Genomic DNA, 59,393 nt, shown 5'->3' with positions numbered 1-59,393 from the left:
ATGTTCCAGGGTGAAAACATCATGAAAAGGTTGTGAAAGATTTGTTTTGGCCCCTGAACATGTATAAAACATTACCAACTATACGAAACCATACGCAACTTTAGTGTATACATGTTGAGGGGCCAAGTGGACTTACGGTCTTCTTGCGCTCAGGTCTTCAAATGTGACCTGCTACCACAAAATGAGCGTAAAGTCGCAAGTTGGTAGTTTTGGTACGTCCTGGCTACTGCGTTGGTGTTCTTTGTTTCACACGCATCTGTTCAAGCCAATAGTATGTCTGTTAGTCCTTTGCAAATGGGAGCATAAAGGGATATTCACGAAGGACATACTATACGGTAACAGGTGCGTGACAAACAGAACACCAACTCAGCAGTTAGGAAGTCTCAAAACTATCAACTTGCGACTTTGTTCAGCAGGTCACAGAATAGAATAAATCGACTCTTAGATTCGAAAGATCAGTATCCACAGGGTCTCAGGGTTATGTTCAATTGATTTTCGCAATGCAAAATGTTGGCATGTTTTGAACACGTTATTTTAGTACACATAAAAAAGAATCTTGGTCCCAGGTATTGGTAAAACATATTATGTCTCGGAGCTGCCGCGCCCGTTTGTTTTGCGGTGAGCTTTGTCTCGGAGGAATTTTCCCCAATGTTTTTTTATCATAAATATCAGTAAAATGTGTTTTAAAAACAGAAGTGTGTGATTAACAATTATTGAAACTAGCGGGACACCCGCGCTACGCGCGGGTCCCCGCTAGATGAGTAAATGGGAGCGTTCACTAAAACAGGAGGAATTACTGAACAGGTAGAATCATTGAAAAGGTAAATTTTATTTATCTGAACCTGGCCCTCTTTAAGCCTACGTTTCCATTTTAACTTCTTTCTTTTTAGTTTTTTCTACATGGGCCAATTTTGTTCCATTTAAAAAAAATTCTGCTGCTAAGCTTCCGATTTTCCGTTACCATGCATGTTTTTTTATTTATTCAACCCCGTTACCGTTATTTTCTAAATCTGTCCTTTCTTACATTTCCATTTTAGCTTCTATTTTATTTGCTGCATAGCTTGTGGTTTCCCGTTTTCATGTTATTTATTTAATTCTGTCCTCAGTTTAATAGCTTTTTTATTTAAACTTCCTGATTTTATTATAGCTTTTTTTCCCCTTACATTTCCTGAAGAGTTTCTTTCTTTCCTTCTTTAGCCTATTTTATTCCCGGTTTCATTTTCTGACTAAGTATAACCCACATACTCGTACAGCCTGTTTGTCCTCATTTTGTTTTCTTTTTTTATTTATAGTAGGCCTACCTCTTCATGTTGTTTGTACTTTTTAACACACATCTGAGTCCCGTATTTATTACGCTACGGTCGTTCACCCGTAATATCATTCATTACGTGACTCTGCGTCGTTTACGCGTGCCATGGCGTAGTGCTGCGTTACCCGCGCGGTATCGCTGCGCTACGCGAGCAACTTGGCATTAGATACGCCCGTGCGACGCGCAGGCCTAGCTTAGTAACTGACTGCTTTTTTTGTTTACCTTGGATAGCAACGGACCACATTTTCACTGATTTTGAGGCTAATTCTTGACCGTTTTCAACCAAATAAAGTTTAAACACGTTCCCGTATATTCATCGATCTCCCGTATGAATTTGGCGACATTTGGATCGAAACTGACGGAGCCTTTATAGCATACATAGATAGATACATAGATACAACATTTCCCTATTTATAGTAAGACTAGGGGACACCCGCGCTACGCGCGGGTCCCCGCTAGATGAGTAAATGGGAGCGTTCACTAAAACAGGAGGAATTACTGAACAGGTAGAATCATTGAAAAGGTAAATTTTATTTATCTGAACCTGACCCTCTTTAAGCCTACGTTTCCATTTTAACTTCTTTCTTTCTTTTTAGTTTTTTCTACATGGGCCAATTTTGTTCCATTTAAAAAAAAATTCTGCTGCTAAGCTTCCGATTTTCCGTTACCATGCATGTTTTTTTTTATTTATCCAACCCCGTTCCCGTTATTTTCTAAATCTGTCCTTTCTTACATTTCCATTTTAGCTTCTATTTTATTTGCTGCATAGCTTGTGATTTCCCGTTTTCATGTTATTTATTTAATTCTGTCCTCAGTTTAATAGGTGTTTTATTTAAACTTCCTGATTTTATAATAGCTTTTTTCCCCTTACATTTCCTGAAGAGTTTCTTTCTTTCCTTCTTTAGCCTATTTTATTCCCGGTTTCATTTTGTGACTAAGTATAACCCACATACTCGTACAGCCTGTTTGTCCTCATTTTGTTTTCTTTTTTTATTTATAGTAGGCCTACCTCTTCATGTTGTTTGTACTTTTTAACACACATCTGTTTCCCGTATTTATTACGCTACGGTCGTTCACCCGTAATATCATTCATTACGTGACTCTGCGTCGTTTACGCGTGCCATGGCGTAGTGCTGCGTTACCCGCGCGGTATCGCTGCGCTACGCGAGCGGATTGGCATTAGATACGCCCGTGCGACGCGCAGGCCTAGCTTAGTAACTGACTCCTTTTTGTTTACCTTGGATAGCAACGGACCACATTTTCACTGATTTTGAGGCCAATTCTTGACCGTTTTCAACCAAATAAAGTTTAAACACATTCCCGTATATTCATCGATCTCCCGTATGAATTTGGCGACATTTAGATCGAAACTGACGGAGCCTTTATAGTGATACATAGATAGATAGATAGATAGATACATAGATAGATACATACAACATTTCCCTATTTATAGTAAGACTAGCGGGACACCCGCGCTACGCGCGGGTCCCCGCTAGGTGAGTAAATGGGAGCGTTCACTAAAACAGGAGGACTAAGTATAACCCACATACTCGTACAGCCTGTTTGTCCTCATTTTGTTTTGTTTTTTATTTATAGTAGGCCTACCTCTTCATGTTGTTTGTACTTTTTACACACATCTGTTTCCCGTATTTATTACGCTACGGTCGTTCACCCGTAATATCATTCATTATGTGACTCTGCGTCGTTTACGCGTGCCATGGAGTAGTGCTGCGTTACCCGCGCGGTAACGCTGCGCTACGCGGGCGGCTTGGCATTAGATACGCCCGTGCGACGCGCAGGGCTAGCTTAGTAACTGACTCCTTTTTTTGTTTACCTTGGATAGCAACGGATCACATTTTCACTGATTTTGAGGCCAAATTTTCGCATAACCGTCTCGGTAAGTTCCTCAATCTCCCGTATGAATTTGGTGACATTTGGATCGAAACTGACGGAGCCTTTACACATGATACATAGATACATAGATACATACATACATAGATACATACATACAACATTTCCCTATTTATAGTAAGATTAGTAAAATTTCATTATTGTGTATAAGAATATTTGTAAAAGTTTCGTGCATCTCCAGCTTATTTTGAGTCTGGGGACAAGAGAGGGAAATTCCGTATTGGATTGTAAACCTTCGCAGGCCGAGAGACATACTTTTTTGGCCTTTAAATGAAATTGATACGACAACATTTTCAAAACGAATCAGAAAAAATCTTTACCAGTTGATGGTTTACAAAAACAAAATGGTAGTGAAACGTTTGGAGGCATATTGGATTTGCACCAAGCACACCTTGAGCCGCGTTTATAATGCACCGTTACGCCTAAAGACGGGGATCTATGTGGGCGTGGGTTAAGACAAACATCTAGCTGTAATAGCTAAGCGAAGCCGACCGGTCAGTTACGTTAGCTTACTCGGTTAGCAATTATTATTTAAGTGTATGGGAGGGGGAGCCGTTGAGCCCTAAATGTATCTGTAGGAGGCTAAATTAGCTGGGGTTCCCAGTACCTATATCACTTTAAAGTTACACATGAAAGTAACCATGACTATTTAAATGTTAATACATGAAATTTTAACTTCAGTACCAATATACTCGTAGTGTCAGTTTGTGCGATAATAACATAAGGCGTTGAGTGTAAGAGAGCGAGAGACGTTGATGCAGGACGCCACACTGTATATTCATTGCATACCTTCAAACACATTTGAATAACAATAGAAAACGAAATTTGTACCAAAATGCTAAAAAATGAATATTTTGGCCATTGTCAAGGTCATCAATGGGGTTTGTCAGATTAAATCTAGGACTTCATGGATAGAGAAACCGACAACAAAAGTATTGAAAACTGGAAACGACTTGTTTATCAGATCACTTTGCTGAAGTTGAATTCTTTATTAAGCAAATATATCGGTAAAAATATGTTTTAAAGCACATAACGGGTAGAATTGTGCGATTAGCTCTTTAAATCGGTGAAATGAAAAGTCTTTCATTATGTGTATAAGAATGTACGTTTTGAAAGTTTCGAGCATCTTTTAGTTTATTTTGACCCAGTTTGAAATGGGAAAAACAGGACAAAAGTCGCATTCCGCTTTGGATTTGTATCAGTACTCAACGCCGCTTTGGACACTTTGTATATATATAATTAAAACGTGTCCTGAAACACACACAACGGCATTCTCAAGGGAATACCCATTACCCATTCGCGCCACGTCAAATTGATGTCATCCGTATATGACCAATCGGTGTGCTTGAATAGCTAGCTATGAATGGCATCAAATATATGCCACGAACGAATATCTTATTCAATGAAATACGTCATACGTACATAGAGTGTGTCCCTATAAAAATTACCGGATGTTTTCATTTTGTTATAACTCCAAAAGTACATACTGGAATCACACATTTTAAAAGGAATATAAAGCACATTATGTTCCCTACAAGTACATTTCAGTACTTAGTTCGATTCTGTTCAGTGGTTACTAAGAATATAATGATTATATAATGTTCATATGCAATTTCATATGCGCTCATTCTTAATTGAGCTGTTTGATGTCAATATTCGTTTCTCATTAATATCTAGGCATTGTGCATTTTATACTTAAAGAGAGCCTTAAGGGATGGGGTATGAACGTTTGGACAGTATTTATTGTGGGACATTGGAGCACATCAGACATATCGAATTGCATTCTGAATACGAAGAATGTCCTTCTGATATCAAATAATTTTTTAATTTGCAATGTAATACACATTTTATGGCAAATGATTAAAAATTGATATTTTTGATATTTAACAGTACTCGAAGTACGTAGGTGGGATGAAAAGCCGACGATCGTCTTTTTGTGAAAAAAATCCATATCTTCAATATTGAAGGTGAACATTTTCAATTGATCGTCGGCTTTTCATCCCAGCTACATACACTTTAAGAATATATCATTAGATTTATAAAATTTACTTCGAGGACTGTTATATATCAAAAATGTGAAAATAATAATAATAATAATAATAATAATTTGTCATAAAATTTGTATTATATCGTGAATTTCAAAAAATGCAATTCGATATGTCTGATGTGCTCTCATGTCCCACAAAAAATACTATCGAAACGCTCAAAACGCTCATTCCAGATCCCTTAATTAGTTGTGCAAATAGGTGTATATAATCCAAATAAATTTAAAATCTTTTGAAATGAATAGTCAACGTTGTCTCTTATTCAACGACCTTTAGATATTGCATACTAACTGCAATAAAGACTTCACAAAGAGTAACACATCCGTTATAAACACGTCTATAGTTTCAGAACGATTAACCGTATTCACAATATTTTACAATATTTTAACATAGAAATAAGGGTGGTTAAAGTATGCATATTTTGATACCCCATTCGTTCAATATTAACAACAGAGCAGTATTTTTTAGGACAAAACCCCAAATTTAAAAGTTGCACTTACAGCGAGCAATGGTTATTAAACGCAAACATTATGGCATGTAAAGCCTGACATTATCTTCGTTCTAGATTTAAATCAATACAACATACTGCAACTTTTAAATTCGGTTTTTTCTTTAAAAAATACTGATGTGTTGTTAATATTGAATGGGGGTGATAAAAATGCGCGTACATAAACCACCGGCCTTTCTAAGTTAAAATAATGTGAATACAATTAATAGTTCTGAAGCTATAGACGTGTTTGTAACGGCTACGTTACTTTTTGTAAAGTCTTTATAATAATCATGATCATTTGCATTGGAATAGTTTCAAATGGACAAGACTTGTACAGATGCAACCATGAACAAGACTTGTACATGTGCAGTACTCTATGCAATCAGACATGTTTAAACAATACTCATCGTTACTTTTATGGGGGATGTGTTGGTAGGTTGGACACTGAGACAATAGGGTAAATAAGTTGGACAGGTCTACTACAAAATTATATCAAATAAGATCCCTCGACATTATTAGTTGCAGAAGAGACGAGCAAATGAAACCTATTTTGCACTGATATGTAGACAACGTATTGTGCTACATGCTTCTTTAGCAATCTTGTGATTCCAGTACTTTTGGAGTTATAACAAAATAAAAAGCAACCGGTATTAAATATTTATTTGGATGCACTGCATACGTAGATGTGTGACCACTTGCAACATGTAGCTACCTAATTACCAGTGCATCAGATAAAAGATTAATTTAACAATAAGCAAAATCGTACCTTTTTCATAATATGTTAACACTTTGAAATTTCCTGATGAAATGATGGTACATAGATCATGAAAACGCAATGGGAAATGTTTTAGTTGTCAATTGCCGCGCAATTTTAAATTACTTCTATTGCTGTTAAAACAAATTAAACAATCGAAATAAACACGTATTGATTATCGGAAACAAATCAGATTAATTAATGAACAATTTTCTGTACGTGTTGACAAATTTGTAATGCCTTACCAATTTAGGAAACTTTCTTTCACTTTGAACAAGTTTCCTACGTTGATGAACTCATTTGAATTTTAAAAAGAAGAGTAATTAAAGTTATGTAATTAAAAACTTACCTTACCAGGCGCAAACAAATTTCCACGTAAAGAGCAGCACCACTCCAGTTTTGGTATTTTTGTCCGTTTCTGCAAATGCCGGAAAAAATAGAGGTCCGAAACAGAAAGCAATGCAATTTTGGTTCGATGAAGTTACTGTCCATCCATATGAAGATATGAGCTTTCTCTGTGATTAAAAATATCATCCTTAATGATGATAGTGAAAAGTTGACGGCCATTGGCCCACATCCACGCCATTTTTAGCACTGAATTGCGTTACTAAGGAAACAGTCATCTCTAGTATACGCCTGAAGATGAGAAGTGTGTGAGAATTTTACCACGTGGCCCCGCTTTAAGTATTCACCGTAATGCGTGGTATAGCAGCCTGGTTGGTTGATGTTTGCTATTTAGTCACACACACAACATATTTTGTACTTTTGACTTAACGGCCACGCACCTAGACAGGTTGGTGACCAAGCAATGGAGAAAGTCCATAGCATCTAGTTGCCCGGTACCTGAGTTAATCCAGAATCTCAGGTGTGGTAAATGTGTATGTGGTAGACGGGGGCGTTCGTTTTAGCCAGTCGTGACTTAGAGCCAGTAGTGACTTTATCATATCTTGACTTTTAATATGTTAGACAGCCCATTTGCCGCCCACAAAGTCGCCAAAGTAAAATCATGATTACCTCTTTTAAGTATGTTAAGTAGTTTGGTAATTGTTCAAGAGCATATTTTGTGTAATACTATCTATGATACTGCTGAAACTGACGACGCTCTGAGTCTTAGTCATATCGCATGTGGAAGACAATGGATGTTAATGAGCCAATGAGAAACGAGCTCGATTGCAAAAGGTTTCTTTTTATTTTAAGAAGCTTAAAGAATAACTTTATAAACAACAAAGCTATTGAATGTAATGTATGATTTGCAGATGAAAATTAATTTTATACACGTCAAAGGAGCACTTCGTGCATCCACAGCCTTATCCTCCAACTGAAGTTGAGATTTTTATATCATTAGAAACCTAGAAGTATATTAATGGCTGTGTGCATGAGCTTTCTGGCAGGTTCGGTTGATTGACAAGGATATCTCCCTTAGTCTGTGCTTAGTTACAGCACAGTGGCCTATGGGGCAGCTCAAAGCTGCTCAATGCGTACACTTAGGCGTAGCTACAAATTCAATGTCCGAATCAACTTCAATTTTTTAGTAGATATCTGTTGCAATATGCTACAAAAAGGGAAATATCTATTTTCAAACCTGCTTTTTGGCATATATTTGTATTGTTTACACAAGTTAAACCTAATTGGATTCAGCCAAATTTATTGTGCTTATAGGAACACTATTATAAAAAGTCGGTCAACTCAGAAGTACAAAGTAAATAGACCTCGGCAACTGGAGGTATAAGAATAATTATTTCAGTGCAATGCGTGTGTTAATGCTTCTTTGGCGCGCCAACTGCTGTGCGTTTTGTACTTGCCGAGCGCACCAGGCTCTTTATGCGTCGCGTTTTGTTAACACGCAGTGCGTCTGACGCAAAGCATCGACCCCCGATGCCACAGATTTGGTTTCTATTTCTATGTTGAAGCATATAAGCTAGCAAATTTGCAAGAGTTGGCAAGAATAACCAAATTAAAATGTGACAGAAATCGTATATGAAGAGCTTATTTCCAAACCGTGTTAAGTCCACCCACCTTCAAAATTGAGATTTTGATGAAAATGGGTAGTGAGTAACTAGGGCTATCCAGCAATGTGTTTGTTTTTTCCCAAAATTAGTCAAGTTCCGAAATATTGACACACAAAGTATCGATTTTTTTCCAAAACGTGTTAAGTCCAATCCAGTTTTGTAGCAAACTGTGTTAAGTCCACGAACACTGCCCTTGTGGGCAGCTCGTAGGCAAGTAGCACGGCATAGGGCTTCCAATAGTTAATCGCCAACGTTCTTGTTTGGTCCTGAGACTAGTATACATGAATTTGGTCTGCATAAAAAGTTGTTGTTGTTTTTGTTTTATATTAGTAGGCTTAGTTTGTATGGGATTTCTGAAATATTTGATAGATACCTCCAGAAAGACATGAATAGGGTGGGAAGGGGAGAGGAGAGGCTGTGATGGTAGAATTAATGTTAGAGGATGGTGGTAGAGTTAGTTTTTGATATTATTATTTTGTATGATTATCAAAATGTGCTACTAAATTCAAGGTATAATTTTAAAGTTAAAGGTATAAAAAAACGTAGGACTTACAAACTTACGACTGTCAATATGAGATTAGGGTGGCAGCATGGGGGAGGGGGAAATATTTGTGATAATGTGTTAAAACAAGTGGATATTTCAGGTCATCACTTATTGTCAGTGAAATGATGTTTATTTAATTCTGAGAATGCAATTCAACTAAGTTTTGAATTTTGAACTATTTTAAACGGCGAATTTTGGTAAAAAATGGGCAGCAGGAGGGGGTTCGAGATGCAAGGTGTTTTGTGGCAAAAGTGTGTTTTATAGTAGAGAGCATCACATTGTGTATGTTTCCAATAAATTTGTTATCTTTTAAGACTAGTTTGAGAAAAATATGGTTAGTTCTGTGTTACAGATACTATGTTTTGTGTCAAAATGTGTTAAGTCCATGCCAGAAATTGCGTTTTGTGTCAAAACGTGTTAAGTCCATGCTATTTTTAAAACAAATTAATTCATTAAAACAAATCAAAAGTCTCTAGATTTTAACTTAACATGTTTTTATGGTCCTATATATATCACCTTCACTTCACTGTAATTTTATAGAAATCGAACTTTTTTTCATTGCCATAAAGAAAATTCCTGATTTTCTTCAAAGTGAATCTTGTGGACTTAACACGGTTTGGAAATAAGCTCTTCATATTATGGCTTTAATATCAAAACAAAGGGAACCAAAAACAAAAATGCTCAACAATTAATCATATTTTATTGTAATTTTACGAATTATGTTTTACGAACATTTCTTTTTTCAGAAATAGCATGATTTTGTTATAGAGCTTGTATTTAAAGGCAAAGTTTTGTTTTTAGTTTTTATTGACAATCATTTTTGGACTTTTTGGCATTTGAATAAGCGTGTGATACCCATACAACTATCACTTTTAAGCAGATCACTTTTAGGCAGCAGAAAGTATAGAAGTATCTTAGTATGGAAAAAAGAAGTAGTAGACGAGTCAATTTCGCGTTTGAGCGAGACAAAATTGGAAGACCAAAAATTTTTTATTTACTAGTGAATCTAAACACCTTTCTGAACAACATAACATATCCAAAAAGGACAAAAGGGGAATAGGGGGAAAATGGTAATTTACATACATTCAAAATGGCCGCTATTATTATATTCCTCTCATTATTAGAATTCATAAAAAGTATAGTTTGACCTATCTCCGATTTACAGTTCTGGACAGTTCTTGAGTTATAGGCATTAAGGTCAAATGTGAAACTTTGGTCTCCGCCATTGTCCACAGGAGTAATAAAAAATTAAAAATGCTCCGATTTTGATCAACGTGGTGTCAAATTGTTCCCCTTGGAGCTACATAAAAAACAAAGAATACTTTGCTATATCTCAGGTGTTTTGTTACCTGAATAACATCACAAAATAGGTCAAGGTGGCCATAATGTGTGCCCAAGGATGCATTATCATTATTATTATTTGAGATTTTAGTGACGGCAAATGATGGAGAAATCACCAAGTTATAAAACGCAAAGCGATGGAAGGTACGGATTCAAAAGTTGCAATTTTCGCTTCTGTCAACGTTCATCAGGAGCAGGCTTCATTGTCCGCTCTGCACAATACATGCACTTTCTGTGTGCTCTTATTGTGTAGAAATCAATCATGGAGTCAGCTTCGTGAAACGTTGACATTAAGCGAATATTGCAACTTTAAAATGTGTACCTTCCATCACGTTGCGTTTCATAACTTGCTGATTTCTGTATCATCGATTGAAGAAAACATCCTTGCGCACATTATCATTTTGGTCCCCTTGATTTTGTGATATCTACCCTCGCTTTTGCCATGTTTGCTGTAAGATATGATTCATAGTGGGGTGAATAGCCTTGCCTAAGTACACATCACGTAGACGCCGCAGGGATTCGAACCCACTACCTCGCGATTATGATTATGTGTCTAAGTCTTACACCCCTGCGCCACTATGCCCCTTATACCTCTCCCCACTCAATGCTGGGAAGGTAATGGTAATAGATTCGTTGTAGAGGTGCAGCAATCCCCGCGCCAACAATCATGGAAGAACCTGGACTAATCGCTTCCAAAGAGAGGTGCCCGGGAGAGGTGGGCATTACAGTCGTCCCCTAATACCATTATGATTCATAAACTGATCTGATTTTAGTAAATTCCTAAATAAATCATAATTGATTTTGTTATAATCTACGTGTACATCTTGTATGTACAGTACATCCCAGCAAACACAAACGCGTTTTAAAAACGTTTTAAATAAGTTGTATTTTGGCTTTTGGTTTAGGTAAAAACGTTTTAATAACATTAAAATGTCGGGTTATATAAAGGTCGTGATAACTTTTTAAAACGTTTTCTATGAATACACACTACAACAATATTTTGAAATGTTTTCAAAAAATGTTATTGTAAACTATTTTTGCAAACATTTTTGCCAAATATTGTGTCAATAACATTATGTTGAAAATATTTGAACCCAGCAAACACAGAAATGTTCTTAAAATGTTTTTTTCAAAACCTTTTAATAACATTTAAATGTCGGGTTATATAAAGGTCATGAAAACGTTTTTAAAACGTTACTGAAAATATTTTGGGCAAACGTTTTTCGCAAAATATTTTTTCAATCCCAAAATAACATTCTGTTTAGAATGTTTTGTATCAAGTTTTCAAGAATGTTTTTGGAATGTTATTAAAACGTTATTATACCATTTATATACCCCAACATTTAAACGTTTTCTGTAAAACATTTTTGTTTGCTGAGCAGTAGATTATCAAAAAATGTTTTTAAGGTTATGAAAACGTTTTATACTCTTAATATACCCTTTATATAACCCGACATTTAAACGTTTTCTGACAACCTTTTATAACCTTTTGCGAATGATGTCGAAAACGTTTTGTGTTTGCTGGGATCTTATCAAATACGTCATTTGTTCTTGAGTGTTTGAACGTCCGTGATAATTGCTGATGTCACACTGCTGGTTTATCACATCCCAAACTTTTATTACACACTTCTGTGATCGCTGTAATGAATGACAGTTTAAAACGTCCGTGAAAATTACTGATGTCACACTGTTAGTTTTATCATACCCAAACTTTTATTACACACTCCTGTGATCCTTGTAGTGAATGACAGTTTTAAGTTTTAAAATATAAAAAAAATTACAATATCAAAACAACACTCTCAACAATTATTCTATTGTTTTTATTAATAGCTCTCCTATATGTCTGAGATAACCTTTTCAAAAAATACCAAAAAATCAAAATCATTTGATATCAGATTGTCCACGTATTTATGCAATTCGATATGTCTGATGTGCTCTCAGGTCCACCAAAATACGTCGCTATCCGAGCCCTTAATTAGACTGGTTTGATATTGGCTAATTATTTAAGAACTATAGGCTAGTGTCGTATCCTTTACGCCCATAATAATAATGTGTCTGAGGAAAGACTAATTATGTAATGTTATTTGGATGTAAAGGATCAATCAGCAACCTTTACTTTTTTTTATTATTTTACTGCAAAAAAATATTGCGATATAAACATAACACTGTTTTACCTAAATATTTAAGGGTATTACACCTCGATAAATTTAGTCGTTTTTGCATTTTTCTCAAAACTAATAACACAGTGGTAACAAAGTAATGTATATTATAGGGCAAGGAATCCACTTACTACACTGGAATTTCAGTGACCCAAGACAAGCGGTTCGTTATTTATGATACGAAATAAGGTACCACTAGGATGTACCTCATTTCCTATCATATATACTGAACCGCTTGTCTTGAGTCACTGAAATTTCAGTGTAGTAATTGGATTCCTTACTAATAATATACATAACTTTTGTTACCAGTGTGTTATTATTTTTTGAGAAAATGCAAAAATAGTCACAAATTTACCGAAGGGTGGAGTACCCCTGTTGTTTACATCAAGGTAGATCTGATGCGTATAATTGTGAGCGTGACATCGCGTAATACTCGGCGTAGAATGTGCACACTTTACTGCGTCCCAGACGCAATCATTGTACATTATTTCAATGGACTCTCACGTGACACGTTTGGACAAATCACAGTTCCAGTTGAAATCCATACACCCCGATGGAAGACATGACCTTAATATTCTGATATACACCCCCTCTGATAACAAACCGTTTAATGTTAAAGTGTCAGCAGATTGTCATTGCAAATCATGAATAGGAATGCTCCGGCGCAAAGAGCAGTATTTTGTCATATTAGTTGATTACGGGGTTTCATTGGGCTGTTACAGTTATAATCCATACACCCCCTGTCATACACCGACCTCAACCTCCCACACAGGGGGTGTAGATTGCAAATAGAGTTACCCATTCAGGTAACCTCATTTGAAATTCACATTCCTTGTGTTGGAGATTAAGATCATGTCTTCCATAGGGGGTGTGTGAATTTCAACTAGAATAGCCCATTGGGGCTTCATTTGTATCTAGTAAACAATAGCTAATGACATAACCTTTCAGCATGACATTTTGAAGTCAGTGTGTGACAATGCAACGCCCTATAGGTATGGCTGCATAACGAACACAACAAACATTAGCATGTCGCTGTATCAAATCAGTATTTCGCCCTCTGGTCAAAAGCGTGCTTATTTTCAGTGACGTCATAAGTTGTGTTCTCCTGATGGACTTCGATAGAGAGATGGCAAGGTTTTTGTGACATTTTACCTGATTTTTCATACTATGAACTTTTCTTTAGGGACTTCTAATTGGAACAGAAATATAAATCAGTAAAGTCATGAAAACAACCTGTAACAATGATCATTACGTGATTAAAATCATTTGTGGGTAATATCAGTCACAAAAGAGGTGTTTTCAAATGTGACGATGATGATGATGTTCTTCGTAGGTGTTGAAAGTTGGTCAGGACTACGTACTATAAGTAAAATAGGTTTAAAAAAAGATGTTCCAATTTCATAATCTGTTGTTCAATGACCTTGAGCCAATAACTCTACACTATAGTCACTATAGTCTATATCACTGCCTCCTGTCAGCGGCACTAACTATAACTAACTGTGTACTGACAGATGCATGCTTATGAGCTTGAAGCTGCAGGTACAGTCTATTTATCTACCTCCAATCAGCGGCACTGGCTTTGAGGTTCAGCGTGTGCTGCGTTGGCTTAGCGTTGCTTCTTGTGTATACATAATGTGAAAAAGCGACATTTTGATTGCGCGCGTAAAAGTATGTACACCCACCAAGTAACTCTAAGCTAACGCGGAACACGCTGGACTTCAAAGCTAGTGCCGCTGACTGGAGGTACATAAATAGACTATACCTGCAGTTTCAAGCTCATAAGCTCTCATCTGTCAGTGCACAGTTCTTTAACCCCAATAGACTCACAGAATGACCTTTGAATAGTAAGGGTACAAAAACTCATACTCCACAACTTGAGGTCAGCTTTTGAGGTATTCATGTTGTATGGCAGTCACTGAACTATGCCATGGGGACTATTTTGGCTCATCATAGTGTCTGTTGATGTGAAAAACAATGGGGATTTGAAGGTGTATTAGCATACTGTGTGTATAAGGTATAGTAAATCGATTCACTACACCTTTCTTGCCAAATTTGAAGCACATTTTTTGCTTACAAAACAAAATACAAAAGTAAAAATAAGAAACGTTTTTTCAGCTTTAATAGTTATTGAGGAAATTCCCACACCCCCACCAGTATACCGATCTCCACTTTGATGGGGAAATCTGGGGATTGAGACTACCGATTCTCCTTTAATAGCGATTCATTTATAACAAAATGTACCAAACGATAAGGTACTTCCCCGTACAACTGCAGAAATAGACACACTGTAAGGTAATGGGTAGCTATGACATCATCATCCTATGGACATTTATTGAATATGGTAACTCTCTCAAATAGCTACAGGGCTGTTGACGAAGTCGTACATTGTGATAAAGGTCTTCCGTCTCGTGGCCAGTATATCGAACAAAACACGAGAATTCTAAACAAATAAAATTTGTGACTGATTTAAAACAATTTAAAACAAAGCATTTGTTGAAATAGTTGACATACTGACCAATGTCATTTCTAAATAGCATGCGTTAGAGTCCGAATAAATGTTCAGCATACTTCTAAATTAAATCGCATACTGTTCATCAGGGAGGATATAAGGCAAAAAAAAAAAACAAGTTTGTTTCCTGTAGCGCGCGCATTTCGTGTTTGATGGCTTTTTTGCGCATTTATATTTTTTTTTTCACTTTTGAAAAAAAAAAGGGGAAAAACCCGGAAAAAGTCGCAAAAAACACTACTGGAGTAAACATTTACACATCACACAACAAACGAGCTTAGTGAAAAACTACTGGAGAAAACATCACACATTTTTTTAATACTTTTTTAATCTGCAGGTTGAAAGGGGATCATAAATATTCTTGAATATGAAGAAATATGTGTCGGAGAGAGCCACTGTAAATTTCCATTCCAATTTGCAGCAAAAAAAGGTTGGTTTTTTTCATTTGAAGACATGGATTATAAAAAAATATATAAATAAAAAACCGCATTTCGCATTAGACTTTTTTGACCTGCTACAGGAAACAAACATGTTTTTTTGGCCTAATGAACACTAATTGGTAGTTGTTGTTTTTTCATTTTCATTTATTTGGCGATTTCAGGTAGAAACCATTTCGCACATAAATTTTGTTTAGAAATGAGAAAATAAAGTCTTTGTACCTTAAAAAAAAAAGAACAGACGACTTTTAGATTTTTTGGGTTGGAAAGGGCAAAGAAACTCTTTTTTCTTGCCCTTACTAGTGATACAAACCAAAAAATAGGGCTTAATACTCTACTTAGGTCGCGATAGAGGCAATGCTACGCATTTACTATTTTGTAAGGCTTTGTGTTGGAATCACTGTTATTTTAAGTGCTTTTAGGACGACACTTCCACAATTTAATACCGTACGTTGTCCGCTAGAAAGCGTATACATACGCACAGACTGCAAATATGCCAAGTACTTAGGTTGTGGTTCTTAGAAGTCAATATCTTAGAAACGTATCACTTTAATAATTAAAACTAAAATTCAGGATGTATCAAAACGATTGGGTGTCCATCTTTAGAATGGACAAGAATGTGCCACATCTAAATCAATTTGTATAATATTAAGTTAATACAGGGGGCCGAAAAAAGTTTAAATTTTGGTCATTTCAAGAAGATCCAATGTTGCATTTGGAAGAAGCAGACTTTTTCAATAAACATGGAAACTGGGTACCAACTACTTTGATACAGCCCGTGTATGTTATGTAAGTAATTGTTTGTTCCAATCAACAACCAACCATGGTAATGGGATGAATACCTTAATTACCTATTATTACCTGACTCAAATTTCTACTTAAATAAGGCTGAGAAGGTCAAAATGTTACGTTCTGAGACAAGAGCTTGTTTTTTGGGTAATTGTTAAGGCTCTTCGCTTAAGTTTAACCATAGTTATATTGTTCAGCTATCCACTTGCTGCGTCATAAAAGCTGTTACCTCGCTTTGTACGCTTGAATTGTTATAATGATATTATATAATCATGATAATAGGTTAGCAACTATTTTAAACTGTTGCGATTTGGTAGTTCACAGCATCTTGCGAATGGCAGTGAGCTTTGGCAAAAAGTGCATTGATTGCGAGTGTGTTGAAGAATTCAAATATCACAGATATACTTTTGTAGTTCTTGAGTTATGTTGTGGTTCTTGAGTTATGTTGTAAAGAAGACTGAAACAGCAACACTTTTGTAAAACGTACGGTGTATAACTCATTAACAACAATAAATCAAGCAAGTTTCAAGATATGATTTGTAGAATGAACTTTTGCAAAACATCAAAGTGTTATTTTTCAATAATATATTGAGTTAGATAATAAAAATCGATTTTGTTTTGGCTGCTTCGACCAATAATTCATCGTGTACCCTTAAAGGGATCGTTAAGGGTAGACGAGGTATTGTTGGTCGAAGCAACCTAAAAAGTTCATCATACGTATATTTTGCAAACTTGCTTAATTTATTGTTGTTAATGAGTTACGTACGTTTTACAAAAGTGTTGTTGTTTCAACCCTCTTTACAACGTAACTCAAGAACCGCAGGACCTATAAAAGTATATCTGTGATATTTTAATACTTCTACACGCTCGTTATGAATTGAGCAATGCAGTTTTGCCAAAGCTCACTACCATTCGTAAGATGCTGTGAACTACCAAATCACAAGAGTTATGAGAACATTATGAAATGCTGAAAAACTACCTCAAAAATATATTACCGGTAATTCTGAAACTGCAATGAAGACACCACTTATGTAGCCGTATACCTGTTTTGACAAGGAGAGTACCAAACTTTGCTGAAGACCATATTAAAGGGCATATATATTGCTCGGGCAACATCATATCATTGGAAATATGAGGACAATGAAAATGACTGTTTTTTTAAGAAAATAAGTCGTTTAAAATTGATATTCCGCAAAAACCAACTGTAAGCGAATGAGTTTCTCCGAACGAGAGAGATTTGTCATTGAAACTACAATTTGTCTTTTTTCAAGTGTCAACTTGTAATGTAATAATTATCTTCTTTGAATGGAGTTAAACTTGTTTTTGCAATAGATATGCCCTTTAAAAAACGGATGCTCAAGAGTATAGTTTGAATTTGAAAGCGACACATTATCTATTTAGTGGTATATTTATAAAACGTCAATATTTAGACTACGGCTATGGTGTTTATATTGCATAGTTAAGGACAAACTCAGCAATTAATGGTGTTGCTAAATATTCTTATCCCCGTCTAATATTTGTCTTGTAAATACTGATTGGAGTACATCGGTATCTAACGATAATCGATGTGAAGAATTCTTGGTTATCATCTTCTTATCTTTGACTAATCATATACCAATACGTCACAGATGAACGTCACTACTATAGTTTAAATCGGCTACTGCTGATTTCAGCAATCAAGCAACCGTTTTTGTGACATTGTGGGAAAGAAGATGTGATATGATGCATGCGCAATGTTTTCAAGTGCAATGTTTCGTGGAAAGTGCGTATTTATATACTTGATTCTTTTTAAAAGAATAACTTTGTATAACTGAAATAGCTGTGTAAATTACGTAAGCACTGATTGGAAAAACTGGTACTTCTTTGCATTACATAGGCGTAGATCCCCGGGGATGGGAGATAAATCCCCCCCCCCCCCAATATTTTGCCAGGGGGATGGTCCATACAATCACACCGCCTCCCCCCATGTTGATACCTGTATGGGTTTCTGACCCAATTAACCTCACATTTGGCCATTTTAGCCCCTCTCTGCATTTTTCATTTCACGTTATTTTGAATCAATCATATATGATTAAGTCTGGTAGTTGAGGATACAACAGAGCCAAATGAGTTACAATTTTCAATATTTTACCTAGTTCAAATTGATATTTTTAAGGGCTTGGATAGCGACGCTTTCACGTATTTTTGTGGGACCTGAGAACCATCAATAGTCCACCAAACGGTACTTCGACCTTTTTGCTCATAACTCCACAACAGCAAGTCGTAGATATGTGAAACTATAATATTATCCTTATGACGAGAGGAATAATTTGACATAGGTTGGGACAAAATTGGAAATTTTTTTTAAAATTTTGACCCCTGTATAAACTTTGACCTTGGCTATCTCGAATTGCCCAAGGTGACAATATTACACCCCTCGGAATCTGATTTTGTACCATCCGTAGAACAATAATCCATAAACTAAAACACCTTAACTGTGGCAAAACCAACCTACCCTGCTCTGCTGACTGTGCGCAGAAAGTCCAAAAGTAAGGATAACGGTTAGTTAAGGTTATGGTTAGGGCCAGGGTTAGGGTCAGATTTAGGGTTTAGATTAAGATTAGGGTTAGGATTAGGGCTAGGGTACTTAGTCAAATGGCAGAGTAGGATAGGTTGGTTTTACCAGTCTATGGTTTGGCCAGTTATTTTTTATTTATTATTGTTCTATGGGTGGTACATAATGAGATCTCGAGGGGTGCAAAATTGTCACCCCTGGGTACTTCGAGATATCCAAGGTCAAAATTAAAGACTGGTCCAATTTTATTCAAACCTAATATGCCATTTTTTTCGCCTCGTCATAAGGATTCGGAAAATATATAGTTTTACATATCTACGACTTATCGTTGTGGAGTTATGAGAAAAAAGATCGACGGTTAAAAAGGGATCTTTACAGGGGTTAAAATAGAAAAATGCTCAAATTTTGATGAAAATTGTCTCAAAAATTATTGTTCTTTCTGTGATATCAACTCTAATAGAGAATAGTTTGTTTACTTGTTTATTTATTTATTGCATCATATTTACCCAGGGTGGCCCGATCAGCTAAAATGCTGTTCTTACACGGGGCCCTGCATAACATTAAAAAACATACAGATACATATATAAAGCATAATTAAATAGAGTATACCAATTTACAAGTACTTAAACTAATACAATGTTAAGAACAAATCATTACAGTTTCTTGTGATTTGCTAAAGCTTTTTTTCGGGGTCCATTTCAATTAAGCATTATTTCTAACACCTTAACTTCCACTGGACGAGTTTAATCAATTACAAAGCATACGTTGACGTGCATTTTCGATAAAGCATAAATATGTCCTTAAGGGGACAAATGATCTTTAAAATCAAATAACTCGTAAAACAAGTCGATATCTTTGGTAATAACGACAGCCATTCGTCATATCAAATCTTGTACGCGTAAATTAACCTCCCGCCCGTCAAGTACACGCAGGAGACAAGGCCAATTCATCTTGTTTAGCTTAAAGGCATCCCCCAATAGGAGAAAGAGGACTGGCCTATCATGCACATCACTTGTTTCAAATAATGATGAAATAATTTGGCGATATTTTCATCATTATTATGATATTGCTCATCTAATTTTAATCGAAGCTAGTAAGCCCCAGTGGCAAGTTTATAGAAAAGTTACCCATTTGTTTATGAATAGCCTCACCCCCGCATAATAAGAAGCAACGGACAAACAAGTCATCGTTATACTAATATCTCATGATATTAAGTGGCATTTTCTCTATTCATAATGCAACGACTTCTTAATGAAGGTTAGGTGATGGCATTTAAGGCCAGACCAGACGAATTGTCAAATCAATTTGATTAATATAAATATTAAATCCGTTCACTTTATCTGATCTGTTATCTGTCTACTTGAGTTTCACGAGGCTTCGTCAGCGATGAAGTTTTGATATTTTTATTGTTGTTGTGTGTATTTATAGCGTATTTGAACTAAAATACGAGGTTGCTTAAAATAGAAATACAAAGCACAATCAAGTAGATAAAGAAGTGATTACCGTAAACGAATATGTCAAAAAAAGATATCAATCGTGAACTATTAATAAAAACTAATTTATAACCTAATTATCGAGTTCTTATTTCGAGTACATGTATTTATTTATTCTTATCATATACCCCATTATAAGTTAACGTATCTTTTTTTAATCGTTGGGAAGGGTTATTTTTATTCATCGCAATACCATTTGTGCGGAAACAAACACGGCACAGGACCTGTTCCTGGGTTTAGTGGAAACCCAGAAGCCACTGGCGCAATTCTGAATTTCCGGTACTAACCACTAACTCGCGAACATTACTTCATGACCAGATGAAAAATACTTGAAAGCAATGGTCCTAATTCTAACATTACTTCGATTGTATTCTTTGGATCAGTCAGAATATACGAACTTTTATTCATCATCTGACGATGAGATAGTTCTACTTTTAGGAAGAAATTAAGGAGCATTACTCGCCATGCCCACCTATTCAGTTCACTTGACAATGTTTGAGAACAGCCACGCAAGTTGTATTAACTGAATTTTGATGAATGGAATATTGTTAGATGCCTTGCCGGGCCGGCAATGCCGACTGCTCTCGTCAATAGGATGTGTAAATATAGCTTCATAACTGGAGGCATATATTTTTGATACTTGAATCTTATTACCTACGACACCCACTCACTATAAATAATAGAATTATGAGATATTAATCAGCAACACCATCAAATAATGACAAACAATAATTATAATTGTTATTATTATCAATCAGGCCTGTGTTCAGTTGAGTTTTAAATTTAAGTTGTTAAAACTTCCTCGTGCTTTAGGACATTAAGGTGGTATTGGAGGCATTTTCTAGAAATTAGGAAATGCTTTGAGCATGTTTTAAACAGATTAATTGAGTAGGGTAAAGGTTTTCAAAATATATTTTCTTTGTATCTTATTGTTTTTATCAATAATCATTAAAGTTAATGAGCTACAATGACTGGAGAAGGTCATTAATATGTAATTTTTGCCAATATTTCGCTAAAAATCAATGCATAAAATGTTCAGGGTACTTTTATTTTTGCATACTTTTGCCTTGAAACTTGGTCAAAGTATTCTAAATATGTAATTTGCATATTTGATTAGCATTTATGCAAATTAGCTCATTAGCTCTCAGAGCACTTCCATAATGCCTCCAATACCACCTTAATAGCTAAAACAAAATAACGTACATACAACGTAATAAAAATTAACGTGTATCGTAGATACAGAAACCAGTTATATGCTAGGAATTTGGGCTAAAGTGTATTGGTTTAGGACTCGGTAGCCCGTTGTAGTCAGTTACATCGATACATTGAGACAGTTGTTTTTAGCGCATCTCTCTTTTGTTTTTAGCGGAGCGAAGCCATTCTCAAATGTGATGTGATCAAGCAAAATCAGTCGGAAGTAGGAAATATTGATTTTGAGATATAGCCAAACAAAGGAAGCATTTCCTTTTCTTTCCTATTGTTTTGTAAACTCTTTAACTGCTTGAACTGGTTGTCCAAATTCAATTCAGTTTCCTGCAAAATGTAGCTTTGCAAATGCTGTTTAATATGTCCGACTTCAGACTGATTTTGCTTGATCATACCACAAATTTGCAACAAAACGACCTGTATGTTCAGTGATATGTACAATGTATTTCCAATTATGCTCAATTTTGGTGGATTTTGGACCAAATTTTGGGTGGATTTTGTAATGGATTTTGTAATAACAACATTTGCATTCTTTCGTCATTTCAAGTCTTGTACGCGTAAATTAACCTCCCGCCCGCTAAGTGCACGAAGTATTCAAGGCCAATTCGTTTTCTTTAGCTTGAAGGCATCGCCCAATACGTGAAAGAGGACTGGCTTATCTTCACTTGTTTCACAAATTTATACCAATTTTTCACCAAGAGGTCCACAGTGGGCCAACCTTTCAACTATTTTTCACTATATTTTATCCACCAAAAATACCAAATAAAGTTTATAACGACATTCATTTGCCATATCATGTCTTGTATGCGTAAATTAACCTCCGGCCCACCACATTAGCATGTAACCAACTGTTATTAAAATGATCCATTGACTCTTATTATTGCCATCATGTATCAGTTTTGGAATTTTTTGGATAAAACATCATCACTAAGAACATTGCCTTGTTCCCACGAAACACAGGCCAAACTAGTTTCCCGATTTAGAATCCTCAAATTACAATCTTCGGCTCTGATAGGGACAAACTTAAAGGAAGTGTCCGGTAATCACAACATTCAGCCTTATATGTTAGAAAAATAATTATCAAGCACGAATCACATGGTTTTATTTCAAAAAAACTCATATTAACCATAAAAACGAATAAAAACAGCCATCTCTCAACACGCGATATTCAAAATTCCCGCCGCCGAAATTGTCTAGAGCAGTGACGTCCCAATAGTTCAATGAAGCCTGTCGACAAATGAGCACAAATAACCATGACGTCACTGCTCTAGAACATTTCGGCGCGGGAATTTTGAAAATCGCATGTTGAGAGACGGCTGTTTTTATTCGTTTTTATGGTTAATATGAGTTTGATTGAAATAAAACCATGTGATTCGTGCTTGATAATTATTTTTCTAACATATAAGGCTTAATGTTGTGATTACCGGACACTTCCTTTAAAGTACAAGTATCTGGAGAGAGGAAGCTACGAGTTACCCCAAATGACAGCGCCAGCGTAATGACTGGGCCGCCGAGTGCGAATGTGTATTTAGTTTTGAAGATCATGTTTGTTTTAAATTTTGGGATGTTTTTCACAAAAAATTTGATATTTTTGGTGATATTTCAAGAAAGCGACATGCCAAAGGCAAATCTTTATGCACATACTTTGTTATTGCTAATACAATATATTAACTGCATTTTGGCGTTTTCAATGTGTTTTAGGCTTGCCGTGAAATTACCGCTGATACCTGGACATGCTCCTTTTAGAATTCTGATGGTCGGCTATTGCAAATAACAGATTGTAGATTGGCTAGGGATAAATATCATATTCATCTAGGTGGGTCTCTTGACGATATGATTACTTTAATTCATTGCAACAACATCAAAATTTACCTCTGGATACAGGTATGCCTGCGTTCGGAGAAGCTGCAGTATCAATGCCTCAAAAAAGGGCACATGATGCAGTCATGTCTACAGTAGAATTCACTTCGACCTTTGCAGGACTTAAACCCCATTAAAAGCTATTAAACCAAGATAACACCAGGATAACACTCATTGAAACAGCTCAACTAAATCGGATCTTCTCTGGTTGTGCACATGTGTCTGTTTTATATGTGCGGTATAGCAATGAGCTGCTATAAATACAGCTTCAGTTGGGTAACCGATTATAAAGGAAACGCAAGGAAACAATGGTATGTGGACCTTTGTTCATGAAATGAGACAATGGCCTGCTTTTTGTTAACCAGCATTCTTGAAAATGAGCAACATAATGATTGTTGACTTAACACGGTTTGGAAATAATTTCTTCATATTTTTGGTGTTATCTGTCGTTTACATATCCTTCCTAAAACACAAAAGTGCGACTATTTCCAAACACCTAAATTAGCTAAAAATTTAGGACATGTTACAAAACTATATTTTCTAGAATTTCGTAGAATACTTTAAATGTAGCTTGTACCGTTTTTTTGTGGCATCCTTCAGAACGGAGCGGTCCGTTACCAATATAGCTCAATATTTTCGGTCAAATCTCCATTCAATTAACATGGGGAGTTGGCTAGCTATGAGCTAGCTATGCCTTGCCCTCACTCATATTCTACGAAAGTGCGACTTTTTCTGAACATCTAACCTAGCTGTAATTTTAGGTCATGTTAGAGAAATATATTTGCTAGAAGTTTGGAGAATACTTTAAATATTGGCCGGTTATTTTTCACACAGTGATGTTAACTAGGCAAATGCAATATACTTCTAACATACACTATTTGTAAAGGTCGCGCGTTTCTAACATACACTATTTGTAAAGGTCGCGCGTCAATGGTGAGAGCACTGTGTATTGTGTATAGGAAAACGGACAGTAACTGCAGTATGACAACTATCGAGTATGTATTATATTTCCCGCATAAAGGCCTGCGTCTGCGCCTATACTATACTTCTATATACGTTGTTTGACCATTACTATGATTTATACCAAAATGTAATCAAACCTGTGCTGTGATTGGCACCTGCATGCGGTATCTCTTTGTATAATGCCCTACCATTCGTCAAGCCGGCGAATGACTGACCTTGTTATAGGCTTGATTGGACACTGTCATCTGCTATAAAGCATCTAATTTAAGACTGAGTGGTTTAGGACCTGGTCATTGCATAATCCTACAGAGAAAACAGTAGTTTGACAATGGAGTGAAAAACCCATTATTGATTAGGCGCGGATAGTAAAAGCACAGCTCCTTTGCGTGCATAGCAGACTATTTATTATTATAAATAATAGAAAGTTTGGCATTTTGTAACTAAAATACTAAATGCATTCTGCAAAATGTATGTGTAACATGCTTAAGAATGAATGCCGGAGACAATATATTATACATGTACAAAGACACAAGGTATTGAAACAGGCATTACAAACTTGCTTTTACTTTTTCTGTTATTTAAAATGTTTACTCAATACGAATAGTCGTATATAACCGTCTTAATTAGTACTTAATTAGGTAATTAAATTAGTTCCATCTTTGGTTACAGTTTATATACTATAATCTTATTCATTGCAATACCTGTTGTTCAAATACTTTTCAAGATATAAAGTTCTGAAGTAGGCATCTTCTTAACTTTATGTAACTATATTTATCTGTTATTTGAGAGCGTTCGGGATCATTGTTTTATTTATTAATGTCATAACAATAACATTAGTATTTTGTCCGTCCGCCGTCAGCTCCCGTGACACATCCAGACTCTGTGAGGCATAACATTAGTATTACACCTCCAAATGTCATGGAGATTTTTGTACATTAATGAGGACATTAGCTTCAAACGATAGCACCATCTGTCATGTCTGTATTTCTAAAGTTAAGTTGATCACGATAATTTACGGGTAGGGCATTCGACTAATGACCGCGAGATTGTGGGTTCGAGCCCAATCAGGGACAACGTGTTACGTCCTTCCTCCTGCTTTCAAAAAATCGGTGATTAGTTGTTTGGTTATCAAAGACTTCCTTCACCCAATGGAATTTTGGGAGCTGCGCAGATAATTGGTGGATGTTACAATCTAAGTGCGGATAGGTCTGCGCCAGGTTCGGTTGTAACTGGCCTAGATGATGCGATCTGATTGTGATGATTCACCATGGCAGCGAAGTTACAGCGCTTTGATTCCTACAAGATCTAGCTGGAAAAAGGCGCTATATTATTTTTTATTTAAATGGTGTGATAATACATTAGTATTCTAGTGGCAGCAGAATAGAATGTTAAGATTATAAGGCGCTCTAAATAAGGCTGCGAAGGTTGCACAGTGTCTTCGACCCTATATCTTCATGGCAGGAATCGCCATGGTAGGTTAAATCCACAGCCACGATTAGCCATTTGGTTCAAACCTTTAAAGCTCTTTTAAACTAATAATTAGTCGAGGGACATAACTGAGGCTACTCACAATAGCCGGGTAATCGATCTTGGTTGTGCGTGATTAAGCTTGTATACCCCATTGAGGTCAATGGTCATCGACTTTTATACTGCCTACAGTGAGTGCAGCTGTACTACACGCTGCACGCTGTAGTCCATAACAGGACCAACGCAATATAAAATGGTCAAATTTTGAGTTCAAAGCGCACGGCCAATTTTCAAAGCGCATTCTAGCGACTATCATTTCATTTTCATTTCAATTTTATTTATACACGGAAAAGCCCAGATCAGCCCTTGAGCTGGTCTTCCCTGGGGCCGTGTTGCTACATAAATTTACATGTTCCATTACATTACATCATTAATCAAGGATATTAAAAGTAAATAGAAATACAAAACAAGTATAAAAACTATATATGACAAAGTGATAAAATATAACATACAAAGCAAGTACAATTGACAAAGTAATAACCAAAAGCAAACATTTAGGCAAAGTTCAATTCATAATTACAGTAAAGCAATCTCCTGAACGCAGCAGATCTGTCGCACAACTGTGCTTCAGCTGAGAGATCATTCCATAGATGAGCACCCCTGTATGAAAGACTGCGTTTCTTAAAGTTATTTGAAGGAAAAGGAACATCAACATTATTTGGATTACGCCTGAGATTATAATTATATTCCTTTTTCTCAAATAACATGCAAATATTATCAGGAAGTATGTTGTTTGTAACCCTGAACATGAACTCTGCCAAATGAATGTTTCTTATTTCAGCAAGTTTCAACCAGCTGAGTTGATTAAGAACTTCAGACCCTGATGTGTCCCAAGGAACATTGCAAATATATCTAGCAGCTCTTGCCTGCATTCGTTGCAACTTAATTGAATCTGTTTTGGTACAATTACCCCAAATTATATCACAATAATTGAAATGTGGTGCAACAATAGAGTTGTATATAAGCTTGAGAGCACTCATGGGAACTAATGACTTAGCCCTCCTGATCATAGAAATACTCCTGGCAGACTTCTTCAACAAATAATCAATATGATCATGCCAAGTTAAATTACTATCAATTATTATACCCAAATGGGTGCAAGAGAAAACTCTTTCAATAATATCACCATTAATATGAACATTCGAAACATCATCATTAATTTTAGCCAATCTTTGTGGTGTTCCAAGCATAATAAATTTAGTCTTATTTACATTCAAACTTAGCTTATTATTGTCAAGCCACTGTTTCATTGAAGAAAGGTCATTATTAAGGTTATGTACAATATCAGCTGGGTTTTTGCCAGCACAGTAAATAATGGTATCATCAGCATACATGCTGATCTTAGTAAATTTAAGACAGTTTGGTAAATCATTAATGAAAACAATAAAAAGGAGAGGTCCAAGTATTGAACCTTGAGGCACTCCGTAACTAATAAGATCAAAATCAGAAAGAGAACCATTAACAGATGTAGCTTGGGTTCTGTTTGAAAGATAACTACTGAACCAATCAATACTGTATTTGCCGATTCCATAACACTGTAATTTTTTGATCAAAATGGCATGGGTAACAGTATCAAATGCCTTTTTTAAATCAATCATTGATACACCAATAACATTACCATCATTTATATTGTCAAACCAATCTTCAGTTATTAAGGCAAGCGAAGTTGAAGTAGAATGTGAAGGGCGAAAACCAGATTGGTAAGGAGAGATCAAATTGTTAGAGTCTAAATAACTATAAAGTTGATCAAAAATAGCCCTTTCAATAATTTTCGATACAACTGGTAAAATAGAGATAGGCCTGTAATTGTTTGGATCAGAATGCTGGCCACTCTTGTAGATAGGTGTGACTTTTGCTTTTTTCCAATTTGTTGGAAATTTGCACGTCATGATAGAATAATTTATTATGTGAGTCAAAATAGGTGCAATTACATATGCTCCTGCCTTTAAAAGTCTTGCAGGGATCTCATCAAAACCAGTGGCTTTGTTGGTAGGAAGATTACATAATTGTTCAATAACATATTCAACAGTCACTGGAATTATATCAAATGAGAGATCATTGGAAGAATCATTAACATTATTATCAATATTTCTACAAGCATCATGAATATCAACAGGACCAAGTTTGGCAGCAAGATTAGATCCAACACATGTGAAGAACTTGTTTAATTCATTTGAAATGAGCTTTGGATCTGTTATATCCCTATCTTCATTTCGAATACAATTTATTTTAGAAGATGATTTTCTAGAAGGAACAATATAACGCAGCTGTTTCCATGTTTTCTTTGTATTACCTTTACAAGCAGCAAGAGAATCTGTAAGATATGTGCGCTTACTTTTCCTAATTGCACTAGTAACTTTATTTTTTAGACAACGAAAATTGGCCCAATCCATAGAATTATTAGACTTTACAGCTTTTAACTTAGCCATGTCACGATTATTCATCAATTCACTAATTTCGGGTGTTAACCATGGGCTTAAATTTTGTCTAACTCTTCTCTGCTTCAGAGGTGCATGGTTATTTGCAACATTCAGAAAAATACACTCAAATTCATCTAAAGCTAAGTCAGCATCAGCAGCCTCATATACTGAGGCCCAGGAAACACTACTGAGCTGATTTACAAAAGAATACATGTCAAAGTTTTTATATGATCTAGATTTGACAAATTTATGACCTTGACTGACATTTTTATCTTTGCCTTTTATACCATAGATAAGTGAATGGTCACTTATACCATTATGAACTACTCCAGAATGAGTCACCTTACTAGCATTAGATGTATCATATCTGTTCAACACGTATTTCCAAGTTTATGAGACCAAATCTGGTTTCTTGAGAAAAAAATCATGACGGGTGATATTCATCATTTTCTAACCCGGTATCAGAAGATTTTCGTCTGATATCAAAATCGTGCATAGCAATTCACGTGTATCGATCCCGTGTATTCATTTTAGTGTCCCTTCTGCACCAAATAATTATTAGCCAGGCGGTGTCGGTGTGGGTTGTGGAATGTTTAGGGTGTGCGCTACTTAGCTGATAGTCCCTGTATTGTTGTTAAATGGTTAATGAAATGATGTGGGCCGTAGTGTTCAGCAACAATCTGTATGTGCTGAGACCATGCATGGAGACTGTGGATCAACGTCTAGGCGTTGCGTTGTGCCTGTTCGTAGCGCATTATAAATCACTGAGCTTAATATTATAAATGGCTATATTTATTCATTTTAATTTAAATTGAATCAAGACAAATTAGATTCCATGCAAAAACTACTCCATATTCAGATGATCACTCATAACTTGTGAGCATATATATTCCCAGTAAACACAAAAACGTTTTAAAAACGTTTTAAATAAGTTATATTTTGGCTTTTGGTTTAGGTAAAAACGTTTTAATAACATTAAAATGTCGGGTTATATAAAGGTCATGATAACGTTTTAAAACGTTTTGTATGGAAACACACTACAACAATATTTTTAAATGTTTTCAAAAAATGTTATTGTAAGCTATTTTTGCAAACATTTTTGCCAAATACTGTGTCAATACTTAAATAACATTATGTTAAAATGTTTGAACCCAGCAAACACAGAAATGTTCTTAAAATGTTTTTTCAAAACCTTTTAATAACATTTAAATGTCGGGTTATATAAAGGTCATGAAAACGTTTTTAAAACGTTATTGAAAATATTTTGGGCAAACATTTTTCGCAAAATATTTTTAAACCACAAAATAACATTCTGTTTAGAATGTTTTGTATCAAGTTTTCAAGAATGTTTTTGGAATGTTATTAAAACGTTTTTATACCCTTTATATAACCCGACATTTAAACGTTTTCTGTGAAACATTTTTGTTTGCTGAGCAGTAGATTATCAAAAATGTTTTTTAAGGTTATGAAAACGTTTTATACTCTTAATATACCCTTTATATAACCCGACATTTAAACGTTTTCTGACAACCTTTTATAACCTTTTGCGAATGATGTCGAAAACGTTTTGTGTTTGCTGGGATTATCTATTAATACCGGTAATTAATCTATTCATTTATTTTATTCGTTTTGATGTTTAAAGCGATAACCAGGGAAGTACAAAATTGTTATTCTATGTCGTGAATAACTTGTGTTTCTAGTGTGACGTCACGTATGTCCCCAAAGGGCTGTTTGGGACGTGTAAAATAATTACCACCTAAATAGACTGCAGAATCACCGTCATGGGTGTAATATTTGCCAGGAAGGCTACATTGCTTTGACCTTCATCTTGCTTCAATCATAATTTGATTTTTTTTTTTATAAACTATAATTAAAAGGATAGTAAATCACGTAAATTTACTGCTGTATTCCCAAAGAGCAATTGTGGTGGATAATTGACGCAAGTTACTATTCTTTAAAATAGTTATTTCATAATTATGTCACGGTATAAATTAACCTATGTCGATTTGGCATATTCTATAAATACTGCCATATTTTTATATAATATCCCCGGCTTGTACTGTAACATATTAAAGCTGCATTTATGTACGCTTTGTGACATTATTAAAGGCTAAACTTTTAGCTTTGGGGCTAAAATGGCGAAATATGAGGTTAAATGTGATTTTCTTTGCACAGTTACCAGAAATATGGTACATGTATTGGGCTGTTCCAATTAATATCCACACTACCCCTGTGGAAGATTTTGGAAATATGTATAATTGGTCAGGGTTAATCATTTTGAAACCCATACTGTGGCTTTACCAATATTTTCTACAACTAGAGTGGGTATTTCAAATGGAAGGTTATACCCAAATGTCTATTCTATTTGAAACTCATACTCCCTCTGTGGAAGACTTTAACTAAATCTTCCACAGGGGTAGTGCGGATTTTAAATGGAATAGCCCATTGTTCTAAAGTATTATGGTTCGTCTTGAAGCCATAATACGGTATACATAATATTTACAAACTATTAATTTTGTTATTCTTTACTTAAAATTATTTCATAATGTTAGTAACAACTAACTTTCAGGAACGTTTTCTGGTTTTGCATAACTGCATCCATTGATAAACCATATCAGTATATTTCAACTATATTTATAAATATGCATTTATAAATACGCACGAGACCACCTCCGCGCTACCATAACAGCTTGAAGTTGTAGAGTCTCGAAGTGAACTTCTACATAGCGGGAGGTCTTCCTGTACATTTGAATTTTTTCGCGAAAGCCATAGCGTTCCAATTTATGAATCAAAGGCTCATTCAGTGATCCCAGCGTAAAAATATTAAAATTGAGCACAAATTACTGAAAAGTGAAGGATAAGTCATTAAAATTGTCATAGGGTTTTTTTTAAATGGAAATTTGAAAACAACAAAAAAAACGAGGAAAACAGCGGTATTGACAAAGTTGAAGCATTCCTTGGGCCTTCTATGGTTGAAGGCCCATTCATACACATGGAGTAGAGAGTTACATCCACCTCTGAAATTGAGTTATTGGTATTACATTAGAGTGTGAGTAAAAACGACACCACCCTTATTGCAATGTCATCAGATAAGCTTCAGGACCTCATAGACAATGTAAAAGCAAGCAGTGAGTAATTTGGGCTGCATCTCAATGTCAAGAAAACAAAGACAATGATCTGTGGAGGAGATGCAAATCAGCAAGTGAAGGTGAATGGAGAAGTTTTGGAACAAGTTGAAACGTTCAACTTTCGGGGATCACTTATAGACAATGCAGAGGGCAGTTCACATGAAATCAGAAGACCCCTAGCCATGGCAAGATCATCCGCAATTGCTTTGACAGATATATGGAAAGACAGAGGCATTTCAAAAGCTACCAAGATTCATATTATGGATGTTCTGGTTTTCCCGATTGCATTGTATGGTTGTGAAACGTGGGCGGTTGGAATGACAGATAAGAAAAAGATCTTGGCTTTTGAAATGTGGTGCTGGCGGAAGATGCTGAGAATATCGTGGAAAGAACATAAGACCAATGAATTTGTAAGAAATCAAACTGGAGAGCATGCTTCCATGTGCCAAAAATAGATCGTTTTAAACTGGAATATTTTGGCCACATTTCAAAAAGAGATGGCGACAACATTGAGAAAATAATTATGCAAGGTCACGTAGAAGGCTGTCGTAGAAGATGTAGACAGAAGCTTATATGGACTGTTTATAAACAATTAACAGGTATTTCTCTCGTCGCAGCCCACCGTCTGGTTCAAGACAGAAGCTGCTGGAATACCATCATCAACAGGGTCACAAAGGATCAGTCATGACTCATAGGACGACGACGACGAGTAAAAATGAACATTTTGGTGGTTGTTTGACTTTCATACCACCTTACCTTCCGGAGATATCGTATATTTCCCGTTTGGGAAATCGTAGGGAATTTCCAAAAATCTGAACTTAAAATTAATATGAAATAGTTTTGTTGATATATAATAGTAGCCTTGAATGTTCTTTTAACTCTTAAAACTAAAAGGAACTGTTTTGGGGTCACTATGTTTGAAAAAATCATTAAGAAGCTGTAGCTTTGGAAATGCTCAAAAAATTCATAATTAAAAAGTAAATGAGCTATTAAAATTTTTCTTTTTGTTTTTGAAAGCATTGTCAAGTTACACTGACCAATTACTCCACTCCAAAACGTTGAGTTCCAGCAGGAAACAGACGAGGAGTGTGAGAGTTGATCAGTCAATTTGAGAAGGTACTACGAGGTAGTACGAAACGTCATTGAGGTATGTTTAAGATCTTTATACCGAATTACATTTGGATTTGTACAAAGGAACATTTGAAAAATATAAACTGTCCCAACCTTTTCGCGTGGGATTGTAGATTTGGACAAAATTGAACACGTTTTAAATTTTGACCCCTGTATAAACTTTGACCTTGGATATATCGAATTGCCTAGGGTGACCATTTTCAACCCCTCGGAATCTGATTTTGTACCACCCGTAGAACAATAATCCATAAACTAAAACACTTAAACTGGCCAAACCAACCTTCCCTGCTCTGCCACTTGACTATCACTGACTGTGCGCAGACGCTAGCCCTAAATTTCGCAAGTCCAAAAGTAAGGATAACGGTTATGGTTATGGTTAAGGCCAGGGTTTGGGTCAGATTTAGGGTTAAGATTAGGGTTAGGGTTAGGGCTAGGGTACTTACAGTCAGTGTACTCTGAAGTACAAAGTACCGACGCGGACGCAACATTGTGCCGACTTTGAAGGCACGCATACCTGCAGCAGAGACGCAGCACTACGCACTGTTAACGCACTGTATACGTGCGCGTTGTCACTTTGTACTTCAGAGTGGACAAACTGTAGTCCAATGGCAAAGCAGGATAGGTTGGTTTTACCAGTTAAAGATTTTTTTGTTGATTATTGTTCTATGGGTGGTACATAATGACATCCCGAGGGGTGTAAAATTGTCACCCCTGGACAATTCAAGATATACAAGGTCAAAATTAAAAATTGGTCCAATTTTATGTCAAACTTAGGCCAAATTATTCTTCTCGTCATAAGGATTCAGAAAATATATAGCTTTTTAATCTACGACTGATCGTTGTGGATTTAAGAGCAAAAAGATAGAAGGTTAAAAAGGGAACTCCACAGGGGCTAAAATATAATAAAAAAAGCTCAAATTTTGATCTAAAAAAATGTCTCAAATTGTTCTTTCTGTGATAACAACTCTAATAGAGAATAGTTTGTAGTGATTTGCAGACGCTTCTTTTTCGGGGTCCATTTTTGATTTCAATTAAGCATTATTTCTAACACCTTAACTTCCACTGGACGAGTTTAATCAATTACAAAGCATACGTTGACGTGCATTTTCGATATATAGCATAAAGATGTCCTTAAGGGGACAAATGATCTTTAAAATCAAATAACTCGTAAAACAAGTCGATATCTTTGGTAATAACGACAGCCATTCGTCATATCAAATCTTGTACGCGTAAATTAACCTCCCGCCCGTCAAGTACATGCAGGAGACAAGGCCAATTCATCTTGTTTAGCTTGAAGGTATTGCCCAATAGGAGAAAGAGGACTGGCCTATCATGCACATCACTTGTTTCAAATAATGATGAAATAATTTGGCGATATTTTCATCATTATTATGGTATTGCTCATCTAATTTTAATCGAAGCTAGTAAGCCCCAGTGGCAAGTTTATAGAAAAGTTACCCATTTGTTTATGAATAGCCTCACCCCCGCATAATAAGAAGCAACGGACAAACAAGTCATCATAATACGTTTAGCTCATGATATTAAGTGGCATTTTCTCTATTCATAATGCAACGACTTATTAATGAAGGTTAGGTGATGGCATTTAAGGCCAGACCAGACGCGTTGTCAAATCAATTTGATTAATATAAATATTAAATCCGTTCACTTTATCTGATCTGTTATCTGTCTACTTGAGTTTCACGAGGCTTCGTCAGCGATGAAGTTTTGATATTTTTATTGTTGCTGTGTGTATTTATAGCGTGTTTGAATTTAAATACGAGGTTACCTAAAATAGAAATACAAAGCACAATCAAGTAGATAAAGAAGTGATTACCGTAAACGAATATGTCAAAAAAAGATATCAATCGTGATCTATTAATAAAAACTAATTTATAACCTAATTATCGAGTTCTTATTTCGAGTATATGTATTTATTTATTCTTATCATATACACCATTATAAGTTAACGTATCTTTTTTAATCGTTGGGAAGGGTTATTTTTATTCATCGCAATACCATTTGTGCGGAAACAAACACGGCACAGGACCTGTTCCTGGGTTTAGTGGAAACCCAGAAGCCACTGGCGCAATTCTGAATTTCCGGTACTAACCACTAACTCGCGAACATTACTTCATGACCAGATGAAAAATACTTGAAAGCAATGGTCCTAATTCTAACATTACTTCGATTGTATTCTTTGGATCAGTCAGAATATACGAACTTTTATTCATCATCTGACGATGAGATAGTTCTACTTTTAGGAAGAAATTAAGGAGCATTACTCGCCATGCCCACCTATTCAGTTCACTTGACAATGTTTGAGAACAGCCACGCAAGTTGTATTAACTGAATTTTGATGAATGGAATATTGTTAGATGCCTTGCCGGGCCGGCAATGCCGACTGCTCTCGTCAATAGGATGTGTAAATATAGCTTCATAACTGGAGGCATATATTTTTGATACTTGAATCTTATTACCTACGACACCCACTCACTATAAATAATAGAATTATGAGATATTAATCAGCAACACCATCAAATAATGACAAACAATAATTATAATTGTTATTATTATCAATCAGGCCTGTGTTCAGTTGAGTTTTAAATTTAAGTTGTTAAAACTTCCTCGTGCTTTAGGACATTAAGGTGGTATTGGAGGCATTTTCTAGAAATTAGGAAATGCTTTGAGCATGTTTTAAACAGATTAATTGAGTAGGGTAAAGGTTTTCAAAATATATTTTCTTTGTATCTTATTGTTTTTATCAATAATCATTAAAGTTAATGAGCTACAATGACTGGAGAAGGTCATTAATATGTAATTTTTGCCAATATTTCGCTAAAAATCAATGCATAAAATGTTCAGGGTACTTTTATTTTTGCATACTTTTGCCTTGAAACTTGGTCAAAGTATTCTAAATATGTAATTTGCATATTTGATTAGCATTTATGCAAATTAGCTCATTAGCTCTCAGAGCACTTCCATAATGCCTCCAATACCACCTTAATAGCTAAAACAAAATAACGTACATACAACGTAATAAAAATTAACGTGTATCGTAGATACAGAAACCAGTTATATGCTAGGAATTTGGGCTAAAGTGTATTGGTTTAGGACTCGGTAGCCCGTTGTAGTCAGTTACATCGATACATTGAGACAGTTGTTTTAGCGCATCTCTCTTTTGTTTTTAGCGGAGCGAAGCCATTCTCAAATGTGATGTGATCAAGCAAAATCAGTCGGAAGTAGGAAATATTGATTTTGAGATATAGCCAAACAAAGGAGGCATTTCCTTTTCTTTCCTATTGTTTTGTAAACTCTTTAACTGCTTGAACTGGTTGTCCAAATTCAATTCAGTTTCCTGCAAAATGTAGCTTTGCAACAAAACGACCTGTATGTTCAGTGATATGTACAATGTATTTCCAATTATGCTCAATTTTGGTGGATTTTGGACCAAATTTTGGGTGGATTTTGTAATGGATTTTGTAATAACAACATTTGCATTCTTTCGTCATTTCAAGTCTTGTACGCGTAAATTAACCTCCCGCCCGCTAAGTGCACGAAGTATTCAAGGCCAATTCGTTTTCTTTAGCTTGAAGGCATCGCCCAATATGTGAAAGAGGACTGGCTTATCTTCACTTGTTTCACAAATTCATACCAATTTTTCACCAAGAGGTCCACAGTGGGCCAACCTTTCAACTATTGCGCATTTTGGAACACTATATTTCATCCACCAAAAATACCAAATAAAGTTTATAACGACATTCATTTGCCATATCATTGTTTTGTATGCGTAAATTAACCTCCGGCCCACCACATTAGCATGTAACCAACTGTTATTAAAATGATCCATTGACTCTTATTATTGCCATCATGTATCAGTTTTGGAAATTTTTGGATAAAACAACATCACTAAGAACATTGCCTTGTTCCCACGAAACACAGGCCAAACTGGCAAAATAAACATTTTTAGAGTTTCCAGATTTAGATTCCTCAAATTACAATCTTCGGCTCTGATAGGGACAAACTTAAAGTACAAGTATCTGGAGAGAGGAAGCGATGAGTTACCCCAAATGACAGCGTCAGCGTAATGACTGAGCCGCCGAGTGCGAATGTGTATTTAGTTTGGAAGATTCATGTTTGTTTTAAATTTTGGGATGTTTTTCACAAAAAATTTGATATTTTTGGTGATATTTCAAGAAAGCGACATGCCAAAGGCAAATCTTTATGCACATACTTTGTTATTGCTAATACAATATATTAACTGCATTTTGGCGTTTTCAATGTGTTTTAGGCTTGCCGTGAAATTACCGCTGATACCTGGACATGCTCCTTTTAGAATTCTGATGGTCGGCTATTGCAAATAACAGATTGTAGATTGGCTAGGGATAAATATCATATTCATCTAGGTGGGTCTCTTGACGATATGATTACTTTAATTCATTGCAACAACATCAAAATTTACCTCTGGATACAGGTATGCCTGCGTTCGGAGAAGCTGCAGTATCAATGCCTCAAAAAAGGGCACATGATGCAGTCATGTCTACAGTAGAATTCACTTCGACCTTTGCAGGACTTAAACCCCATTAAAAGCTATTAAACCAAGATAACACTCATTGAAACAGCTCAACTAAATCGGATCTTCTCTGGTTGTGCACATGTGTCTGTTTTATATGTGCGGTATAGCAATGAGCTGCTATAATACAGCTTCAGTTGGGTAACCGATTATAAAGGAAACGCAAGGAAACAATGGTATGTGGACCTTTGTTCACGAAATGAGACAATGGCCTGCTTTTTGTTAACCAGCATTCTTGAAAATGAGCAACATAATGATTGTTGACTTAACACGGTTTGGAAATAATTTCTTCATATTTTTGGTGTTATCTGTCGTTTACATATCCTTCCTAAAACACAAAAGTGCGACTATTTCCAAACACCTAAATTAGCTAAAAATTTAGGACATGTTACAAAACTATATTTTCTAGAATTTCGTAGAATACTTTAAATGTAGCTTGTACCGTTTTTTTTGTGGCATCCTTCAGAACGGAGCGGTCCGTTACCAATATAGCTCAATATTTTCGGTCAAATCTCCATTCAATTAACACGGGGAGTTGGCTAGCTATGAGCTAGCTATGCCTTGCCCTCACTCATATTCTACGAAAGTGCGACTATTTCTGAACATCTAACCTAGCTGTAATTTTAGGTCATGTTAGAGAAATATATTTGCTAGAAGTTTGGAGAATACTTTAAATATTGGCCGGTTATTTTTCACACAGTGATGTTAACTAGGCAAATACAATATACTTCTAACATACACTATTTGTAAAGGTCGCGCGTTTCTAACATACACTATTTGTAAAGGTCGCGCGTCAATGGTGAGAGCACTGTGTATTGTGTATAGGAAAACGGACAGTAACTGCAGTATGACAACTAGCGAGTATGTATTATATTTCCCGCATAAAGGCCTGCGTCTGCGCCTATACTATACTTATATACGTTGTTTGACCATTACTATGATTTATACCAAAATGTAATCAAACCTGTGCTGTGATTGGCACCTGCATGCGGTATCTCTTTGTATAATGCCCTACCATTCGTCAAGCCGGCGAATGACTGACCTTGTTATAGGCTTGATTGGACACTGTCATCTGCTATAAAGCATCTAATTTAAGACTGAGTGGTTTAGGACCTGGTCATTGCATAATCCTACAGAGAAAACAGTAGTTTGACAATGGAGTGAAAAACCCATTATTGATTAGGCGCGGATAGTAAAAGCACAGCTCCTTTGCGTGCATAGCAGACTATTTATTATTATAAATAATAGAAAGTTTGGAATTTTGTAACTAAAATACTAAATGCATTCTGCAAAATGTATGTGTAACATGCTTAAGAATGAATGCCGGAGACAATATATTATACATGTACAAAGACACAAGGTATTGAAACAGGCATTACAAACTTGCTTTTACTTTTTCTGTTATTTAAAATGTTTACTCAATACGAATAGCCGTATATAACCGTCTTAATTTTTGTACATTAATGAGGACATTAGCTTCAAACGATAGCACCATCTGCCATGTCTGTATTTCTAAAGTTAAGTTGATCACGATAATTTACGGGTAGGGCATTCGACTAATGACCGCGAGATTGTGGGTTCGAGCCCAATCAGGGACAACGTGTTACGTCCTTCCTCCTGCTTTCAAAAAATCGGTGATTAGTTGTTTGGTTATCAAAGACTTCCTTCACCCAATGGAATTTTGGGAGCTGCGCAGATAATTGGTGGATGTTACAATCTAAGTGCGGATAGGTCTGCGCCAGGTTCGGTTGTAACTGGCCTAGATGATGCGATCTGATTGTGATGATTCACCATGGCAGCGAAGTTACAGCGCTTTGATTCCTACAAGATCTAGCTGGAAAAAAGGCGCTATATTATGTTTTATTTAAATGGTGCAAAATAGAATGTTAAGATTATAAGGCGCTCCAAATAAGGCTGCGAAGGTTGTGGAATGTTTAGGGTGTGCGCTACTTAGCTGATAGTCCCTGTATTGTTGTTAAATGGTTAATGAAATGATGTGGGCCGTAGTGTTCAGCGACAATCTGTATGTGCTGAGACCATGCATGGAGACTGTGAATCAACGTCTAGGCGTTGCGTTGTGCCTGTTCGTAGCGCATTATAAATCACTGCGCTTAATTATAAATGGCTATATTAATTCATTTTTAAATTAAATTGAATCAAGAAAAATTAGTTTCCATGCAAAAACTACTCCATATTCAGATGATCACTCATAACTTGCGAGCATATATATTATCTATAAATACCGGTAATTAATATATTCATTTATTTTATTCGTTTTGATGTTTAAAGCGATTACCAGGGAAGTACAAAATTGTTATTCTATGGTCGTGAATAACTTGTGTTTCTAGTGTGACGTCACGTATGTCCCCAAGGGCAGTTTGGGACGTGTAAAATAATTACCACCTAAATAGACTGCAGAATCACCGTCATGGGTGTAATATTTGCTAGGAAGGCTACATTGCTTTGACCTTCATCTTGCTTCAATCATAATTTGATTTTTTTTTATAAACTATAATTAAAAGGATAGTAAATCACGTAAATTTGCTGCTGTATTCCCAAAGAGTAATTGGGGTGGAAAATTGACGGATATAATGTTACTATTCTTTAAAATAGTTATTTCGTAATTATGTCACGATATAAATTAACCTATGTCGATTTTCATATTCTAAAAATACTGCCATATTCTTATATAATACTCCCGGCTTGTACTGTAACATTAAGGTGCATTTTTGTACGATTTGTGAAATGACTAAATTTTCTTTGCGCATTACCAGAAATGTGGTACATGTACAATATTGTTCTAAAGTATTATGGTTCGTCTTAATCTTGAAGCCATAATATACGATTTCGGTAAAATATTAATTGTGTTATTCTTTGCTTAAATTTATTTCATAATGTTAGTAACAACTTGCTTGCTGTCAGGAAGGTTTTCTGGTTTTGCATAATTGCATCCATTGATAAACCATATCAGTATTTATAAATACGCATGTGACCACCTCCGCGCTACCATAACAGCTTGTAGACAGCAAGTCTCGAAATGACCCTCTACATAGCGGGTAGTCTTCCTGTATATTTGAATGCAAAGGCAATAAACAACGCGAGACTGCAGCAAATTGTCTATTTTATACAACTTTGTGATTATAGTGTAAACGTTTCCGTTGATAATTTTTTTTCGCGAAAGCCATAGCGTTCTAATTGATGAATTAAAGGCTAATTTAGTGATCCAAGCGAAAGCGTAAAAATTACGCATAGGGTATTTTTTTAAATGGAAATTTGCAACAAAAAAAACGAGGGAAACAGTAGTATTGACAAAATCGAAGCCCCATTCATACACATGGAGTTGAGAGTTCTAGTTCTAGTAGTAGTAGTGGATTTCTAGGTTGGCAACGTGAACGTTGTATCGCGCCCAGTTTGTCTTCCTGAACCTAGAGGGTGGAGTACAACTATCAGAACCGGGGATGGTCCTCCTTCTTTTTTCGAATAGCGCTGACAACAACAGTAACTTTGTGCACAATATTTACAATAAGTCGTTTTCAACAGAGTTTTTACATTCGCGTTCCTATAAACATTGAATTGCGTTATCTGTTGACGGAATGAAAAAAGGTGTTTTAACGGGAAGTGTTAGGTTTCGTTTGATATAAAAACTTTTTTTGATTGGGTGAAGGGAACATACGGGGTTTTGACAAAAACCAATCACAGATGCCGTATTTTCCACTAGTCACCAGATAGATCTACACTGCTCTTATGATGATATGCACTCAACCGTGTAGTATAAACACTGACTGTGTGAGAGGCTAGACTCGCTGTGCTTGGAAAAATCTGTGTACTCGGGTGTATCGAGGTGGAAACTGTGCGTAGATAGATGCAGTTATAAGAGAATCGTTTGTAGCTAACCTTTTCATGTGCATGCACGTGTTAAACAGTGAGGAGGTTATTACATACTGTGGTGTAACTGTAACTGAACACAATTGCAAGATTTCCTACCTTTAGAACATTTTGGGAGAGGAAGAGAATTCTCACCTAAGGCAAACCCAAGGCTCGAACCCTCGCGGATCGTATTCTCCCGGCCGACAGTGCAACGCCTTAAAACCGCTCGGCTATCTCACCCCTTTCATGTAAAATGTCCTATTTTGTCTTTAATACGCGGCTTTTGGCTCGGCCACTTGCAGGCTATGTTAGCACATCTATGCTACTAACAAAGATGCACAAAAATGAATTTTTATGGTTTTTATGATTTTCTGAATGAGAAAATCACTGGATGGGCCTTTGATATGTTGTCGTCGATAGTATCAAAGGCCTTTGAAAGGGCTAAAAATATTCAGACAATTAAAAAAATTGGGATCAAAAATCGCATTTTAATTTTTCATAAAATTAATTATGCAGATTAAAATTAGCAAAAAGTAATTTGCTTCTATTGTATTTTGTACTACATATGTACCAAGAAGTCTAAATTAGATAATCCTTACCTGTTACCTAGCAAATTACCTTCGAATACTGTGAAAATATAATTCAAAACTTTTGCCTCGTATTCAGTTTTCCGCTTCGCCAATTCTGGTCTGATTGGAATATATAAGCGGTGCCAAACCGCTATTAACGACAGGAAGAGATCAATTATTATATAAGAAAACTCTATTGCTGTGTCCACGCAGTACTTAAATGATGTCTCTGGCAATCACAACATTTTGCCTTATGTTAGAAGATTAATTATCAAGCGCGAGTTACGTGGTTTATTTGAAACAAACTCATATTGACCATAAAAACGAATTAATACCGCCGTCTCTCAACACGCGATATTCAAAATTTCCGGACGCCGAAATTGTCCAGCGCAATAACGTCCCAGTAATAGAATGAAGGCTGACAACAATTGAACACAAATAACCATGACGTCATTGCACTAGACAATTTCAGCGCGGGAGTTTTGAATATCCCGTGTTGAGAGCCGGCTGTTTGTATTCGTTTTTATGGTCAATATGAGTTTGCTTTAAATAAAACCATGCGATTAGTGCTTGATAATCATTTTGCTAACATATAAGGCATAATGGTGTGATTGCCGGAGTCATCCTTTAAATGAGGCGTATGAATAATGAACAGCTGTGTGGGCTGTTACGACCATTCTAATGGCATACATTAGGTATAAATAAATTCTGTATCATAAAATAATGTGAATCCAAAGGTCGTCCGTTCAAATACTAAGATTGTATTAATTTATGAATAGGTATTTTCAGAGCGCAAGCCTAATCATAAACTTGACATTAAAAGATTTAATGTCAAGTTTACGTTTAGGCTTGCACTCTAAAAAAAATACCTAGTCATAAATGAATACCATCTATTTGTATTTGAATTTTAAATAACGTATTTATAGCTTTTAACAAGAGTGATAACAAGTGATATGTTGATATACTGTCACTCTTTATTATAAAATCGCTAGAGTGTTTCAAAAGATGCCTATTGATGTTTTATGCATAAATGAGACTAGACTCTTAAGTCAAATTACAAGTCTATTACATCTGAAGAGGTCTTGATAGACTGCTATTCTTTGTACCCACTTTGTACTGTAACAGAGGATGATTTAAGTACTGCCCAACACTCCACTTTGTTAACTTGCGGTTATCATATCTGTGTGATTGAACATGACACCACTGCTCGCCCACTGCATAGACGTGTATAGTTAAATTTGAACTTGGACATATATATTAACAATAAAAACTCTGTCAATATATTGGTCGATATCACATTTTATGTTATCTACTGAAAGTGTGCATTATCCTTTATCATGTTTATGCATACATCACTTCTGTTCTGAAATCGACCAAGTAATAATGACACACACACAATTTTAAAACAACATCTTTTTATACATAATTCAATGGGATTTGAAAAGTCAAGTGGCAGTTGAAACTTTGGTGATAAGAATTTTATAATGCATGATGGGAAGTACTTAAATCATCCTCTGATACTGTAATGATAGAGATCGTCGTGGAGGGAGTGGCAATTTATGTGAACAATAAATTTCATAGGGATGAGCTTCAGTGTGATTCTATCAAGTCCACTTGAAAGTGGCTTGAGACGGAGCAAACCTCTGATGATGCCTGATGGAAACACCACTGGAAATAGACATGCCTTTCTTAATACCACTCGAGCTATATGTTTCTCCCAGTTCAAGAATGCACATTTTAGTCTGCAGGTGATAAAAATCCAGATTAACGAATCCTCTTAATTTTCATCTCTGATCTTTTAAGCAATCCATTCCATATCATACCGTTTTGAAGTTCAGGCTGATTATACCACGAATATACTGATGGGTGTAGAATATACAGCCCATTAAGATTGGAAGCATAACATCTATTGTACCACCAGGCACCTTTATGTATTGAGGCACAGTTGCCCATAGCGAAATGGTCATTGTCTCTGTCATATGTGGTAAACTGCATGCCATCGTGAATCGTATAACTGCTATGGCGAACTCGCTTAAGATTATCACTTGCATTGCCACTATATGTCCCCACTGATAATGCATAATTAGAGGCATTATCACTGATCATAAACGAATCATACACAGCATAAGTGATGTACGAATCGTAATGTTCCAAATCAATCCTTAAAATCCATCTGCTTTCCTGTGAAATCAGTCTACGAATGTTCCGTAGCCCCAACCAATATTCGCCATTTGCATCCCCAAATCCATGATCATAATGATCCCAATCTCTGTAAAAATCCACGGATCCATCAAAGCGTCTTTGGAAGACAGTCCATCCACCCTTATCAGTCTCCATGTCACAGAAGACCTTCATAGATCCCAAGCCATCTGGTAGAGATAATGTATAAGCACCACTCTCATGTCCTCTTGCTGCAAGATCTTGGCAATCTGTTGCAAATGATTGTTCATTGGCTGGTTGTGAAACAGTTTTGAGAACATGCAATTGGTTCTGCAGTAAAAAGTAAAGTAGGCCTAGTAATAAATAAATCAAACACGACACCAATATCACCATGCACATGATTGTATAACACATGGATGCCATCTTATCTTGGATTTTCAAAAGTCGAGACAATTGCTGATGACCAATTAAAATGTTGAAGACTGAAAAGCCATAAGTCACAGCTGAAAGCAGCATAAAGTCGGAAGTCCTCTTGTGTTTTCTTGACTTGCAGAATGTTGAAATGGAAGTCAATTTTGGGAAGTTGTTAATATTTAGAAATCTGTAACTAATGCAAGATGTATATGCCGAAGAATGAAAAGTCACAGAATGGTTCTATCTGGAGCTGAATGGTTTTGTCGTGCAATATGGCAGAGCTGTAGAGTTGTTGCTGAATGCTACGTAGGCCTATGCTACATGAACTTAATGTGTACGTGATGTATTGCCTAGATACAGTAAATATTATATGGGTAATGTATATACATTAAGGCGAGTGAGGGGGGAGCATGACCAAGCGGTGGCGTTTGCACTTCAATGCAAAATTGAGACAAATAAAGCTGACATACAAGAGGAGTGGTATGGTTCTATAAAGAAGATCTCAAGGCTTGATATAAGGAGTGTCATTTCGGCTCCGTGTGCAGGGGTGTTCTTGGGAAAGGGAAAACCGGAGGAAACCGGCCTAAAACTTTCGTTTTGATATATGTGACTGGACACGACGAATCAGCCGTAAACTCGGCCCCCGGTCAATTTTGTATTATTTCGTGTTTAGAAAATATACATCATAAGCTTTAAAATAGTATATCATTTGACTTCAAACGATATCCAGAAGCGGGGTTATGGTTTGTTGAACTCTGCTCCTTCAACAAAATGGTACCCTTTTTTCAGTTTTACATGTGTCTCTTTTTCCATATTGCTGGTAATAAAGTCATAATTGGCGGTCGTTTCAAATCATCCCCAAGTCAACGAGGTTCAGGAATGTCCTCTCATTGTTTATTGTTTATACATACCTAGACAAAATACAATGCAATTGTAATCCACCACTTGAACAGGATTTAGCCAAAGCATACAAAGACTAGAGCTGTTGAATGATTTTATAAGTAGAAGATTATTATCCTCTTCAGCAACAGGATTATTGATTGGTTTAAACGCTATCAAATGAGAAACATGTCGCGCCTAATTACGACTTTCACGCATATTTTGCACTGTATCTCAGAATACAATTTCCCGAGTTTACGGCTCATTCGTAGTGCCCACTCACATATCATTAACTCAAGAACCGCAAGACATATGGAAATATAAATGCAATTATTGGCTTCCTTGACTAATTGTCTTTTAAATCAATGTATTAATTTTAAGAAGTAGACTGCGGTTTTATTAATTAAATGGCTAAAACTGGAAAAATATGGATTCTGCCATCCCACTCGCCTTAAAGATAAAAGTGGACTTTGGATAGCAGCTGCTAGCTAGCATAATTAACAAGGAGTTCGCAAATCATTAATAGACATTTTACTGTGCAGATAATGCCATGTGCTGCCAATATACATGTACTAAATGTTGCATTCCCCACAAAAAGAAAGTACTTCCCTGTGATTTAAGGGAAGGGGTATGAACGTTTGGACAGTATTTATTGTGGGACATAAGAGCACATCAGACATATCGAATTGCATTCTGAATACGAAGAATGTCCTTCTGATATCAAATAATTTAGATTTTTGAAATTCGCAATGTAATACACATTTTATGGCAAATCATTAAAATTGATATTTTTGATATTTAACAGTACTCGAAGTAAACTTTATAAATCTGATGATTTATACTTAAAGTGTGTGTGGGTGGGATGAAAAGTCGACGATCAAGTGAAAATTTTGACCTTTCGTATTGAAGATATGGAATTTTTTCCCCCAAACACCAAAAAAAATTAGGTCTTTTTGGGAAAGAAATCCATATCTTCAATATAAAAGGTCAAAATTTTCAATTGATCGTCGGCTTTTCCTCCCAGCTACATACACTTTAAGAATATATCATTAGATTTATAAAATTGATTTCGAGGACTGTTATATATCAACAATTTGAAAAATATCAAATTTTAATAATTTGTCATAAAATTTGTATTATATCGGGAATTTCAAAAAAATGAAAATTATTTGATATCAGAAAGACATGCTTCGTATTCAGAATGCAATTCGATACATCTGAGGTGCTCTCATGTCCCACAAAAAATACTGTCGAAAGGCCATAAACGCTCATTCTAGATCCCTTAACTGACATTTAAATCTTGTGTATATTTTTAACACGAACAACACTCTAAATTTCAAGGATTTGAAATAAATCCCAAGGGACTGTGATTAGGGACCAATCAAGTGTTAGATTTAAAATTAAATCTTTAAGATTTAAAATTCAAATCTATAAGATTAATTTTAAATCTAAAATTGATTGGTCCCTAACTACAGTCTTAAGGATTTATTTTAAATCCTTGTAATTTAGAGTGAAGGTTAGAAGTTTGTCACACAGAAAAAGATATGTTTACATGGAGGAATCGTTTGATTTTTGCAATTTATCTACTTTGATAATAATGAGAATCTATTTTTATTTTTTATTTATTTACATTTTGTTTATACAGGGTAGCCTCATCAGCACTTTGTGCTGCTCTCCCTGAGGGCCCTGTTCTAGTTACAAAGAGTCTAATGCTTTTACTACACAACATGTTATAATAATATTAATTAAAATGTACATTTTAAACCTACACAACTTTGAATCGAGCAAACCTTGAACTTTGTTGCCAGAACTGATTCACAGATTTTCGATGGTATCGTTAAATTCCAAACTACTGGCTATATAAATAAAGAGCATGCAGTGGAACCTCCATAACACAACATTACTGTGGACAGGGCCCGGGGACAGGGCCTGAAATTCAAGAATTTCTGTTATCAAGTTTAATAGCTTCTTGTTCTTGATACAAAGTTCTCTGATGCACTTCACTGAATGTATATCTCCTTTGAGTACAAAATCCTTGCACATGTGACTATCTCCAAAATGGTGTTACTTGCACTCATCACTCATTTCTCACTGGGAAGAGTATTTGACAGGAATGTAATGAAATGAAGGTCAACACAAAATCCCATTTTGGGGAAATAACCACACTTTTGGCGTATAATCCAAAATCTTCTTCAATGGTCGAATTAACCTTTGCTACACAACAAATTTACTGGTTTGAAAATGTTCTTCTTTAAGAACACGTAGAACATGCAATCATACATCTCAACGCCTGACACTCTACCTCGATGCCACCTTTTCCACCAAGTTTTATACTAACTAGTAAACTGGAAAGGCCCAATTCTAGTTGATAGTTTCGAAACATGCAGATTGACTGCACGCTGACTGACTGCGTTGATGTTCTTTGTTTGTCGCGCACCGAAAAACAGATGATGGTGGATGCGATATCGCTATTTTTGACGTCGCCATTGGATTAACACATAATCATGAAATCTTCACAAACAATTCTAAATTTGTTATGTGGTGTCAAAGCAAAATTATCTTACTCTAAAACCGTTGGGGTTCTGCAAAGTACCCCACTGCAAGTATGTTAATTGTCCATTTATAATCGCTAACCGTGTATTGTGAATGGGGCTGTCAGCCCTGTATCTTCGCCAGCCTCGTACGTCCGAATTGCGTGTCCTATGCCGCCTGCCGAAAAAGGCCAGTAGTATTGTGCCCTCATTCACAAAAGACATACGAACATAATGCTACTGGCTTAAACAGGTGCGTATGAAACAAAGAACAACACCGCAGTAGATAGGGCGTCTCGAAACTACCAACTTGCGACTTTATACTCATTTAGCAACATGTTTGTTTTTTCATTATGATGTCATGTAATGATCACATTGTGTTTATCTGACAATTCCCAAGACAATCATGGGTCTGATTGGCATTATTATTGCACATTTATAAAATAATAAATGTGTATCATAATGAAATCCTAATGGTATGTGTTTTTATAGAAACAAATGTTCGCGTTTTTACACTCATAATGTATACTTTGACCTCCACCGCAAAATTGCAACATTCACCGCCATTCGTGTCATCACAGATATTGGAACAATATCTGTGGTGTCATTGACTCACCACAGATATTGGAACACACGTTGATACACATCTTGCGTATAAGTCATGTAAGTAGACTAGCTAAGTTTTGAGCCACAAATAGATATTCCCTAAGGAATATGAGATAAAAATAGACAGCATTGAACGTGCTGATGATGCGTTGACATATATATTCCTGAAAATCGAAATTGAGTGCAAATGATCAATAGCAATCCAAAACGTTACCATGCATTGAATTAAGAGAAATGATGATAATTGAATTCATCATGTCAAAAATTAGAAAATTACTTTGACCTCCACCGCAAAATTGCAACATTCGCCGCCACTCGTCACGTTGATACACACCTTGCTTAAGAAGACTAGCTAAGTTTTGCGCCACAAATAAATATTCCCTTAGGAATATGAAATAAAAATAGACAGCATTGACCTTTCCTTAAACGTGCTGATGATGCGTTGACATTATATATTCCTGAAATCGAAATTGAGTGCAAATGATCAATAGCAATCCAAAACGTTACCATGCATTGAATTAAGAGAAATGATGATAATTGAATTTATCATGTCAAAATTATAAAATTAGCATAAACATACTCAGATATTTATGATTTCGAATTGAATTCATCATGACAAAAATTAGACAATTACTTTGACCTCCACCGCAAAATTGCAAGATTCGCCGCCACTCGTCTCATTGACTCGCGTTGATACACATCTTGTGTAAGTAGACTAGCTAAGTTTTGCGCCACAAATAGATATTCCTTAAGGAATATGAGATAAAAATAGACAGCATTGACCTTTCCTTAAACGTGCTGATGATGATGGCATGTAAAACCGAGTCATTTTAAAGAAAAGTTGAACAAGATGGCGCTATTTATCTCGTTTATTTCTTTACAAGACGCACCCATTGAATAAGAATTTTTCTTATTCAATGAGTGCGTCTTGTAAAGAATTCACGTAATTTGATTGGTTTTCTGGTGTATAATATCTCACAATAGTTGATAGTGATATTTGTCAGGGCGCGCGCCGCCACGCAACGGCGGCACGCTTGTTGCTCCTCAATGATCGCGCGATAATGCGTTCGCGTAATACACGTGCAAGAACGAAGAACGCGATTCGGCGGCTTAGATGTTCGTGATGGTTTCGTTCATTTAAAACAACGGGGATGTCCTCACAAAAGTAACTTTATTTTTTTCTGAAAAAAGGCAGTTTTTCTTGCAAAAATTACATTAAAACTGAATGAGAATGAGAATAAATGATAGGCTTTTGTCGTTTGCCTATCCAATATCGTGTCATAATGGATGGGCTGGCCAATATTTTTATCGTAGTGCATCCACTACTCAAAATATTGGCCAGCCCATCCATTATGACACGATATTGTATAGGCAAAAGACAACATCCTATCATTTATTCTCTAACTGAATGCAAGACAACAGGATTTTGCTGTAACTTTATTGGTTTCCGGGCTAGGCTACGGGTTAGGATTAGGGGCTGTGCAATAATTATCAGCCCCCCCGGGGGGGTAAAATTTCCGAACGGCTCGCCAAAAATCGCTTCCCTCCCCCCATCGGCCCGCCAAAAATTATTTGCCCCCAAAAATTATTTGCCCCCCCTTGAACATGCCAAATTTTGGGATCCCAAATTGCAAACTTTAAATGGTCTAGATGTATGTTGCGAGCGCAGCGAGCAGGAAAATTTGCATATTTAAGCGTTTCCGTACCGTTTTCCTAAGCCTTTTAAAGCATTTTATTAAAAGGCGCCCCGTGAATGCGTGCCAAAAATCACTTGCCCCCCCCTCTCGGCTTGCCAAAATTGCTTGCCCCCCTTTCGTCTCGCCAAAAATTTCTTGCCCCCCCCCAATTTTACCCTCCCCAGGGCTCATAATTATTGCACAGCCCCTTAGTAGATTAGGTTATGCTTAAGGTTTTTCCCAATTTTGAAATTGTAAGGCGACGCGATCTTTTGTTGGTCGAAGCGAACCAAAAAAATCGATTTTTATTGTCTAAATCAATATATTATTGAAAAATAACACTTTGATGGTTTGCAAAAGTTCATTCTACAAATCATATACTTTGAAAACTTGCTTGATTTATTATTGTTAATGAGTTATGTTCGTTTTACAAAAGTAATGTTGTCTCAGCCCTCTTTACAACATAACTCAAGAACCACAGGACTTACAAAGATATATCTGTGATATTTGAATTCTTCTACACGCTCGCTATGAAATGATCAATGCAATTTTTGCCAAAGCTCACTACCATTCGCAAGATGACGTGAACTACCAAATCGCAACAGTTTAAAATAGTAGCTAACCTTAACACCCCTTTTACTCAAGTTCGGAATAACGCCTCTTCCAAAAAACGTCTCTTCTGAATATCCGCTAAGAAATGAATCGGTTGGGAGTCGTTCCTAAACAGCTTTAATGTCCGTACTAAAAGTGACGATTATTCGTACTAAGGTTGGAAAATATGTATGACTATCACGTTTCTTATTGCATTTTTGATGTAATTCGGATATGAACGTACATGCCTCATTATACATTATCACGGAAAACGATAAAATATAATGAATGAACCACTGATTAGGTACCAATCACCTGCCAATAGTATTTATCCACACAAAACTGACGATTAAAATAATAGACCAAGACTTTTCAAACTAATAGCTATACATGAATATCAGGAGCAGAATTTGATTCCTACATTCTTCTTTTATAGGGCTTAGAATTCCGACTTAAGTACCACAAGTTAAGTTGTGAACGAGTAGTTGTGAACAAAGATACCTGAAAAGAGGATAAAATAAGGAAATACTGCGATTTTTTTCTGCGCGGGCGTGACCCGTAAAGCTTGACTGGATATATCTATCTAGTTTCAAACGATAATCTGGGCCAACGCGTCGGCAAGTGCGAAACGATTCTCCCGAGCACTGCGGTTTGTGAGTTCCATTTAATCCCAAACTGATTTTCTTAATCTAACATGGGAGGGCGAGTTAGCGCAGCGGTAGTTCCCTCGCTTTGCACCACTGAGGTCCCGGGTTCAAGCCCCGGCGCGGCCCAAGGACTCATGTGCACTTGGTTTATCCCGATTCCATGCTCGCTCTCGCAGGTTTTCTCCGGGATCTCCGGTTTCCTCCTGCTTTCAAAAAATCGGTGATTAGTTGTTTGGTTATCAAAACTTCCTTCACCCAATGGAATTTGGGGAGCTGCACAGATAATTGGTGGATGTTACAATCTAAGTGCGGATAGGTCTGCGCCTGAGGTTCGGTTGCAACTGGCCTAGATGATGCGATCTGATTGTGATGATTCACCATGGCAGCGAAATTATTCAAGATCTACCTGGAAAAAGGCGCTATATAAATCCGAAATTTATATTATTATTTATAACAAAGCTTCCTAAATATTTTATCACTGGGTAAATTTCAAAATACCTCATGATCTGGTATATTTGATAAATCAGTCAAGGTAGCTCAAGTCGAGTGGGAGAGCGTAGCCTATAAAGGTTAGGCCGCAGAGCCATACTCGGGAGTAAAATGAACAAACGTTGCAAAAATAAACACTCGTGCAGGGGACTGCAGGACTTCATAAGCGGGAGACAGTAGTGGCGAAATTTCATGCAAAAATGATCTACTATACTATGAACAATGACGGGACAAAAATGCGCGTTAATCGTGCAAATATCTGCAATATTTCGCATAAAAATGGTCAATTACTGGCCTAATTTGGTCCATAAATTATTGGGGAATGGACAACCCTATTCTTCGAATCGCAAAATTCCTTTTCCCAAAATAATGTATAGACCGTATAATGTTTTAAGCATTTCAAATTCTCTTAACTAATTTACAATACGAGGGTCATTCAATAAGTTCTACCTCTATAACTTTGGTTCTGTAATTGGTAGCTTTTTCAAACTTTGTATGATTATACATTGGAATATCACCTACACTTGCATGCAAATCTATATTGATACCGTTTCCAGATTTTTGTAGGTGACCTCCGAACCAAAATAAGTTTGGGGGAAAATGTATATCTTCAATACGAACGGTCAACATTTTCAAATGATGGACGGCTTTTCCTCCCAGCTACTACACAAAAATCAAAATTATTTGATATCAGACGGACATTCCTCGTATTCAGAATGCAATTTGATGTGTCTGATGTGCTCTCATGTCCCACAACAAATACTGTCCAAACGGTCATACCAGACCCTTAAGGTGGCTGTGTACTCTCAGACATGCATGTAGTAAAAGTGCAATAACTTTGTAATTATTCGCGCAAAACATATAAAAGTATACATTTTTATGAAGGCAAGACATCAATAAATCTTAATATAAATACAGATTTGGGGTAAAAACAACAATTTTGAAGAAAATCACAAAAAGTGAGTTTTGGCAATATTTATTAGGTACATCATAACAAAAAACACTCTTTCCAAAATATTTTATTTTGTTTTTGCTCAATCTTGAGGCTCCATTCCAAAAACGGTTTTTTTATTTTTTGATATTGGCCTTATTTTTTGAGATATTGACCATATAAGGCATCAAAATGAACTTTTAAAATTCAAAAACGCCTATTTGCACAAAATGATGCCCAAAATCGGAAATAGACCAAAATATAAAAAATGAGAAAACCGTTTCTTGAGTCGATCATGCTTTTTACGATGATCATATTTGCTTACCTATAGATGCTGTATTTATTGAGTTATCGTGTACCTAAATCGTCATTTTACCGAGAAAATGAACATTGAAATAATGGCCGTTGAAGTTTTAAGTGGTCACATTTTGCACTTTCATCGAATCTCACAGGAGAATGCGACAGTTTTCGTTTTTGTAACTTATATTACGTGAACATCGGGTAAATCCACAGCCCCTTGAGAAGTTTGAGCGAAATCCATTCATAACTTGATATTTAAATCGGGGAAAGAACTTGAAAAACCCACATTTTATCAGCTAAATCGGAGCCATTTGACCACTAGGTTTTTGTGAAATCAGTGCTTCCGTGGTGTTTCCATAAGATGCGCCGCGCATGCAGATAAGCGTCGCGTATGCGTCGCGTATTTGTGCGTTAACAAATTGCGCGATACGCAACGCGATGAGTTGTTGCGCGCGTGTACCTTGCTGGTACAACAAAGATTTTCTTTCCTTTTCAATTTCAAACACGAGTGGAATAGTGAAATAAAATCTTTAAAATATTGCAGTTGGAGTTTACAAATCTGGATTTTCATTCCTTGTATTTATAAAAAACATAACAAGGTACAAACATATCATAAAAACTTAATTTTGAGAAAGAAACAATGGCTAGAGTACACAGCCGCGTTAAGCATGTTAAGTGTGCTTTTAAACGCATTTTGTGTGTCTTTTTCCCGTTTTACATCGCCACAATGACGCACTGAGACTTACACGGGTTAAACCTTTCACAATACTGGTGTACACTTTCAGAGAAGATTATTTTTAACCAGTGTTCAGATATGCGTTGCTTTTCTTTTTAAACATGAATTATAAATGAGATACAAGTGTGTGTATTGACAGGAAAAAGTGAGCGTTTCCGCGCTAATGCTCGCGGACCTAAGCTATAATAATGTTTTGTCACGCTCTCATAATGAACGACATTTTGCTAGGCTCAAAATATAATAGTATTAATAGGTCACCACTCACGCACTCAATATTATATGATATGAAAGATCACCATGATCACAATAGTGACAATACACACTATAGGTTAAATATTATCATCATCAGTTCACCAAATGGGGTTATCGAAAATATTAATACTATATAATATAACATGTAAGGGATCAAATCAAAACTCGACCGCCGGTCGACCTCCGGTTCAGGCGGTTCTAAAGTCTACGGAATACGCTGGCGAAGTTATGTAATAATCGGATTAACCTCCCATAGTGCAGTTTTGTCCACGGCAAATTCACCGTGACCTTTTCAGCCATAAACTCGCTTAGTGAAGGTTACACCGAAATATGCAGTACTAAACCATTATAGTAATCGATTGTCCAATGCACATTTCTTACCACGTGATAATATTAATCCAATGAGCGATCGAATTGTCCGCTACGGTCGACTAATCCAATCGATAATGACGCTATTGACATGTACGGGCGGAGCTCCACTGACTGAGTTTTGGGGATATTTCACTGGTTTGCTATCATTTACTCATCAAGGCGGTCCACCGTTATTATAAGGACTATGCTAATAATTTAAAGACTGACATGTAGAAAATAAACCATACTTGATTGACAGAAAGTGCTAAATGTGTACCTATTACGGTTTGGTGGCACCCCTCTTCCAAACGCAGCGTTTCGAACTTTGACGTATTCTAGATCTTCTCCGATATTACTGGATAGTAGTAGTAGTACCAATCTAAGAGTAGTACCTTGACTACATAAAATATTTCTGGTTCGCAATTTCCTTCCTTTGAAGGAAATGGACTGTAACTTTGTAAGCATGTAGCAACACTGAACTGTGTAGACTAGAATCGTGTTTACATTTGCTTATAATCCCATACTGGAAAATCCCATTATATTAATAGCCAATTGCTAATTTCACAACATATGTAATCTGGGATTTCCCAAAAATAATTCCCTAAATTGGCCAAAATCATCTTTGATTTCTTTTGAGCTGAGCCACCTGTCAAACATTTCTTTTTGTCTAGCAAATTCGTCATGAGTTTGGTCTGCTTGCTTTCTTGCACCTCTACGTTTTTGTCTGTAGGCTTCAGGCACTAGCTCGTAGGCCTTAAACTGTTTGACGTCATCATAAAAAAATCTCCGCTCTCCCCCGTGGTTCATCTGGTAATGGCGGAGCAGATGATCCACGATAAAAGACCTCGTTACAGTCGGTTCCGATTAGGGTAACGCCCGATTGTCGGCTACACTTGCCTGTGCTGTAAAAATATCCCGACCTGCTATCTACGGTGACCCCTTTCACCAGGTCACTTGTGCCTAGCCAAAGTTTCGTCAGCGTTATCTCCTAGAATTCAGCTGTTAATGCCTAGATATGCTCGACATAAATAAAACAAATCATTACACTTGTCTATTGACAGAGATGAGTAAATCTCTCTGGCCTTCCCCGAAAAACTACTTTATAAAAGCAGGGTCCAATGCTCTTTAGGCCATTTCAAATTTGTAGCGATCTTTCCAAAGTGTGGAAATATTTGTCTATACATCTTTTTCTTGACATACTTTGTAACATCAAAGCCCGCCTTTGAGGAAAAACCTGGTGAGTATTTTTCACATAGTTTGTCTAATTTCTCTTGCTCAAACTTGTATTTTCCCTCAATTTCTTTTTCTTTCAAATGTGCTTCCAAATTAAACTTGGCTTGTTTCTCTTTTTCTTCCATTTCCAATTTTTGTTTCTCAAGTTCTAATTTTGCTATTTTTTCTTTTTCTTCAAGCACCATCTTTTCTTAACGTGTTTTTTCTTCCTGGCCATTTCTAGTTTTTGCGGACGAGCTTTTTCTACTATTTCTAATTTGTTGCTGACGAGCTTTTTCTGCATTTTTATATAACCATTTCCAGTATTTCTTTTTGATCCACTTCTATTTTCTTTAGTTCATTGAATTTCCAGCTGTTTCAATTTAAATGCATCCCACCGATTTCAGTTTCTACCTCAAGTTTCTCTTACAATATGGATCATCAAAACTGCCTTCCCCGACCAAGACACCTATCAAGGCATTTTTGATTACTTGCTTTCTTTAGTAGCCAACTTATAATATTTGGCAAATTCCAGTATAATCAGACCTTTTCAACTCATCAAACTTCTCCCAAGTTAAAATTTCAAGAAACTCTTCTGGATTGTGTACTTTCACTTTAGACTCAGTATTAATATCGACTGTCTCTGTTACAGTGTGTTTCCCGGACAAGCCCCCAATTTGTTATGGTCATTAAGATTACCATTCAATAGTCACCCCTAATAGCATATTACAACACATTACATCACTTCTAAATATGGCTCATTACCTCAACACAGGCCAATCAGAATCATTAATCTATGGTTACTGTAATAGCGCCACCACTTAATCTTCCAGAAATATCTATACGAATTTCTTGTTACTAATTAGCATTTTGCATTGAATTTCCAGAACATTCCATGTACAAACAAATGGAAATAAATATCAAAACATGTGAAAACTAATGTCTGATGACAAACTATATAACTTTTAATTAACCCTAACCCAACTAGGACTCACTAAAGCTCACTATTAAAACCACTCTGCGTGCATGCATTCCACGGGACTTGATGACGCAATCAGACGAAGTCATATATGCCCAGGGAATCGTTGGCCGGGCCAACGTCACCTGTGTGGCTACATGCTGGGGATCCTCTGCGTGGCATGCGAGGGGTCCGAGGTTCGAATCCCGGGGGTGCCAAGTGACTTTTCTCTTCATCTTCTCTCCTTTTTCGTTTCTTCTTTCCCTTCCGATAGCAAAAAAACCACGGGTAGGGTTAGGGTTAATATTATGGAATATTTTGGGCACATCGGACTAACAAATGTGACTACTATTTATATTTACACGCGAATAAATCGCTCGAGTCTGACCCCACCCACCCCTTTGGGCACATTTACATTTTAATTGGCGTTTAACTAACATGACCCATTCAACTTAAAATCAATATCAAATATAAAATGGACACCATCTGACCATTTCCCGCGTGAGCATCGGATCTCAGAATTTTTTGGAATTATAAGAATATGTGACCAGCTCCGACAAAACCCGCACCAAGTCGCCAGGCATGTTTTTGAGTTATAGGCCTTTAAAGATGACATTCCCATAAAAAAAATCAAATTGTGGAATTCTTAATTTCATGATATTGACCTTGTGACTGAGTGGACTTTCAAATCAGGAAACTAATTAGCACATTACTAGCTATTACTCAGACTAGCAATTTTGCAAAAATATCAAGGTATCATTTTCAAAATTATCCATATCTTGAAAAGTATTGATGCTATGTATATAATTTTGGCATCATTTTGAAGCTTATTGTCCCGTTATGCCACTTGTTCCTGGTTTTGTCGGAACGGGTCACATAATTATATTGTTTTGCCAAATGAAACATAGCTAAATCCTAATCTTTTAATTAGTTATAACTGACAATTAAAATTAGTAATTTTAATATTTTTGCAATTTGAGGGTAAATGGGCCAAAAAACATGCAAATTTGCATGTTTTCTTACAATTATTGTAGTCACAAAATTCTAAGACTTTTAAACACAAGTCTAAGCAACCAAAATCTTGAGTATATGTAAGAGTTAGCTCATAATTTTAATATATTATTTTTATGATATTTTTGATAACTTAGTTATGAATTAGAACTTAGTTAGAATGCATAAACTTTAAATTTATATGTGTTAGTCTTTGTACAAATCTAGACTTGATTGTCACAGCATACGAAAATGCCCTAAAAATGCATGTTTTAGCCAGTTAAAGCAATAATGTGTGATTTAAAAAGAATAGATTCATATTTAAATGTTTGTTTTCACTGATCACATTATCCCCTTTTAATTTCGAGCCAAACAAATGAGGAACGAAGAAAATTGCGATTTCATTCCACCGCCTACAATGCGTGTACTACGCTCGCCGATCGTAACATGTAAGACTGCACGGAGCATCGCGCTCGACGTGTGTACAAATAAGCTGACATCCACGGGAGATGTTAGCAAGCAGTCGATCGATGAACTCTGAATAAAACCGGGTTGACCCGGTTTTAATATAAAAAGTTTAATTTTACTGTTATTAAAGCACGTCAGGCTTAGTCTTTTACGTGGTGTTTTAGTACACCACTGGGCATTATAATGATGTAAAAAGTAGAAATCCGAGTAAAATTGAGGGCGTCGCTGTGAAGCAAATCACACATTATGGCTTTAAAACTAATTAAAGGATAAGGATTTGTCAAAACAGGACAATGTTTTTCCAACAAAATTAGTGCTGTATTTTTCGGGAATGGATCAGTGACTGTATTATACAGGGTATCCCATAAAAAAATTACCGGGTGAATGAATTTGGACATAAGTCGAGAAATAGGTATCAGAATCCATTTTTAAAAAAAATATTTTACTTAAATCGGTTGATTGATTGCGAAGAAATGAGCGACTACATAACGCATGCGTCAATTCACTTCATTCCAAGTTTGAAAGAAAGTTCACTCAACATAATCGCACTAGGGCCTATTGGTTAACATGTCAATGGGCTTTATTTTGTTCGGTGAAATCCTTTTCGTTGTATTTGTTCTTAAAACAATTGGTTTATTGCAAAACATTTAATCAGGCGTTCTTAAAATTTGACAATATTCACGATATTGAAAATGATAGAATTATACTATTTATAGATAAAGAATTATTGTATAAAGAATTCTATAGCTGGCTAAAAAGTTACAGTTTTCTTACACATTGATATTTTTGGAATTCAAAGAAACAGCAAGTAATTCATCATTGGCCATATCTACTGCTGATAGCAGATAGTTCATCAATGCCCCATATCCACTGCCAGCATGACTACTGATATTAGCAATGCCCTAAATCTACTGCCTTATATTATAGTAACAACATGAAATATTTCTTATCTTCATTCAACATAATGTTCACATAGGCCTATAAAGCTGTAAGCACCTGATCATCATGATCATTTTCATTCTTGGCTCAAATGTTCTTTGGAAAGTTAGAAAATAACATATTGCACAACATAATTAAAGCTGGAGGGAGTCCAATATTGCAGAAAGTTTTCAGACAAACTACTACTTCAAATATTCCCACAAAAATATTGTCATGATAATGAATGCAAAAGTTTTAACTTTAAACAAAAACTAAAAACATTAAACATAAAATTCCTAAATATCAAAAAAATTGATGAACGAGCTCATCATTTAATCATGTCTTTCTTGGGTTTTTTGAAAAGTTCAACATATTGCATTACGAATTAAAACTGTTAATGTAATAGCTAGCTATCCAATTTCAGGAATCCATGAAATTTCTTATAAGCCTATTTCAACCAGATACTGTGTATCAATGTGAAGATAAATCAAAAGTTATATTCAGGTTGTCCACCTTCAGCGAAAGCATGCACAATATAATTACGGATTATAGAATAAATGATATAGCGAAAATAGTATTTGTTTGTTTGTTTGTTTGTTTACCCAGGTTGGTCCGTGAGGGACACATGCGAAATCCATGGACCGTTCCAAGCTCATACTAAAAAAAAGCACAAGCCTGGATAGCCAGTATAAGCAAATGTGA

General features: G+C 36.0%; 2 protein-coding genes across 2 annotated transcripts; one reads left to right on the top strand and one right to left on the bottom strand.

Moving 5' to 3' along the window:
- Positions 1–31,489: 31,489 nt before the first annotated feature.
- LOC140159611 (uncharacterized) lies at positions 31,490–31,900 on the top strand. Its single transcript, XM_072183106.1, has one exon. It carries the CDS (start codon positions 31,490–31,492, stop codon positions 31,898–31,900), a length of 411 nt encoding a protein of 136 aa, XP_072039207.1.
- An 11,446-nt stretch (positions 31,901–43,346) lies between these two features.
- LOC140159610 (microfibril-associated glycoprotein 4-like) lies at positions 43,347–44,165 on the bottom strand. Its single transcript, XM_072183105.1, has one exon. It carries the CDS (start codon positions 44,163–44,165, stop codon positions 43,347–43,349), a length of 819 nt encoding a protein of 272 aa, XP_072039206.1.
- Positions 44,166–59,393: the final 15,228 nt, after the last annotated feature.

This window comes from Amphiura filiformis, chromosome 8 (genome assembly GCF_039555335.1).
Source record: "Amphiura filiformis chromosome 8, Afil_fr2py, whole genome shotgun sequence".
NCBI lineage: Eukaryota > Metazoa > Echinodermata > Ophiuroidea > Amphilepidida > Amphiuridae > Amphiura > Amphiura filiformis.
This window is presented reverse-complemented; position numbering and strand designations above follow the sequence as displayed.

Coding starts and splice junctions, on each gene's coding strand:
- LOC140159611 (XM_072183106.1), top strand. CDS start 31,490: ATGATCTGTGGAGGAGATGCAAATCAGCAAGTGAAGGTGAATGGAGAA.
- LOC140159610 (XM_072183105.1), bottom strand. CDS start 44,165: ATGGCATCCATGTGTTATACAATCATGTGCATGGTGATATTGGTGTCG.